The sequence below is a fragment of the Phocoena phocoena genome, chromosome 2, assembly GCF_963924675.1.
Source record: "Phocoena phocoena chromosome 2, mPhoPho1.1, whole genome shotgun sequence".
In the NCBI taxonomy this organism is placed as follows: Eukaryota; Metazoa; Chordata; class Mammalia; order Artiodactyla; family Phocoenidae; genus Phocoena; species Phocoena phocoena.
The window spans coordinates 175,695,543-175,766,612 of record NC_089220.1 but is presented as its reverse complement, the minus strand read 5'-3'; the positions used below and the strand labels follow the sequence as shown (position 1 = coordinate 175,766,612).

General features: G+C 49.8%; 1 protein-coding gene across 1 annotated transcript; it reads left to right on the top strand.

Moving 5' to 3' along the window:
- Nucleotides 1-41,694: 41,694 nt before the first annotated feature.
- On the top strand, nucleotides 41,695-63,659 carry JCAD (junctional cadherin 5 associated). The gene is made up of 3 exons (XM_065871807.1): nucleotides 41,695-41,978; nucleotides 55,422-58,948; nucleotides 63,625-63,659. The coding sequence occupies exons 1-3, from the start codon at nucleotides 41,695-41,697 to the stop codon at nucleotides 63,657-63,659; spliced, it is 3,846 nt and encodes a 1,281-aa protein (XP_065727879.1).
- Nucleotides 63,660-71,070: the final 7,411 nt, after the last annotated feature.

Below are 71,070 nucleotides of genomic sequence, written 5' to 3'. Positions count from 1 at the left end.
GAAGGCTCAGACGATGGTTAGCATTTTTTAGCAATATTTTTAAATTAAGTATGTACGTTGCTTTTTTAAAGACATAATGCTATTGAACACTTAATAGACTGCAGTGTCGTGTAAACATAACTCTTGTATGCACTGGGAAACCGAAAAGTTCCCGAGACTTGCTTTAGTATGATATCCACTTTATTGTGGTGGTCTGGAACCGAACACACAATATCTCTGAGGTCTGCCTGTACTTAAAACACAGCAGGATAAATGCTATGAAACCAGGACAGGTGAAGTGTAAATGAGTGGAGAACTAAATGCACACTTCCAAGCAAAAATTCTAAGTTATGGTGGGTGAGACGAAGATGTAAACTTAGAAATGGGGTAAAATGGGGGTGGGGGCCGGCTATAGGCTCTGGTTAGAGGTGAGGCAATGCAGACAAGGCACCCAGGACACTGGCATCCGTTGCTGAGGTCACGGGGCCACTGGTGAGGCTGGCCCAGGACTTCATTTAGAGCAGTAGTCATGATTCACCCAGGAATAGGATCAGGTTTAATCATTGACTAGTAAGTATCTCTCAGCAATACTAGAAGTAAAGAAACTAGTCAGGCATCAGAAACTAACTTCAAGAGATGAGAGCCATGGATTATCCCTCAGGGGCAAAATTGGGAACTGCAAGTTCAAGGCAGGAGAGGAAAAATGGGAGTGTGTACCACGGCAAGAGCCAGAGTTCCACGGCACGGAGGATGGACATAAAGTTTGGCCCTGGGCCACAGGCAATACTAGGGAAAAGGATACAGGGATGAAAGGGACTCAGCCAGACCAGCCTGAACCCAACCCAGACTGAGATCTGCATCCCTGGGTCAAACATCCTACTCAGACCATTTGAATGTAACTAATTTCTGGTGAGAACAGGTTGTTCTTTTTGCTCTCCGGAAAGAGGGTACTCAGTACGCTTGCTGCAGAGAGAGTGTGGGAGGAGGAAAAGATGGGAAACCAGGCCACACCTCAGGGAGATCGGGGGGGGTAGAGAAAGCCAGGTGGGAGGCGGGGTGATCAGGATGACGGAGAACCGGCGGGCTGAGTCTGTGAGGTGCGTGGGCAAGAAGAAAAACGGTGGGAGCGGGCGGTTGCCCTTTACAAAGGCAGGTACGGTGCTTGTTAGTTCTGAGTAGTAGGAGGAGATTTCTTTCCATTAGAACACCATCCACCTCCCCACAGGGGAGCGCAGGCAGTGGTAAAAGTCCTCTGCCTTCGATGCTAAGGTGACTCTTCTACATGGCCCCTCACACAGTGACAGTGACCCCACGGCCGTATTTCACAGTAGTCCCCAGGACACAGCTCCTGAAACGTCATCTTGACTTCAGTACAAGAAATGACAAAGCAGGGAGGCGAGTTCCCTATGACTTCCTAGAGCATTCCTGAAAGAAATATCACACACTCAGCAAGTCCTCAGGGGCCTAGCAAAGTGCTGGGCAAGAAAGACAGAACCCTACGGAGTCCCAAGCTCTTTCTAACAAGATGCCCAAGCTCTCAGATGAGGGCTTCATTACTGCAAGCGATATCAAATAAACCAATATTCTACAAAACCAAAGAGTTTAGAGTTTACTTTGGGGATGCCTGCTAATGAAACTTGACCTCCAGAAACCTGCTGAATCTCTAAGCTACACTCTGTCCCTGGGGTTCCCTTGACTTGGGTGCTGCCAACTAGAGTTAGGGCGCTGTCCTGATAATACAAGGGTCTGGAGTTCGGGACACATTTGTAGTGGCTCAGGGACACAAGCACCAAGCCATCCTATAAGCAGGTCGTCATGGTTGGCTCAGAAAACCCTCAGCCTCTCTCGGGATGTTTGTTCTGCTGTCCTCAAGGGGGCCAGCTCGGGGTCTCTGCCTCACCCACCTCTCCAAGGCAGCTTGAATCCACCACCGACTTCACTGACACGCCAGTTCCAAATTATCCAAACTGACGTGGATGCCCAGATGTGGGAAACAATGAGCTTGTAAATGACTCTCAATACGTGGACACCAGAAACTCGTCACAGAAAGAGTATGCCATTGGGATGCACATGGGAAAACTAGAAGACTGGGTTTTATCAAAATTTAAACCACGCCCAGCTTGAGTGATACTTAGTTTGGGCTGAAGGTAGATTCCTTTCAGTACTTGGTCTCAGGATCTACACGGAGAGCACAGCTCCTTCACATCTCGATATCGGAAAGGACAGTAGACTCAGCATCCGGAACCCTGGCACGTCTGTAGATTTTGAATTCCGTCTATAGTACATCCTTTCCTCTATTTTCTAATTTATCCAAAATTTCTGTTTTCTGGCTAAAACCCATGGCTTACTTGGAGCATTTTGCATCCTTTTCTCTTTCAAAATCCACATATGTAGTTATCTCTCTTTATGAACACTTCCCCACAACAGAATATTTTCTGTTTCTAGCAACTCACAGAGGTGCCGAGCAGAGAAACAGCAAACCCTGCATTGAGATGTAGACGCTGAGCCGTAAGCCGAGCGCCTTTCACCAGCCACATGGCTCACTCTCGCCCCAAACCCGGCTCTCAGGCTAATTCCACTCTGCACCTTAGTGGGAGAACAAGTGATCACGTGTCACAGGCTTTGGGGGTTGTTCACAAATAGTCAAACCAGGAACGTTCAAGAAGCAAATGCCTGGCAGCCAACGTCCTGGCTCAGGTGCTACTATTAATGCTGCCCAAGGAAGGGAAATTCTTCTTTCTCGAAGCTTCTAAGCCGCTTCGGGGACCGCGTGGCCTACAGTGCTGGGCTGCGTGCTCGGAGGGGCGGCTTCTGCCTGGGATGTTGTCCATGAGCGCAGGCATCCCTGCGAGCCCTCGGGGGCTTCTTGCCCCAGGGGTGGTAAGCTGGGACCTTTCGGCCTGCTGCCTCTTGTTTGGATGGATGGGGGAGGGTCCGGTGGCTGGGATGCCTTTGACAGCTATGGAAGGCCCCAGAGCCCTGCTTGGCCTGCCGCTGTGTGCTAGGAGCTGCAGCTGGCCCTGCCACGTAAATGCTTGCCCCCCCCCCCCCACTGCCCCGGGCCTACTTGGATCCCCACAGACAACAACCCAGGGCACACCTCCTCCCCTCACCGCCCCCACCCCCCCATTCCCATGCTCCACTCTCTTTTTCTAGGCGATCCCTATGTGTCGGAGAAAACATAGGGTTTAGCCCTAAAGTAGACTGACGTTAAAGAACTTGAAGAGAGTTTAAAATATAGTAACGAAAAAATAAAATAATAATAAAACAATAAAATATAGTAACGGCCACCCCGAGGAAATTCAATAGCTGCTAAAGTCATCGTTTCACGTCTTTCCCCTCCCTAAATCCTACGCCCCTCCCAGAAGTTCTGACGTCAGTCACCACGTGTGCGTGCAGCCAGCTTTAACCATCCTCGAAGCTCTGCTCTGACAGGAGCTCCCTTTAAAGGTAAACTTAAACAGAAAGCCCATTATGCCATTAGAATCTCATCCAGAATCACACCTGTTTTTGAGACGCTTCTTCTTAGCTTTGTTTAGTGATCCTTTAATTATGCCAAACAACTGTCGGAAATCATATTGCAGACAGAGCTTCTCACTAACGGACCAGTCAGTTGCCTTTAAGTCACCCTACTGTTCATCCTCCAGGGCTTTAAGGGGTTTGTTTAGCCGTGAGGATGGAGAGATGTCTCTGCCCCTGTGGTCCAGGGAAGTCAGACCCGGAAGGAGATTAGTGAGTGGGGCCCCGGCCTGGCTGTGAGACCAGTGCTCAGCTTTTCGGAGGCTGGGTCTGCATCAGGCCGTTTCTAATCTTGCCGTGAGCTTGTCTCCCGTTCCCTCCCTCGACCTCGATAAATCAATAGCAGGAGAATTAGAGCAGACCATCCTCCACCCTGGGAGGACCGCCCTGCCTGGAGGCCTGGATGCACCACCTTCCCTGCAACGCCTTGACCTTGACTTTCAGTTTCTGGCTTCCTGCTGCTCCTGGTTTGATGGGACCTTTGGCTGAGTATGGAAAGGGGTTTAGGAGTGGGTGCGGGAAAAATCTAGAAGGTTCACACCTTTCTTCTCTTAACCACCTCTTTTATCCACCCCCCGACCTCCCACACCCGCCCCCCCCCCCCCCCCCCCGTGGCTGCCTGTCACCTGGGTAAATGTTTCTCCTAAAAGTGACTCAAGCAATCAGCAAGGAAGTAGGTAGTGTCCACGATGAGCTTGGGGCCTTGAAGTACTCGGAGTATTTTTAGTTAAATTATTGGCATACAAAGGGATATACAGAACACCTTTATCCCACGGCTGGGCTCTCCAGCTTTTTGGGTGATACCCCCTCAATGAAGGATGATAAACAATTAGTTAGATAAGCACCCATTAGGTTGAGAAGGTGAGAATAACCAGGTTATAGAGCATTGATGTTCGCTAGTGGGACACAGACATTCTTTGGACCATTTTCATAAACATAATTGGGAACAAAACGCAATTTGAATTTATTCTGACACAATCACATTTTTAGGAATCGTGAATAGCTTTTATACAGCAGAGTTGACGAGATGTGTGTGAGTGTGTGTGTGTACTTTAAAAGCCTCAAAATACAGAAGAGCCTTGCTGTTCGCTAGACAGCTGTCACCTGCTGTTCTCTTCCGAGTGATGAGCTCACCTAAGGAGGCTCTTCACCCCCTTGGATAAACCAAACGGCATCCCTGGCTGCAAAAATGGCAGTGGCCATCCCGTATCCTAGGAAACAGCTGTCCAGTGAACACTGGATAGTTTTCTGGATTTCTGAAGGGACTGCCAAAAAGATCCCCCAACATTTCTGTCCCTGGACAGTGATTAGCAGCAACTAAACTAATATGGAAGGAGCATGTCCTCATTTCACAGCCCTCATCCCTGATGTTCCACGAAGGTTCCCCAGCCGGATGAGGCGGGAGCAGAGAGGTGCCTACCATTCAAGGTTCTAGGAGACAGACGCTCGTCGTCTCTGAGCCCCTCTCTCTCTCAGGTAGCCATGCTCTGACCAACACCTCCGCAGTTCAGTTCCACGGCCAGGTAGAGGTCCACCCTTACCATCAACGGCTTCTCAAAATTTTCCCCAAAGAGCAAAAATGAAAGTCTCCATTTTGGTTAATGAGCCATATTTTTTGTACATTGCCTTCCTTCTCGGGATAGAGATTAATGGTCTGTGCTGTGTCTTTTCTTCCCACATCAAGGCCTAGAAACCAGATGGACTTCATCCAGCCCCTGCTTTGGGGTCACTGTGTTTCTGAACCTTATTATTTTTAAAAGAGAAAGAAACTGAAATGGAATCAGGCCCTTTATCTTGCTGTCTCCCAAAGCCTTTGATTTAAAACCTGAACACCAAGCTGGTAGACCTCTCAGCTTTGTTCTAAGCTTTGTTGACTTTGTTCTAAGTCAACAAACGCACCGGGGATGGGGGTAGGGGTGGAGGCCGCTTTGAGGATTCCTCCAGCATTGGCTGAGACCCACAGACTCAGACCAGTGGTGTGTTCTGGAACTCCTAAGGATGAACCTTCTCTCCTGAACTTCCCACAGGGAGAGAGACTGCTGTTTTCTATCCGAATGTTAACGATCGATCTTGGGGAGTTGGAAGCCATTGGAAGCCACGTCATCTGCCTCCAGCCCCTATTTATAATCTTCACACTCAACCTACTTGGCTTTTTTCTACTAGAGCCACTCTCTCTACTTTCATTACTTTTAAGCAAAAAGTTGACTAAAGTCCAGTGAGGTTCCAGGGACCATGCTAGGTCTTTTTGAATAAGGATAGAGAAATAACCTCCTCCCCTTTTTCCAATCCCACACTGGGAACCAGTTAAGCCCGGCAATTGTATTACTGATAAAATGATGTTGGAGAGTGCTCCTCCCTAACTTGACAATCGGATACTACTTGACCTCCCACCTGGGGTAGGGAGTATGCAGGAGTGGAGAGGCGGGTTGTGGCTACATCACCGGTGGGTAACAGCACCGTCTCCATCATGCAGGTGCCCCTAACTCAGAAGAGCCAGGATTCCCACCCAAGGCTCCAGCCCCCAAGTCTGGAGTTCATCCCCCCATACCTATCCTGCTGATCTGACAGGTAACAGCAGGAGTTCTTTAGCAAGAAATAAAAATCTACCAAAACTAAGAAATGTATTCCATACTTTCAAAACAGAGAGAAATCTATCAGTATGCCTTTTAGAAAACTATTTCTGACTATCAGGAAGATCTAGCTTCTTTGTTTATAAGAAGTAGGTGAACATTTTCAAATCATATGCTTCAGATTGCAAAGAGTTCAGATCTACTGGTTGGAAAAAGCTAGGTGGACATCTCCCCATCTCTTGATCTGTGGGAAAGACCAGGGTGACAAAAGTGAGGATGCCTTGTGTCAGTTGGAACAAAGCACTGAATGACTTTTGTTTTTCTAATAGTGGGATCGCATTTCCACCCAACCTAGGTAGTAATTAATGATCTGGATTTGTGACGTGGCCCTCAGCACGCAGAATTTACTGTTGAAAGTCCAAAGCTAAGGCAACTGGTGAGGTCCAAACACAGACAGAACGTCCTACCTTAGGCCCCCTGACACCATTTGCAGGCAAACAAAAAGAAGTGAGCTCTCCATTGGGTTGTAGAACGCGGCTCATTTCAAATTCGGTGGTAGACTCTATTTTCTGTCCTGTCAGTAAAACGCACAACTGACTCGTCTGCCAAAGGGACAAACCAGTTCTTTGTGGAGAGAAGAAGTTCAACATCCAAGAAGAGGCAGACAATAAGTAAGCTTTGTTTCGAATTGTTTTTCTGGGCAGTTAATCTTTAGTGCGCTTTGTACATGTTCATTTTTCCTTGAGAAAAATCCCTTTTTATAAAATTCAATGTACAGTTTTAATTTTGGTGACAGCTTAATGCTTAAAAAATTCTAAATTGACCATTTTCAAAAGAGTTAGTAGAGATACAGAGTTTTGCAAATTTTGTCTATAAAATCCCGTCCAATTTGTCATGGAATTTCAATTTTGAATGTTTTAAATGAGTTCATTTAAATAACTAGACTTTCCAGAGGGAGCACTGGATTGGTGTTAGAATTTGACTAAACAAAATTCTATTTGATGCCATAGATTCTCGCTGTGCCAATGAGAAGTTAGAATCTCATAGATTGGACATCACCTTAAGTCCATGGGCACTCTTAGATAGAACAGGCAAACTGAGTCATGGGTGATGCGGGAGATTAGGGCTCTTGGCCTAGCTGCAGAGTGACCGAAGAGCATCTTCAGGGTCAGTGCATCGTTCCTCACTCACACACACACTTTCCAACACACATCTTTAGTTCTTGAAACCAGTTCTCACAACTTTGGCTTGTAACTCGTATTGTCCATTACTTGGAAGCCCTTCCTTCTTCCCATCCTGTAAGGGCATCTCATCCCCTTCAAGTACCCTTTTGCGATTGCACAGCTCTGATTGGCCTCTGTTTTCTCAGATTTTTGCAAAACCTGTGTCCCATATTGCAGTCCAGCACATCTTTGCTCTAACTTGACAGTAAATTTATTGAAAGCAAGAACTATGACTGTGATTTACTAAAGAAATCTTGAGCTAGAGGGAATCTTACGGTAAGGACTAAAGGACAAATGTTGAGATACTAATTGAAATGTAAAGACCAATACAAGGTCGCATAAAAAGAATGGCAAGTAAGCACTATCTACAATAGCCAAGACCTAGAAACAACCTAAATGTCCATCAACAGAGGAATGGATAATGAAGATGTGGTACATATATACAGGGGAATATTCCTCAGCCATAAAAAAGAACAAAATAATGCCATTTGCAGCAACATGGATGGACCTACAGATTGTCATACTGAGTGAAGTAAGTCAGACTCAGAAAGACAAATATATGATATCGTTTATATGTGGAATCTAAAAAAAAATAGGGTGCAAATGAACTTATTTACCAAACAGAAGTAGAGTTGCAGATGAGAAAACAAACTGATGGTTACCAGGGGGTAAGGGGGGAGGGACAAATTGGGAGATTGGGATTGCCATGTACACACTACTATCTATAAAACTGATCACTAATAAGAACCTGCTGTACAGCACAGGGAACCCTGCTCAATGCTCTGTAATGGCCTGAATGGGAAGAGAATCTTAAGAAAAAGAGTGGATACATGTATAACTGATTCACTTTGCTGTACACCTGGAACTAACACAACATTGTAAATCAACTAGACTCCAATAAAAATTTAAATAAAAAAGACCAATACAAGGTCACAGAGAAAGAGTGACAAGTAAGCACAATTAACAATAGCCAAGATGTGGAAACAACCTAATTGTCCATCAACAGATGAATGGATAAAGAAGATGTGGTATCTATGTACAATGGACTATTACTCAGCCATTTAAAAGAAAGAAATAATGCCATTTGCAGCAACATGGATGGACCCAGAGATTATCATACTAAGCAAAGTTAAGTCAGAAAGAGAAAGCCAAATACCATATGGTATCACTTACATGTGGAATCTAATATACACAGATGAATGTACCTATGAAACAAAATTAGACTCACAGACATAGAGAACAGACTTGTGGCTGCCAAGCATAGGGGGTGGGGTAGGGATGGACTGGGAGTGTGGGATTAGCAGATGCAAACTATCATATATAGGATGGATAAATAATAAGGTCCTACTGTAGAGCACAGGGAACTATATTCAATATCCTGTGATAAACCATAATGGAAAGGAATATGAAAAAGAATATAACTTTGCTGTTCAGCAGAAATTAAACACAATATTATAAATTTTCTTTAAAATGAGTTTCAAATAAAGCAGATGGTTCACACAGAACAGGGCCTCAAAATGTGCTCATGGTGGATCATTTTAGTTCAGCCTTGCTTTTCTCCTCAATTTTACAATTTGAGGGACTCCCTCTTTAACACCAAGTATGTAAGCCATACCAGAAAAACATTACTCTTCTGAAAGAGTAAACACGTAAAGAAACCAAAAGATTAAAAAGAAAAAAATATGTAACGGGAAGAAAAGACACCAGTGATGGCAGAATACCCACCAGTATTTTAGAATCAGGATACTAGTATTCCACTAGGTCTAATATCAGGATTGTTACTTTATTTTGTGGGAAGGATATGAGGACAAACTAATCTGAAAACTGTATAAAAGTAGAGAACAGAGCAAACATGGATTGGGTAACTGTGATGATTTCCAGAGTGCAAATAATCGCGATTTTTATTAAATTAATTTAACTTACTCTCCCACCTCGTGAATAATAGACGTTTACAGATTCTTTAAATCTGCTTTGCTCATTTGCATGTTTTCTTTTTCTTATGATTTCAATGCCTGTATTCTGTTCTGATTCTTGACTGACCTGTATTAGGGCTAATAGACAGACAGTTCAATTCATCCTCATGTAAAATCATGGCTTTGGTTATTTAAACACAGATTTGATGGCTTAGTAAATAGGCATTTAAGCTTTAGCTATTAAATTAAACTTCTTCCAGTTATCTGTAGACCCCGTATTCTGGGCTGTACAAAGAACCCTGCTATATCTATCGAGTACAGCAGGACACCCATAAATATACTTATCTTGAAAACTGTTTGTGGTCATATAAAATGTTCTCTAAAATTCTTTTATCGAAGCATTTAGTATATCCACATGAATATACATATAAGAAAATCTGATATGAGTGACTTTATAGAAACAGTCCTTTAGGAAGTAACTTCTTATCAGTGAAGGGAGGTAGTAGAAAGATGCTGGAGAGGGAGCTTGTTTTCTGGTGCCTGCTCTGACTCTGAACTGCTGTCTGACCTCAGACAAGTCATTTTCTTCATCTGTAATGACTTCTAAGGTTTTTCAGTTCTAGAAAACTCTGCTATTTTTTACTGGTATTTTTCTTTCTTTTTTTAATTGAAGTATAGTTGATGCACAATATTATATAAGTTACAAGTGTACAATACAGTGATTTGCAATTTTTAAAGATTATGCTCCATTTATAGTTATTGTAAAAATATTGGCTATATTCGTGTGTTGTACAATATATCCTTGTAGCTTATTTTATACCTAATAGTTTGTACCTCTTAATCCCCTTCCCTGTCTCCACTGGTAACCACTAGTTTGTTCTCTGTATCTGTGAAGAAAACTCTACTTTTGTAAAATAGGAGATTAGCTCTTCCTCCTTCTTATGGTTAACAAGAAGATAAAGAGATTAAACATTTCTGCAAATGGGGACAGGAAAATAATGCATATATGGAAAACCTTAGAAATTTGCACCATTTGGTCTGGAATCAGTGACATCAGTTTGAATTAGGTTTTATATCTTTGATAAGGGAAGCCTTTTTTTTTTTTCTTCCAGTTTGTGACCTTCAATAACAGTGAGCTGTCATAGTTCTTCCCATGGCAAAATTTTTACAAAAGAATTCATATCTTAAGGTATTAGAATAAGTGGGAGTTTTTCTTAGCACTACCTGAGAATTGACTCTGTTTTTCATCCTACGGGTAGCTGGATTTGACAGCTAATTGGTCTGTTTTGTTCTAAAACTACCATCTGTTCCAAGGCGCTTTTAAAGGTTTTCATCATCACCATTATGTGTGAGATGTAAAATATATATTCATAATTATTCATTTCTAAGAAAAAGGTAAAAAACAATTACACTTAGGCTTCAAAGATATAACATTTATACAAATGCAGCTGTTTAAATTGCAGCAAATAAAGAAATTTGATAGACCCGTAGACCTTCTAGTTATGTACACATTTGATTGATATCTCTAAAAACTAAAGGAACATCTTTTTGCACCACAATTGCAGTCAGTGTTGGAGGTAATAGTACTACATGCAACTTCTAAATGGGTGTCTCCTAATTCCAGGAGCTGCTCTGCAGCAGCTGTGTGCTGTCCTCATGGGTGTGTCTCAGTGACACTGATTTCTCTTCTCGTCAGAGCCCTGCTAGGACCATGGTTCTACCTGCTGCCATTTGAATTCCAGGTTCTGATTCAACTCCACGCCTTTACTTACCCGATTTGTTTGTTCAACCCTTTCTTCAATTCCGTGATCCAATTAAAGCTCCCCGTATGACCAAGCTAGTTCTAACTGGGTTTTTGTCATTTTACACCACGCCCCACTAAAAAAAAAACACCAATAAAAAAAGAAAATCCTGACTGATATATCAAATATCAAACTACAGTGGCCCTTTGTTCTAGTCTTTATTCCTTATTCTCTAGCTAATCTGGTTAATTAGTCCATGGTATGAGTTCACTATGTGCCAATAATATCTTATCCCTCCCAGGTAACATAGATGCCTCTTAAACTTGACCTCTGGGGGAATTTGCCTTCATCTGGGACGTGACAGATGGTCAGCAGTAAGGAGATTTGGGCCAGAGCAAGGATGTGTCCCGTTCTTCAGTGAGTTTAGAATACAAACATCACCTGGTATAACTCTACAGTAGAGCTGCCCTGGTGAAAAGAGATTCGGCTTTCCTCTTTCTGGAGGCCAAGAGCAAGTCTTGGTAGACTCCCACGTGGGAGTGGAGCTTAATGGAACCAACAGGACAGCAGGCATCATGGACAAGAAGACGCAGATTGAGCTGTAAGGAGGACAGTTAAACGAAGGCATGGGTGTATCGGGTCTGTGGTACAAGCTGGGGGCTTGCTGTTGGACTTGGGACTGCACGGGGCCCTGGGGGTGATGAGGCGGGGTAACGTTCTAGAGAGGCGATGGCCTGTAGAAAGATGAGAAGGGGAGGGGTCAGAGGCGGGGCCATCCTACAGAATGGGGGTGGAATTGAGATAGTCTGGGACCTGGACAAACATCTCCTTGAGCAACAAATACAAAGGAACTATAAGGGACTAAAAATAACTGCATGCATGCACAGTTGGGGCAAATTATGGACAAGAAGACACAAAAAGACCAACTGCCAGTTTCTGAAGAGCCGGGAGCAGAAGCAGGGCACTGCGCACGCCCCCTGCACACAACACCGCCTAAGGGGTGGGCACACCACCTAAGCCACACCTCTGGCCCCACCCCCTGGCCACACCCCTCCCCTCACCCCATATAAGGAAGCAGCTTGCCTCACTCGGGGAGTGAGCGAGCAAGGGAACCTCTTACTTGATCTTGCGCCCCTCAGCTGCAGCAGGGACCCCAATAAAGCCTTGCCTGAATTTCTTGTCTGGCCTCTGATCAATTTCTGTTGATTAAGGAGGCCAAGAACTCTGGTCGGTGACAGGTTGACACTCCATGAAGCACGTGGTTAGGAACTTTAATGTAGAAAGCGTGCAAAGTAGCATTTGAATTTGACAGACGCTGTACCATAGGTCTGCAAAGAGGGGAGTGGACTGATCCAAGTGAGATTTAAGCTTTGTGTAGGAAGTCTGAGGGAGTAGAGGAAGGCCAAAGGCAGAGCCCCAGATGGGACACCTGCCAAATTTGCAGGAATATATTGGAAGGGATAGGTTGAAGGATATGAAGACAGGACTCACTGATGACTTCTGTTGGGGAAAGAGAGGAGAGAAGGGAAGGGCTAAGCTGACTCAAAGCTGTGAGCCCCGGGAACCAAGAGGAGAGTGCCATTAATGTAGCTACTTGAAGGTGGGGAGGAGAGAAGAGGGGCAAAGGAAAAACAACTGAATTTTGAAGAAGGAAGATGCAAGTGAGGCTTCAAAACTTGGTGGTTCTTCTAAGATGAGACTTCCAAAAGGAGAGAAGAATTTTTTCTTTCACTCAATCACTGTTAAATCAAACTACTGGACAGTAGGAGAATTAATTCCATCTGGATTTACTCTGGGAAACATCTAAACTACTCAACTCAGACAACTCATTAAGGAAACCCTCTTACAGATTTCTTTTTCTGCCAAGAGATTTATATGAATATCCATTTTTATTCCTGTTCTCTCTTTGGGAGGGAGGGGTTGTTTGAAAAATTAAATAAGTTCTGAATAATGATAGGAATAATTGTGCAAGTAAGACTTGAGCTATATATTTTTTATAATTTATTCTCATAATCTGCAGAAACTGTTCTAAGCAGGGGAGAGAACTGTGAAAACCTAGTGTCTGGTTTCTGAAAGTGCAGACTTAGGTGTGAATGTATTAGACCCACCAACCACGGATGCAATTCAAGGTCGCCAACTCCTGAAACTCTCTTGCCCACTGCCCTTCAGTATCTGAATGGGAGCAGCCATGTGGTATGTCAAGTGACCCAGGCCCCCAGACACAGCTGATTGGAGCCTGGTCAAGAAACTGACAGAAGGTCAGCCAATCCATGGCCAGAAATCCTAGCAGAGGTTTTGTGGGGGAAAAAGAAAAAAAAAAGCTTTGCTCGGAGATAATGGTGATTAAACGCACTCATCAATTTCTGCCTCTTGGAAATTTGCTCCTTAGAAACTCAAAAAGCCCATCGAGAGTAGTAATATCTCCATCACTAAGCAGTTCAATTACACCTTTGTGCACTCGGCTGCCACAGGCCAGAAGCTCCTATAATCACTACTCTCCTTGGCTACAGACAAACACAGTCACATCCCTGGAACAGCAACTGTAGTGGAGGTGAGTTTCATTGGCGTTGACTGGAATAGCCTCACCAGTGTCTGACAACTGGAGCCCAGAACCAGATATGTAGAGCCCTTCCCTCCATCCCCACAGCATCAGATAAACTTTCCTGCTTCTAGGGCACACAAAAGAGGATGCCTATGACCTCTGACCATCCATTACCAAGGTGTGTTTAAGAATACTGTCTGCACCCCTTCCCTCCTGAATGCCGCCAACATCCCTATTCCAGCGGCACCATCCCCCTAAGTGTCATCAAGGAGGAATGCCTGGGGCAGCTCCGATCCCTCTAATTCTGAAGAGCAATGCATTACTGTCCTGTGGACTTTCCAAGTAGTAGTATAAAAGGGCCTGCTGCCATCAGCCAATCACTAGGGAAGAGATTTCTCTGATTGATTCTTCCAGATCCAGCTCTTTCCAATCATCACAGGTATAATTTACGGATCTTGCTGTTGCATTAGAGTAATCGGCTCTTCCCTCCAAAAGAGCAAGGCTTGCACCGCTCACCATTGTCTAGCCTGTCATCGTTAGAGCAGCTATTTCAACCACCTTCACAGGCTTGATGGGTGAAGTGCCTGGTTTGCACTGAATGGCAGATCTCTGATGCTGCTACATTAAAAGGAAAAGGGAGGAAGGAAGGAAGGAAGGGAGGGAGGGAGGGAGTGAGGGACGGAGGGTGGGGAAGGAAGAAAGAGAGAGAGAGAAAGAAAGAAAGAAAGAAAGAAAGAAAGAAAGAAAGGAAAAGAAAGAAAGAAAGGAAGGAAGAAAGAAAAAGAAAGAAAGAGAAAGACCGCCATCTGGCCCAGGAGCACAGAGTGCCTTTCCTGATCCAGTCTGCCTTCCTACAATTGCCATCAGTCTCTGTGTGCTATGCGGTTGTGAGGATTACAAGGTGAAACCCCTCCAGAGCAGCTCTGAGACTTGTCAGGAAATAGGCTTCATACACACCCTGTTTGGTTGACCAGGGTGAGCTGCTGGTATTTCAAAGGATAAGCCATACCTGTCCTTAGTGACTAAATTATTAAGAACATGGAATGCAAATCAAAACTGCAATGAGATACCACATCACACCCCCATTAGGATGGTTATTTTTTAAAAAGAAAATTTTAAATTTCATGGGCTTCCCTGGTGGCACAGTGGTCAAGAATCCGCCTGCCAATGCAGGGGACACGGGTTCGAGCCCTGGTCCGGGAAGATCCCACATGCCGTGGAGCAACTAAGCCCGTGAGCCACAGCTACTGAGCTTGTGCTCTAGAGCCCACGAGCCACAACTACTGAGGCTGTGTGCCACAACTACTGAAGCCCGCACACCTAGAGCCCGTGCTCTGCAACAAGAGAGGCCGTGGCAATGAGAAGCCCGCGCGCTGCAACCAAGAGTAGTCCCCACCTGTCTCAACTAAAGAAAGCCCGTGCCCAGCAACAAAGACCCAACACAGCCATAAATAAATAAATAAAATTTATTTAAAAAAAAGACCAATCATAAAAAAAAAATAACAAGTGTTGGCAAGGATGCGTAGAAATGAGAACCTTCATCTATTGCTCGTGGGATGTAAAATGGCGCAGCTAGTGTAAAAAATAGTTTGGCAGTTCCTCGAAAAGTTGAACATAGAGTTACTGCAGGATCTTTAACTCCACTGCTAGGTACGTACTCAAAAGAATTGAAAGCAGGGTCTCAAACATATATTTCTTCACCAGTGTTCACAGCGGCATTATTCACAATTGCCCAAAGGTGGAAACAACACGCGCATCCACTGAGCAACAGATAAATGGATAAACAAGATGTGATGTATACGTACAAGGGAATATTATTCAGCCACAGAAAGGAAGGACATTCCGACTCATGCCGCAACATGGAGGAACCTTGAGGACATCATGCTAAGTGAAACAAGCCAGACACAAAATGAGAAATAGTATATGATCCCACTTCTGTGAGGTGCGCAGAATAGGGAAATTTACAGACAGAAAATAGAAGAGAGGTTACCAGGCGCTGAAGGGGAGAGGAACGGGGACTTACTGTTTAACTGGTAGAATTGCTATTAGCATTGATGAAAAAGTTCTGGAAATGGATAGTGGTGATGGTTGTACAAGATGGTGAATGTTTTGATACTTAGTGCCACTGAATTGTATACTTAAAAATGGTAAAAAAAAAAAAAGTATGGAAAAGTACATTTCTTTGTTCAATTCCTTGCCAAGGGTGTAGACACCTCAGTTCCAGGTACCACCTTCTGCCCACACCTGTGTGTCACCTTGCCGCAGAGAACCACCGGGAGCTCTCTGAAGGCAGGTGGCGCCGGACCAGTCCAGGTGCCTTGCAGCAGCGTGGTTAATATTCTGCAATTCCAAATGTCTTCTTCCATTTTCCCCAATTCAATCACATACATGTCCATTTTTCTGCCTGCCATTCTGGGCAAGTGAATTCTGCTGGGGAATGTCCCTTCTTCTCTCCCCGAGAAACCCTTCTCCAATGAATAAAACATGAACAATTCAGCCTTCGCAGCTGGGCTCGCCAGCTTATAGGGCATCTTTTGTTTCCTTCCATCCTCGGCAAGCATGATGGCTTTGCTCTCAGGCTAACTTTGATTCCTGGGAAGTTGAGGCTGGCAGGCGCCTGTCGGTCCCATCACGCCCGAGTTCAATTTAGACTAATGATTAGCAAGGCCACGCTCCCCAGGGTTACACGTGTGTCCTTCTGTTGTCCTAACCCCCCAGAGATGGCCCTTCACAGTCCCACTGCATAATTAGAGAAGGGATGACCGGGCAGTGCTGGGATGCTGTCCCTTGCCAAAACAGGCAGCCCTGCTTCTCTGTCTGGCAGAGTGAGCTCCACAGTCTTGGAGGACCTGACTTTGAAACTCATTCCCAGCTGTGGTTTCTGCCATCAAGGACCGCCTGGGCAGTGTAGCTATTCTGATAAAATGCAAACACAGGCGTGCGAACTCTAGAAAGAAATCACTCTGTCAGATTTCTGGGTGGGTACCAAATGCTCCAAAAGTGCCTGCGTGAACCATGTTGCTAAATTCGAAGTGAAAACACATTTGCCCCAGGAAACATCAGGCTAACTCCGATCGTCATCTCAGTGGAGAAGATTCAGAACAAATGACAGCTCTGGGAAGTGCGTGTTCACATGAAATGAGGATGCAGGAGTGGCAGGCTGGGCAAACGGAGGCGTGACAGCTCTTTGCTTTTTCCTCTAATTCTTCCAAGGGATGTCTTCCCCCTTTAGCAGATACTAGAGAAACAAAGACAAGCCGCCCTCATTTCGAGTGCACTTTTCCCTTCCCACTCGCTCTGGCTTTTTCCACTGAGCTGCTCCATAATCTGATGGCATGGTTCTGGCAGGTTGGCTTATGCCAGGGTTTTTGGCGTTTCTGATGTGACACTGGCTTCATTGGATGCAAGAATTTTTCTCTGGAATAAATGTAAGTTTCTAGAGTGGGTGAAGGGGACAGCTTTGCTTCGAAAGCCACCAAAGTCAGAGCAAACCTTGGGCACCTTCTCTCCTTAGTCACTTATTATATAACAATTGTCCAGTGTCACTGCTGCTGACAGGAAGATTAGATCAATGAGGCCATTCCCTGGAGCTGGGATAAAACTGTGTGAAATGTCACCAGGCTAATGGGTTTAATGAGGAGAGGACATTATTCCTAAGGAAGCCTGCTAAAAGCAGATTGAGGGCAGCATGTAACAGTCTGTTTTGTGGGCTTTTTCTTGGTATTGGCGGGGACTATGTTTGCACTGGATCCTCCATCCCCAAAGCCCATGTATTACCTTCAGAGAGGAGGGCCACGCCGACCCAGTCCACTCTGGACTCCAGGGCCTTTTGCCCCAAGGAAGAAGATGGCTCCTAGAAGTCTATAGAGATTTCCTGCTTGTGAAATCCAGATTTAAATAAAATAAGTAAAGCCTTTAAAAATCAGTTGGATGTGGGAAATGGAAAAAAGGGAGTCAGCCTCCTAAGACTCAGCAAGTATTGAAAGCATGGTGTGTTGGGATGGGATGGATACAGGACAGGGACCGGGGGGGTTGACAGAGCTACCAGCTGCCCTGTCACCTTCCACCACAACTTTGTTCTGAGGATTGCAAGGATTGTCATGACTTCTGCCCTTTCTGGATTCCTGTCCCCTGTGGGGATCATGGCAGCTGCAGATCTCCGGAAATCGCTGCTGTTGTGTGTCCGAGTGGACGCAGAGCTGTGCCCGTCAGCTCTACCCCTGCTATGACACACTCACACGTGAGGTGAGACACGATCCACCTGGGAACGTTTAAAAGCCAGGCCACATAGCCAGGCTGGCTCTTCGGAATGTCCAGGCCAGAGAATCTGGCTCAAGACACACAAAGAGGACTTGAACTTGAAATGGCCAAAACTTTCAGTGAGTTTTTTCTTTTCCTTGGTTTTGGCCGCGCTGAGTGGCTTCTGGGACCTTAGTTTCCCGACCAGGGATTGAACCCGGGCCCTTGGCAGTGAGAGTGGAGTCCTAACCACTGGACAACCAGGGAGTTCCCTCAGTGAGTTTATAATATGGTCACATTACATTCATCTTGGCCAGTTGCCTGCTTGGTGCCCTCCCCCTGAATTTGGAAGAAAAGGGTGAAAGGTCAGTGCGGTAATGTCCTAGCCACAGGTCCACTATGCGGTAATATCCAAAAGAAGAGTCACGCAAACTGACCCCCATCAGGGATACTTCAGAGTACACTTGATTTAGACTCAGATAGCTATTTTGTCCACAGTATTTTTGTCAAGATTTCTAACACGTTTCTCCATTCTGTCATCATTGGGTTAAAACTACTTTTCTAAATCCTGAAAGCTAGTTCTTTTACTGGCCTCTTCTCTCTCTCTCTCTCTCTCTCTCTCTCTCACACACACACACACACACACACACACGGAGCCATATGCTCAGATTAAGCTCTGAGCCTTCCTTTACATTTTACAGTAGGTAACAGTCCTCTCACTAAAGTGTTCTCTTGGGATCTTGTGGTATCTGGGATCCCTGGCAGAATCAAGGTAGCTCTAAGTATCCTGCCTTGCACAGTCTTTTACCTAAAGTCATTATGATATTTCAGTAGCTTTAGTTAAAACCTTTGTTTTAACTTAAAAATGCAACGCTCTTTGAGATACCATTCTCTTGTCTGCAGAGCAGGAAGGAAGGAAGGAAATCACAGTCTTGCCTTTCAATTAAGAGGCTAAGTGGAACAGTCCCTACAATCTGTTAATCACCTAATATCTCTGTAACGTTTTTCCTACCACAAGCGAATGAATACCGGCAAGCCTCAGAGATCTTGTGGGTTCAGTTCCAGACCACCTCAGTAAACTGGAGATAGAAACAAAGCAAGTCACACAAAGTTTTTTGTTTCCTAACGCTTATATAAGTCATGTTTACACGTCTCTTAAGAGTGCAATACCATTATGTCTAAAAAAAGTACATACATTAATTAAACGTTTTATTAAAAATACTAACCATCCATCATCTGAGCCTCCAGTGAGTTGTAATAACAAAGATCACTGATCACAGATCGCCATAACAAATATAATAATGAAAAATTTAGAAATATTGTGAGAATTATCAAAATGTGACACAGAGACACGAAGTCAGCAAATGCTGTTGGGAAAATGGCACCGATAGACTTGCTCAACGCAGGGTTGCCACAAACCTTCCGTTTGTAAAAAACACAATATTTAGGAAGCACATTAAAGCAAAAGGCACTAAAATGACGTCTGCCTGGAGAGAAAGAAGTTTCTCCCTTGGTTCTCAACAAATGAGGGGCTGTGCTCAGCAGTTACATTTAGTCCCCAGAACTTGAAGACGCTGGGAGCTCTTGTTGAGAGTGTGTGATGGCCAGGAGTTTCCATCTCTCTCGTTCATTCTCACGTGAGCCCCAGGAAAGGCGCAGCCTTCAACATTTATAACAGCTAACATTTATGGAATGTTGACTCTGTTCTGAACGGTTTCATAAAAGATCTCATTTGATCCTTGTAACCACAATGTGGTTTGTTATCCTGTAAGGAAACTGAGGCTCAGAGAACAAAGTGATTTCCCTAAAGACACGCAATCAATAGATGGCAGCCTGAAGACCCAACCCAAACCCTCAATTATGTCACCGCCTGACAAGCAGGGGGACTGGGACGCACGTCACTGTGAACGCATTCACTCCCCACACTGGGCAGCCGGTGGCTTTGTAGGTAACGAGATCTACAGGGCAAGTGAAGGAGCATTACTAAGAGGACCTGTCAGTAGCAAGTTAATTCCAGGATATGTTGCAAACCATGGCTCCTAAACTTTGCTGCTCATTTGAACCAAGGAACTTAGGTAAAATGCAGATTTCTGAGCCCCAGCTCTGGATTCCTAGCCAATGACAGCTACCCACTTCTTTTTTTTCCAACGGCCCATTACCTTAATAAAATCAGATGGTGACATTTTCAGCCTTAATGGTTTCTGTTGTGAATGGTAGTTGTCATCGGGTATCTTGTCATTTAGAAGCTTACAGTCTGGTGTGATGAAGGAGGCCTTTGTGTGTGTAGGTTCTGCAGGAAGCGTGCGCTTATTCTGAGATATTAGTAAACATTGTGTCTCTACTATAGCGTGGAATACAAAGTGTAGCACACAACCTAGAAAATGGGAAGGCTCAATAAATATACTCTACTAAGTAGCAGTGGGAGTTAGCTGTGCACTAAAGATGTTTCATGGCCTTTAATTTAAATGTCATGTAAGTTCTCATGATACTAACCTGTGGTCGGCCAACTTTACTAGAAAGAAGAGAGCATTTTGTTTTCCCAAAGCAGTGATGTACTGGCATCTGGGGGGCTCCTTCTTATTTTCTTTATATTAAACTTTCAAACCTACATCTGAGAAAACCTATCTGTCTTTTAACTTTTAAATATATTCCCTTAAACATAGGTATTAAGACCTTAAAATCTAGAGATTATCATACTAAGTGAAGTTAGCCAGACAAAGGTCATATGATAACGCCTATACGCGGACGCTTACAAAAAACAAAAGCAATACAAGTGAACTTATTTACAAAACAGAAATAGAACCACGGACATAGAAAACAAGCTTACAGTTATCAAAGGGTAAAGCGGGGGAGGGGGGGATAAATTAAGAGTTTAGGATTAACATATACACACTACTATATATAAAATAGATAAACAACAAGGACCTAGTATATAGCACAGGGAACTATATTCAGTATCTTATAATAACCTATAATGGAAAAGAATATATATATATCACACACACACATATATATATGTGTTATATAACTGAATCACTGTGCTGTATACCTGAAACTAACACAACACTGTAAATCAACAATGCTTCAATTTAAAAAAAGACCTTAACATTTTACATCAAGTGGCTGAAAGTCAGATTTACCCTCCAGCAATCGCTTCAACATTAGAATCTTTAGTCCTTATATTCCTCATTCTGTCACCATCTCTGCTTCCATGTGCTGGTGCCCTATTCATACTACAGTTCATTAGGAAAGCTGGGGAAATTAAAAATAAACATAAATTAATAATTATAACGGAACAATTTATTGTGAGCTAGCAGCAGAGAATTAGTAACCAGGAAATGTTCTACATTTTAAATGAACCTTTCCACATACAAAATCCATCATAACCTCATATGTAGATTTGCCCACCGATAAGCAGGTGGGCCCTGACCACAAATCAGGCAGTGTTCTCTGGAAAAGATATTAGTTTTGCTTATGAATAGCATCTGTTCCAAGAATGTATAATATTATGGCTCCGGCGTATGCTGTGTAGAGAGGAAAAAAAACAGGGGTGGATTTAACACTACATCTGTGACTAGTTAGTTATGGTAACCTTCAGGTATTTGGTGGTTTCAGCAAAAGTTCTAATACACATTCCAGGCATCAAGAACTATAGCGGAGACTGTAAAAATATTGAGACAAAGAATCAGTGCATTCGCTAGTTTGAGAAAACTAGAAAGTACATACAGCTCCCTGCTGACTTGAAAACTACGCTCAATTCATCCTCTCCAAGGGAGGTTTGCTGTGGGGTCCCACGCGGGGACAGAGGCTCTGGCCCAGGCAGATGCTGAGATGGGGGCAACTTATCAGTGGTGACCCCGAACGATGGACTAATTTCCATTTATCCAGGGGACAGTGGGTGACAAAAGGAACACTGCAGGAGTTAAGGTGTTACCCAGGAGCTCACTAACAATCGTCCCAGCCAAAGGACACACTGGGTTTGGACTTTTATTGTTATTTTTTAACCACTGCTGATGAAAAGCTGACTTTCACTAATGATTTATTTTCTTTTCTCAGACTTACGCTTCGTGTCTATTAGATGCTTTCCTACAAACCACTAATTATTCTCCTTGACTCTCTTATTTGCATGTTTTATATTATTTGCTTCTAGAAAATTTAATTTTTGTGGGATTACACCAAATAGCATGCAATGTGATCTATCTATATCTAGCGATATAGTGGATCAATCAATCACCTGGGTACTTAAGAGACTAATAAACAAAGGAAGAGTAGGCTGGGTTTAAGACGGAACACGGAAATAGCAGAAGTAAAACTCAAAACAAACTGAAAACCAATAGACCAAAACCTTGAGAAACCCTAGGCACTCTCTGAAAGTGTTGGTCATTTTTCCTTCAGTGGCACTCAGCCCTCTGCTCACTGATGTCACTCTGTTCAAATGGTGAGGAATTATAACTCAGGATTTGCACAATGTGAGTTTAGGTGGCCATTTTCCACTCAGAGATATTCAACAATTCAGTTCAACCCTATGGTGCTGGGTGTGGTAAACGGAGGGATTGATTTGGGTCTTAATTTATAAAGGTGAGTGAGTGACAACTCAGAGAGGTCAATGCCTTTGACAGAAAAGTTTAATGTCCCTCACAGATCCCCTAGAAAGGAGAGGCATGCCACGCCATGCAGGGCCACGGGGGTCCAGAAAGCAGTGATGGGAAAGCAGAGGCCACAGCTTTTACTGGGGTCTCCGTGGGTAAGGCAAGACAGGGCTGGGAAACAGCTTGGGATTGGCTGGTCTGAATGACTCTGGTGGGCTCTGGGACATCAGGGCCGTCCCTTGTTGTCTGGGTTGATTTAGGGCATGGAAAACATTGGCTTGGCGTGTGAGGGTTAGAAAAGGAGGCTGTTTACAGCATGGACTCCAGATCACAGAAGAGTTATAAACAATGGAGGCCACTGCTTTGCCCCTGTGATTAATGGATGACAGACAGATAAATATGGGACCTAAGAAAACACAGTTAGGACGGGGTGGAGCCAATCCCTTCCATCAGGAACTCAGAATCCAGTAGCTGAACTAGATATGTAGGCTGACACAGCAAATCCAGGTGTATCGTGATAAACATTTCCCTAGCAGCTTAGGCCAAATGCTGTGGGAGTTTTATGAAGGCCGACAAGCAGAGATGTGGAAAGCTTTCTTATACGGGGGATTTATAGTCTCTTCAGCATTCGACTTGAATCACTCCTTCAGAATCATCCAACCCTGGTAATGAATCCATGGAAGAGCTTAAGTCGAGGCCTAGCCAAGTGCCTGGCACACAACGAACACGGAACGAAAGGAAGGTCTTGCCTCTCCCCACCCTGGTGTCCTTTTTGTATGCTAGCCATCACCTACTCAATGAAAGCCTGATACCTTATTCTCTCCCCTGATGGAAGCTTATTTATTTATTTATTTTGCAACTAATGTTGATAACCAACTTGTTTCATAGTTGTTCACGTATCTCCTTTTTTTTTTCTTTTTAACTTTATTTTATTATTTCGGCTGTGCCCCTCGGCTTACGGGATCTTAGTTCCCTGACCAGGGATCAAACCCGTGCCCCCTGCAGCGGAAGCACAGAGTCTTAACCACTGGACCGCCGGGGAAGTCCCTCCCATTTTTTAAATTAAAAGTCACACAGGGTTAAAGAAAATACTCAGTTTGGGTTGCTTCTCGATCAGCTGGTGTGAGATGTCAGGAGAGGAGGCCAGAGTGCCTGTGCCTGTGCCTGTGTCTGGACACTGCGGTACTGGCCTACGTCACTGTCCTCCTAAAGCCACATCTGTATCTCCCGTGTCCCAGGTGCTCCCAGCCAGCCACTGTCATTCCCCGGAGGACAGGAAAATTGCGTTTTCCTTATGAATCTGGCAAAGACTTGTAGACCGCAGGCAGGGGGATGCTTGGAATGAACTGCATCTTTGCTCCGAGGGCAGGTGGCAGGGCTCGGGAGGGAGGCCGAGAGGCTTTCCGGCAAGTGCATGGCCTGATGGAGGAGAAAGTGGACAAAGAGAAAACAATGAAAAGTCATTTTTCTCATGCAATAACCATGCAGATTCAATCTCCTTAGAGTGAAGGTATAGGACTGAAATACAGTTGTCATCGTTTTTCTTAATCCCCAGGGTTGTAAAATTTCTGTTGGGGGTGGTGCCCAGTCTTCTAAGTCTGCAGTTAACAGACACCTAATACACTTTATTCCCCCAGGGCATCCGCCAGCATCATGTAATGATGACGATGGCTGCTGTTCTGTGAATGTTATTTAACGTGCCAATCATTCCGTCAGGCCCTCGACATACTAGCTCTGTTTCTTGTGCCCTCTCCCTGCTTCTCAAACTTTCCAGTGTATGCGAATTATCTGGGCATTCATTGAAAGTACAGGTGCCAGGCTTTCAACTGTAGCAACTGGAAATTCTGATTGTGTCCAATGAGGCCCAGGAATCTGGCTTTCAGGCAAACCCCCTGGTTGATCTGGAAGTAAGTGGTCCAGGGAGTACATTTGGGAAAACAGATTTCTAGTTCTTGGTTAAAACTAATAACGCAGCATAGCATCTGAATTAATAGAAAGTATGTCGAGGTCTAAAAACAAGTTTTCTTAGCACCTGTTGCTATAAAACCCTTTCTAGTTTTTGTATAACTATTATTGTCTGACTTTCTAGAACAAGCCAACAAGAGGGACTTCAAGATCTTATCGAGAACATTAATCTTTTTAGAAAACGAGAACTGGTAGTGTTTTTACAGACTGAGAAAAACAGCAAAAAATAGTAAGTTAAAAGAAACCTTGTGGTAGGGTCATCACCGAGGCCCTAAAGCAAGGACGGCAGAGGAGGGGGCAGGTTTCTAGGTCCTTATAAAAGCAGCAAGTCAAAGGAACAAGGGTTTTGTCCTTTTTATTATTTTTTTCCTTAAGAAGGCCGTTAAGCATTCTCTCTCTGGTCATCGCACATCTGCCCTGATGACTCAATAATCCAGTTCCTTCCTGAGTCTGTGAAATCCCTTCTCCAGGACTCGGAGAGAGGCGGAGACGTGCGGGCATCCGGGGCTGGATCCTGGCACAGGGTCCTGCTCAGGGTTGCTCTAAACCACATTTTTTGTTTTCTCACAATTGCATAAGCAGTAGATAGATTTTTTTTTTTTCCTGGGTTTAAATCTCCCAAAATCAAGTAGATGAGAGAGAGGGAGTGAAGTTACACCAAAATGAGAGTGGGAAGTGATGGGGGGAAGGAAAGGGGTTCTCTTTGCAGTCAAAATAAAACCTATGCAGGTGCTTTCTGAGTTACAGAGACCTGCCTTTTTTTTCTAAAAACAATAACAAACATACGTATACACGCGTGTATATATAAAAGGCAGAAGACCACATATACGCACATGGATACACAGCTGGTTCGCACATCTGTCCACCACCCCTGGTCTATGTACTGGTGACCAGTGTGGGAAATGGGCGCAATGGATTTTCCTCGCCAGGTTTTACCTTCATCTGGGGAAACACCATGCTCCCGTTCACCTCTGTTTTCTGCCGTTTATAATTCCCCAAATCTGCAGAAAAGTCTCCCACCTTCTTCCTTGCTTCCCACTGCCCCATCCTCATTTGTTCATTCTGCTTGTTCTTCTGAAACGGCCTTAGTCATGGCCGTGATTAGAGCAGGGCCAGTGATGTGTCTGTGTTCAAGAAAGAGGGAAGGCGAACACTCTGAACGAGGTTGTCGTGATAAAGAGGCAGTGTCAGGAAACCACAGGAATCTTGGAAATCGTGAAGTCATCTTCTCCGGCATCTCCAATATCGCAGTCTCGGTACCTCCCTCTAATGAAAGCTGCCTTTGCCCTACCTTTCTGCTCCCACCGTTTCTTTCTGAAGAAGCGTTATGTGGGTTAGTTGAGTTTGTTTCTCCCACTGCTTCAGTGTTGTCTTCTGCTGCAACTACACAGCATTTCAGCTACATTAGGAAGTTTCCGTGGGGCTGACCCAGAAACCCGACAATATAACATTGTTCTATGGGGAACCGTGTCCTGATCTCAATGCGCTGGTTGATAAATGATCTTGCGGGAACATTTGGCTTCGTGTGTGCGCATATGTGTACTGCTGGGCACATGTAGATGTTCCACACCCCAAAAAAGTTATTTCATTGTGTTGACAAATTGAGGACAAACGGGAGTGGTGTGTCATTGAAGCCGTCTATCCCTGAGAGATGCTTTTATAACAAGAAGTAAGGTCACCGCTGTATATAACTGCGATTTCCCAGAAAAGCCTCTGCATTTTATTTTCTTTGCTTTTTTCTCATCTTATTTTCCCAGCCCGGAGATGATCGCCTTCCTCTTTGCCTAAGTGCAACCTACCGGGCCTTCAGGGCGCTCCCCGCAAAGCCTTCCCACAGACCACTATTAGGACAGGTGTTAGCGGTAGGAGCTAACATTTCTGCGTTCTTACCATGTGCCAGTAGTATGCTGAGTGCTAAAAAGGCATTATCTCACTTAACTCTCATGGCTTCCCTATGAGGTGAGCACTGTCGTCGTCCCCATCTCAACAGACAAGAAATCGAGGCTCACGGAAGTGAAGTGACACATCTAGAAAGTAGCAGAAGCGCCCAGGATCAGGACCCAAGCCGTCTGCCCCCTGAGCTCCTGGTCATGCAGTCTGCTCCCATCTCCGGTCCTGGTTTCCTCGGATGCACTATGGATAAGGCGCGACACGGCCCTTGATCATATTCTCTTTCTTTCCCAGCACTGGCGTGTTTGGCTTTTTTTTTTCTCTCTCTCATAGACTGCACACTCCTTGTGATGAGGGTTCAGAATGAGAGTCTTGGGCCAGATCCTGAGATTTGCTAACTGTGGGGCCTCCCCGAGACCCACCATCTCAAAGGACGGTGGTGAGGATTAAAAGAAAATAATGCATTTGAAGGGCTCAGCCTGGGGCTGCCCGTGGTGAGAGTACATACGACTTTAGATATTATTGGTATGATGGCAACGAGCACAGCCCGAAATCCATAGTGGGGGCTGAACGTTTTTCTAAAAATTCGTTCTGCAGGGGTCCCAGGCTGCTCCACCCACCCATCCTTGCCTCAGTGAAACTGACTTAGCCAATACCCTCTCCCTCTCTGTGAGTCATCAGCAAAGTTGAACGCTTTGTCTTTTCGCTGCCCTCCGAAGTACAAGGACTTTTGCCACCACAGAACTGGCAGCGGCCCGATCACTGCTTCGAGAGAGGTGGAGGGGGCTGGAAGCAGGTAAATGCTCATCCCGCTGAGCTCCACCTCCTCCTGGCTTCAGTTTCCTCATCTGTCAGAGACGGGAGACAGGACGGAGCCGCTGACCTGCCAGCGAAGACTCTCAGGGCTCTGCTTTTAAAGAAGGCGATCCCAGGCACTAAGCTGTTATCAACTGTCTTCCGCTCTTCACGCCTTTCCCGCGTGCCTGTTTTTGTGAAAGTGTGTGTGCATGAGTGTGTTTGTGTGAACCTGTGTGTGGCTGTATATGAGCGTAAATGTGTGCACCTGTGTGTGGCTGTATGTGTGTGTGTGTGTGAAGATGTGTGTGTGCATCTCTGTGAGTGGATACGTATTTGTGTGTGTGTGTGTGTGTGTGTGTGTGTGTGTGTGTGTGTGGACATTCGCACAGGGTTGAAGCAGCCCAAACCAAAGGGACAGGAAAGAGAGGGAAGGGTGGCCCGCTCACCTGTGCCTTCGGCGGGGCGGGAGGAGGCCTGAGCCCTGGGCTCTGCGCCCGCCGCTCGGGTGCCGCCCTCCGGCCGGAGGCCAGAGCCCGTAGGCCGCCTGGCGGGCGAGGAGGGGCTGGGCGGAGCGAGGGGTGGGCGGGGACGATGGGCGGGGCGGCCTGGGTGGGCGGGGCGGCCGGCGGCTCCGGGCATGCTCGGCCGCGGCGGCAGCGAGCGGGGCGGGTCGCACTGGTCCCCGGCGGGCCGGAGCGGCGGCGGCGGCGGCGGCGGCGGCGCGGGGCAGCATGAGGGAGCCGCTCGGTAAGTCCCGGCATCCCTCGCCCCTCCTGACTCCCACCGCCCATCCGGTCTGCTCCCACGGCGCCTCGCCCCCAGCTTCCCGCGCTCGCCCCCCAACTTCTCCATCCCGGACGCGGCTCGGGTCGGCGCCCTCCCCAGCCGCCGCGCGGCCTCGGGCGGGGGGCGCCGCTCTGCTGGGAGCGCGAGTCCCCGCCCTCAGGTGCCCAGCCCCGGGCGCGCGCTGCCCGGCCGGCGCCGAGGGCCGCGGCTGGCGTCGGCGCGCGTGTCGCCCCTCGGCTCGGGGGGGCCCGGAGGGCGGGGGTCGCTGCCGGGTCCGGCGCCTTCGCGGGCGTGTACACCCTTTGAGCTGACAGCCGCTGCGCGGGGTCCCTGAGGTCCCGGTTCCCACGGCCCCCCCGCGCCGCGCCATCTCCGCCCGGCCGCGCGCGCCCGCCGCCGGGGGGTCAGGGCCGCCGGTGTTAGGGCGCAGATCGCCGCCAGTGCCCGCGGCGGCTCGGCCCCCGGCTGCCGGCGGTGAAGCGGAGGAGGGAAAGGGAAACCGGGGGGAAGAAGGGCAGGGCCCCGCCCGAGAGCGCCGTGCGTCTGGCTGACCAGCTCCCTGTGCGGTCTGCAGCGCGCCCGCCCGCCGGGCCCGGGTCTCCGCGCGCACCCTCCGCGCCCCGCACCCGCGGTCGCCAGCGGCTCGCCCCCGAGGGCCAGGGGTTTCCTGCACGCCCGATCTACGGCTCAGGGCGCCGCTCTCGCCCCCGAAACGGGCCAGAGCAGCCGAGCGCCTGGGATTCTCCTAGGGGTTTGGAAAAGCAGCTGTGATTTCACTACCGAAGGAAAAAATGGAAACGGGAACTTGACGCCCGCGCAACCTGGCCGCGCCCCAGCCCTCGCTCGTACGCGCTCTCCGGGGGCAGAGGCTTCGGGGAGCTAGCTTAGGCGGGTTCCTACCGCCGCCCGTCCCCTGCCGCCCTGGCCACCCCGTGCTGCGTCTCCCGCCCCGGCTCTAGACGCCTGGCCTGCTGGGGAGAGAGCGGAGCCGTGCGGACCACACAACTCGGAGGTCTTCCTTTCGTCTTTTCAGTTTCGCAAGTGTGTATCCCGGGGATCTGAGATGCGGGTTGGACGATGGGAGGGGATTCTTGGGAGGGGGAGTGGGCCAGGGATTCAGGCGGCCAGAAACGCTTGGGTGAAAATCGCAGACGCAGTCGTCTGAGTGGGCGAAACTAAAGGGAAGCGTTGCCGTCTGTCAGGTAGTTTTAGAATTTAAGATGAATGGATTAAGACCGTCCAGCAGGGCAGGCGAGTGTAAGTTTGTTTGGACGTTCCACGCAGATTCTATTTCGAGGAACTCGTGTTGGTTTTCGTGTAAAGTGGGGAGTTTGGTAAATTCGTTCGGTTTTCCGTAATGCTCTGTGGGTTTGGACTTTATATTTACCTTGATAGTAGGTGTCTAATTCTTGGCCACCAGCTGAACAAGCTTCCTGAAGGGTTCCAAGTGTTACTCAGGGCAGGCAGCATGCAGCAAACGGTTTCCCTCCCGCTAGAGGGGTGAGCAAATATTTGTTGAACAGAGGCCTTCATCTGCTGGGCCTTCCTCCAGACTTCACCCGCTGTTGCAGAGATGGGAAGGTCAGGCCTTTGGCAGGCCCAAGAGATTTAGGGGGATTGGGTGGGTGGAGGAATCCCGTGCCAGAAAGGAAAAAAAAAAAAAAAAAGAATTTTTGTCTTTCCACCTCCTTGGAACATAACTTAAAATGCCGAGTGTCCACATGCTCTGGAGGATTTGACAGGCTAATCAGAGTTATCCAGTAACGCATCTGAATAAGTCACAGATTCCAGAGACATTGGGCCGTAAAATTTTAGCTATAAAAGGTAACTGACGACTGGAGGTACACAAGGAGAATAAATAAGGACCAATTTTTCGGTTAAAAAAACCAAAAAAACCTTTGAAAAGATCCTTGGAGTCTAATCTTTAAAATGCAGTTTAAAACTAAATCTTAGAAATGCTATGAGTAAAGAAAGCCCGGCAGTCTGCAGCCCCAGCAGGTTCTCAGTGTCCTTGCTGGAGAGCCCTCGAGTTTGGGAGGACCGCAGACACGGGCCGGGCTGTTCAGAGTCCAGCGTTTCTCTGTTAAAGAGCTTGGCGGGTCTTCTCGCTAATTAATCTAAAGAGAGTTAGTTTAGAATGCAGAGCGTTGGAGTGAAACAATTGTTCTGTTGTGGTTTTTATTTTGAGAAGCGAGGGCTACGTCTCTGACGTCCTCTAGGCCGGTGGCTGAACCCATTCCTGCGGTTTATTTGGCTTTTCAGCAGATGTTGTTGTTCACCTTTTGCATGGGAAGTGTTATCTCAGTCGTTGAAACCTTGCTGTTGTGCTTTGTTTCGAGGGCGGGCTGACTTAGGGAATGCAGCACGCGCTAAAGGGGCGCTCACTTGCTAAAGCCAGCAGCCCAGAGGGGCTAGAACAGTCTCCAGTACTTTGATATAGTCTTTAAACTTTACATGTTATTGAAACATACAGGAACCGTCCGGATGCTAAAACCTCAATTATCTGGTTCTGAATTTGTGATGTTTTGTTTAGTTTGGCTTATTACCTTAACTTTCTTTAACTAAATATATTTTCCAGAAACTTTCTAAAGGTAATATATTGACGGTTGGGGACAGCCTGGCCCAACTGACAGAGCCTTTTATTATCAGACCGCTAAATATCTTTGTAGTTTGCTGCTTCTTGGTTCTCTCTCTAGAGCTTCCTCATTCAGCTTGTTTCTTCTGTGTATAAGTCTAAGAATTTAGATACTATTATAAAGACACACCAAGATACGTATTTCAAGGAGGGAAAGAAGAGGGAGAGAGAGAAAGCAACTGTGTATAGGAAGACTAATTGGAGAAACCGAAACCAGATGGTTTTATCTCTTGACACAGTGGGGCTTGGGGGGACTTTTACTTTTTACTTAAACGCTGAATTTTTCAGTGTTTATCTCTAGAATAACATTATATGGCTTTCGCAATTAGAAAATAAATAATGTAAGAATTATATGAAATAATTTAAACTTTAACATTTTTCAATGTTAAATGTTGGCTCTTTTATTCGAAACAAAACGAGTGTGTTATACGTTTAATAGACGACTTCAGGAATCTTCGTATGTGGAGTTTGATGTCTGTGGTGATAGTGGAATTTAATTCTAACCTATTATAAGTTTTACAGTTGTTTTTGCAAATAGCCAACAATTCCAGAAGATTTAAAAAATCTTCTCCAATTTCAGTCCTTTTCTTAATGACTGCTAATCTTTTGGAAATGTTAATGAGCTACTTAGGGTCTCTTACAAATGGGTGAGGTCTCCAAAGCAATAATTGTGTGACAGAATTTAGAGGTGAAAGAGAAGACCTGTGTGTGTGTGTGTGTGTGTGTGTGTGTGTGTGTGTGAATGTGTATGTATGTGTGTTCATACAAGTTTTGGTGAAGAGACAAAGAAGTTAGAAGAGATAATATTTATGAAAAAAATAAAGTCTGTAATATTTGGTACTTTATTTTCTTCTCTTTTTGAATCAATGCCTTAATACCAACCCAACCCAGCAAGATTAGTGTTCCAGGAACCTTTTGATCTCAGACCCAAGTTTTCCATCTCGTTGTTGTTGTTGTTGTTGGTTTTTTGTCACCTTAAAGAAACTTAACTCCATGACGGTTGCCCTACTAAAAACTATTACTTCCCAGGTTCAATATGCTTTTTATGTCTAAAGAGGTTTTCACCACTTGAGGGCCCTGGCAGAGCTGGTCAGCCCTCTGTGGTGTGGTGACGACAGTGTGTGAGAACTTACTGTCCCAGGACTTAAACTGTTGAGCTCTTTATTTAATTATTAAGACTGGAAAGGGAAATGGCAATCCTCTTGCTCATAATAAAATACATGGCTCTACCATCGAAAAAAACACCAAAAAAAAAAAGCTATAGAAAGCAATAAAAATCCATGCATCAGTTAGCAACATGCCTCAATCTGGTTTGTTTTGTGTCTTGGCTATTCACCTCTTGTTTAAAGAAAGTACTTTGTTATATATTAATCATAACATTTGACCAAAAAATTGTCAGTTGAAGAAATATTTACAGTCAACTGCCAACAATTTGAGGGACTAATTGCATCTTAAGGATGGAATGTCAGCAAATGCAACTGAGAACGTTTTCTAGAAGAGTTAACAATGTCTCATCCAGACCTTTAGAATGCTGCTTGTAATCTTACGTACAATTCTATCAGCAGAACGTGATTTTGAGCCTACTATCATCAGGTTAAGTATATCTGTAGCAGATAAGACGCAAATACCATATACTAGACCCTTTGAGCCTTACGTAATTTACTATTCATTTCTTCTTTCCTTCTGTGTCACTTTTATGCTCATTGAGTCTTCCATATATGCAGTACGTTTTCAGTGGTACATTTTCCTAATCCTACCTATGTAGCTTTTTGTTTTTAAGGGTTTTTTTTCCCTGATGATGAAATAATAATAAATAAGTATAAGAAAGTGCCAATATTTGACCATTTTTTACCCGTAAAACTTCATACGGTTCGATCTAATACATTTCATGACAGAACATCATAAAATCCAGTAAAGTATAAATAAGGACATTTCTTTAAAAACTCAGAATCCAATACCACTGTTGCTATTTTGGTATGTTTCCTCTTCCCCACACTGTTTGTGTGTGTGTACGTATATAAATGAAATTGTATTATATGCACTGAACCTAGGCTTTTGTAAACTGTCTATTTAACACGGTACCGGGAGCATTTTCTCCTGTGCCGTTATATATCTGAAAACATCATTTTATACACCTGTGTGCATATTATAGTCTACCACGTGGATGCACCAGAATTTTAACCATCCCTTAAATGAACATTTAGTTTAGCTTTTTTTTTATTATCATAATTAAAACTTGGATAAGTATCCTTATATAAAACTTTGTGTGTATCTTGGATGATTTCATTAGGATGGATCCCAAGAAGTGAGATTATTAGTCTATAGGGTTTCAGATTTTTAAAGATTTTATAACATTAATCACTTTTAAGACAGGAAATAGCATTTACCTACAGATCCCTGCACACATTCATACACAAATAGGAGAACCCTTACAGCTCACTCACCGTGTCCTCACCAACAACAGCTATTGCTTTCTAGAAGCTTCAATAATTTGAGAAGTGAATAGTGGCATTTGGGTTTAATTTGCATATCCTTGATCACAGGTGAGGGTGAACATTTGGTTCATATTTTTAATTGGGTATTTGTCTCTTAGTTTTCAGTGCTAGGCAGTTGTTAAAAAGGCAGAAAAGTGTTGGTTGATTTCATGAGTTTATTAATATTCTGTTTCATTTCACTTTCTAGCGGAGCCTGCTAACCGTCAATACGAAGAGACGGAACATTTTTATAAACGGGAAGGGAAGAGGCAGTGGAGACTGTTTAGGTACCATTCGTTTGCAAGGCTCCGCCTCTAGTGATGAGAATGCCGGAGTCACGCCTCCCAGCCTAGGAGGTCCACAGGTGGGGGTGTCGGCGGGGCTTGTGTGTCTTTGTGTTCTCAGAGCGCAGGGCCTGCACATCCAGTGCAAAGCAAGTTTCAGTCAGTGGGCACCACTGCGCTTGGGGTCTTCTGGGAGCGAGGGTGATGGGTGGTAGACTCCCTGGCCTTACCTGCGCCCTCCTCTCAGCGTGTGGCCGCTTAGCTCTGCTCTCTGGGCCGGCCTCTGTATGGGTGCTACTTACGAGGCCAAGGTCAGAGGGTCTCTCTTCCTGTGACCCAGTTAGCTTTGTTCTGTGTCAGAGCCACACGCTGTATTCTCTTCACCAGGGCCAGCTGACTTAGAAATGCTCGCTGCTCATCACAGGGGAGAAGAGGCTAGAGAGAGGGGCGATTTCTAGAGCTTGAAGGACCCCGAAGAACCTCTAGTTCAGTCTTCTTAATTTACTTTTTAGGGAGAAGACTGAAACCCATAGGTTCTCTCCTTTTCTCCTTTGCATCGTCTCAGGCCTCGTTCCACACAGCAGATGTGTACTGAGCAACGTGGAGGAATGGAAATTAGTCCCTACAGCGAGGGGGTGGACAGCTCAAGTTCATGCTCGAATGCTGATGGGTTGTTAGCAGTGCTTTCCTAACCTCACCGTCCCTTCAGCCTGAATATAAAGGATACAGCTGCTATTTACAGAACTTAGAAGCCCACCGCGGAGTAAGATGGCTTTAAGTGGTCTCATTCGGGTTCTTTGGAAGGGACAAAAACTCTGATGAAAAGCCATTCGAGAATGATTTGGGCACAAAGAAATTTTGCAGGAATAAGTTGGTTAAATTAAAATCGAATGACCTGTCATCTTCTCCAACCGGGAGTTATTTCCGACTTCTGTGTTTCTCCTAATGAAAGGACCGTTACCTTAGTCACCAAGACCAAAATCCATTGTACTTCTTCCCTTGAAAGTTACTCTCATTAATTCCCTTTATTCCTTACCCTCTCTGCTACCACCCCTGCACATTACAAAAGAGGGGACTTGTGACTACTTGTCCACACGTCTGTCCTCGTTCTGACCGTGTTAGTCCTTCACTTTCCTGCCAGAGCCAGTGTAAAGCGCCTTTCCTTTATCTGCCCAAACCCTTCTGTGGTTTCACACTGTGTGCTCATTTAAGTCCAGATCCTGTTATCGTTGCAGATAAGGGTGGCTGTTTCTTTTTTATTTTTTTAATAAATTTATTTATTTATTTATATTAGGCTGTGTTGGCTGCACTGGGATGCGTGTGGGCTTTCTGTTGTTGCGGCGAGGGGAGCTACTCCTCGTTGCAGTGTGCGGGCTTCTCACTGCGGTGGCTTCTGTTGCAGAGCACCGGCTCTAGGCACGCAGGCTTCAGCAGTTGTGGCACGAGGCCGCAGTGGTTGTGGTTCACAGGCTCTAGAGCTCAGGCCCAGTAGTTGTGGCACGCGGGCTCAGTAGTTGTGGCTCGTGGGCTCTAGAGCGCAGGCTCAGCAGTTGTGGCACACGGGCTTAGTTGCTCCGCGGCATGTGGGATCTTCCCGGAACAGGGCTCGAACGTGTGTCCCCTGCACTGGCAGGTGGATTCTTCACCTCTGCGCCACGAGGGAAGTCCCAAGGGTGGCTATTTCTATGTAGATAATTTTTTTTCTCTTAGAATTTAGTTTTTTCTGAAAGTTACAAGCTCCCCTCCCATCTCTTCATACATGCAGTTTGTCCGCTTTTCAGCTTCACACGGCAGCTTTTATGAGAACTCCAGGTCCCCAACCAAGAGCCTGGAACGCAAAATAATTGAAGAGGTCTGCTGAAGGTCGGAGAGCATCGTATGGTGTATTTGTGAATGAATCGTGTTACTGAATATTTGAGTGTTTAGAAGTCAGTGCTAGTATGGCCATCAAGACGTTGCCATCAGCGAGGCACGGGCCCTCGTGTGTGTGTGTGGTGTGTGCTCAGTGTACAAGGGAAGCATCGCCTCGAAGAGCCATCTTAGTCCAAGAGAATAAAGAATTTTTTCCTTTTAAATATAGTTTTCATCTTCATGCCACCATGCCTTCTCTCCTTTCTTGTTTATATTTATGCATTATTTGGTAAATTAGGAAACTTCTGTTGCTTATTAAGGAAGGAAATTTAGAGCCTAAAATAGTAGCACGGGCTGTGAAGCTAGACAGACCTTGGTTTGACCCTTGGATCTGTGCTTACAGGCTGTGTCACCTTGGACTCTCAGCCTTGGTTTTCTTGTCTATAAAATGGAGACATTCCTATCCACAGCAGGACATTTACTGGGAGTAGAAAACAAAGTGTGCCAGGCAGCTGGCAGAGTAGCTGGCAGACTGCAGAAGCTCTGGGGATGGATGATGTTATCTCTCACGTGCTGCTATTCTGAGCTCATAGAACAGGCTCTTCCTTCTGCTTTGTACAGAGAGAGTTAATTGCAGCGGTGGCGGGGGGATAAATTAACCACAGATTGGAAGATGTTCTTGGTGAATTCGTCATTGAGCATCTTACCACCTAGCCCAAGCATCCTCAAGGGGAAGAAAAGTAATAGAATATGAACCTAGTGATGTCATGACTCAGTCAAAAAACCCAACCCGGGAAACTGAGCTGTTCAGCCTTGTTATTCCTCTCCCTCCCACCCTACCCCTCTAAACCACCTAAATCACAGCCTGTGTGCCGTAAGCATTTCTCTTTGGGCCTCATCTCATGAATTTCATCTAATCTAAACCAGTCCTGTCGAGGTGAACGAGAGAACTGTGGACTGAACCCAGTCTTCTCACCCAGCTCACTGTTCCTTGTTTCTTATTTCCTTCACTGTTTCTTCGATTATTTTTGGAGTCTTGATGCTTATAAGTATGCATTTTAATAACAGAACAGAGGGGAAAAAAGCGATAGTTTGCATTTAGTGTTGTCACACACTCAGCACAAAAGTTTTCTTCTGTAAAAAGAGACTTGTTACACATCCGGTTTTCCTTCTTTGTATATACTGTCCTACAAAGTTTGCTTTAATCCAGTGGCTTCTGTCGCTCAACTCAAGCTGTATAAACGGGTGAGAGGTTCTCTGAGCCGGGTGGCCAGGTTGGGCCCTGATTTCTCTTCGGTAACATTGAGCAACGCCACGAAGTCCGGTAGAAATTGCTCTCCTGACATCCTAGTAGCTACTAGAAGCTACACGCTTTTCTTTGGAATAAGCAGCCGATCCGTCAACTTTACAGACTAGAAAACTGAGGCTTGGAAGTTAAGTCACTTGGTAAAGGCCATCCACCAAGCAGAAGGCAGGATGGAAAGCTAGGCCTTTCTGCCAACAAAGCTCTCTGATCTGCTCCGTTTTCGCTCTGATCAGGTGGAAGTCTGCAGGCAGCTCCCACCTGAGATGAGAAGAAACAGCTGAACATACGCCACCCAGAGAAGGAGACCCACCAGGATGCATGGCCCTGTTGCCAGGCCATCAGGTTTTTACTGGGGTGGTAGAGTTTTTAAACTGGTTTCTCAATCTTGTCTTTGAAACGATGGACTTAACTCTAGCAGTCTGTGGGGCAGAGAATAGTAAGGAAAAGATGAAAAGAGCCACAGTGAACTCAAAAGAGACACCGTGCTGCTTCCTGGCTCTCTCCAACCAAAAGGGATAAAAGCGGCAGCACTGCAGGCCCAATTCATGCTGAGGGCTCCTTGGTGGCCCTCTTAGCTCCTGCTCCACTGGGTTTTATCTGTCAACCAGTGATGCTGTGTCCCAAGGCCTCAGGTCTCAAGCCCCAGGTAGATCACAGGCAGAGGAAGGAAACAGCAGACTGTACCTTCCCTTAAGGAGATTTATTTCTTTTCATCTTTTGCTCTTAAGAATAGGAAAGTAGCTTCACTTAGTTGCTGTGACTTTTCTTGAAAGGAAATTGTTGATAGGGCAGAAGAGGTGTATTTGCTGTTGAGAACAGAGCAAGGAACTTGTTAGACTAAGGAATTTCTCATAGCTTGACAGGGTCATTGAACTTGACAAAATTTCAGGGGTCACCTAGTCCAGCATCCTGACCAGCGCAGGATTGATTTCTACATTAGTGCTTTCCAAACTGCAGGTTGTGACCGATTCGTGTGGCACTGAACTTAGTGGGTGGTGGCCAGCATTTTTCAAAAGTGAAAACGGAATAGAAAATATGACAGCACCCGTCAGGATGTGAGGGTAAATACTTTTCCTTTCAAGTTTTGACTAATGTGCGTACACACACCTTCAGTGGATTTGCTGTAAAAACAACAGAGTTTACAAATCCCTGACCGCCACTGAAGACTCTCCCAGCCACGAACTCCCCACTTTCAGAGGCAGCCGGGCCCTGATGGACTGTCCTGTTAACACGTGTGTCCTTATCTTAAATGTCTTCTCTGCATTAATGGTATTCAGATAGTCATAGAATGAAAAAGGTACTGAAAGTGGGCTCCTTTGTCTCTGTCCTTGTGTCCTGGGATTCCTTCCCTGAGAGTGTATCTAGGTACCTGCGCTGACCGGACCGCTCTTTATTAGATGTTTCACTATGAGTATTTGATACAAGGTGACAAAGTAGCAAAGAAGAACATTTCTTACACGGACTGGCCGGAAAATCATACTAACAGGGTGATCTCACAGTGTAGCTCTACCTTGAGGGATTTGTTTGGCTTAGAAGCGATCTTCCAGAGGCCTTCCTGACCCCTTGAGAGCCTGGGTGAGGGTCCCGTCTCTCCCCCTGTCCTTGTCTCTGTCGCAGCGCTATGACACCGTGGGGAGGGGCAAGCTCCCGTCGGTGTGCATGCGTGTGCCGTGCTTCAACGACCTGTTTTCCCGCTGTCGCTACAGCAAGCCAGTGAGCTGCTTCTCGAGAGCAAAAAACGTGTCTCGTTCATTGTCATAGTTTCAGTGTCCAGTGCATCCTAGGCCCTCAGGAATTGTGTTTCCACGTTTGGGACTCTGTAAAAGAACATTTGCTGTTGTCAGTGACTCAGATGGCGATGGAAGTGTCCCTTCCTGGAAGACAGCTGTCTGGGTGATAGAAAGCGGGAGTGACTTTGGAAATCAAGAGTCACATCCCAAGTGATACGAAGGGAATCAGGAACGGTCTAGTGGTCACAATGAATAACGAAGGTGAAAGCTTTTCATCGGGCAGGTAACCCTTCAGAGACAAAGGAGCCATCGCTGCATTATAAACGCAGTCTCACATTTTTGCACGAGTTACGCTTTTCCCTGTACTTATGTGGCCCTTAGAACGGTCTGGTGAGCCAGGAAGAGAGCGGCCTTGCCGTTTTGCAGGTCAGAGCACTGAGGTTTGGTGTGGTTCATGCCTTGCCCCCGGGATCAGGGCTGGGGCTGGTGTCAGCACCACCACGGGGATGAAGAGGCTCCTGCCCGGGCCCTAGAACAACACAGGTTTGACCTTCGTGGGGCCGCAGATACACAGATTCTTTTCAGTAAGCGCCTGCTTACAGGCTGTGAGCCTGCACGCCCAGGCTCGGTTGAATCCGCGGATGGGGAACCGAGGGTACAGAGGGACCCTGTGTACAGAGGCCTGACTGTAAAGTTACCCCCAGATTTCTGATGACCCGGGCGTCAGTGCCCCAAGGGTCCACTGTACACACACATCTGTCCAAGTTGTAAACCCTCATGTTATAATAGCTCGCGTTTATGTCCAGCTTTGCTGTGTGCTTGTCTGAATAGCAGCCCTTTGGGCTGGTGGGCAAGGGTGGCCTCGGGTACCATCCGTTTAGAAGGCCGCTGTCTCAGGGCTGGGCAGAAAGTTTGAAAGGGCGCATCTCCTCTTCAGTACCTTGGCGTCCCCTCCTGGTGGCCGGGGGGATTGATGCGTTAGGGACAGGCCAGTCCTCCCGCAGTAGGTAAGGATGCTACGGGAAGGACACTGAATCCGAGAGGGGTTGGAACCGCCGTGTGGCTGTTGAGAACTCTGTCCGAGGGGAGGGGTGATGTTTGGCCTGGGGTGGAAAGGAGGTAGAAGACCAGGCTCTGAGTTGGGGTCGAGAAGTGGTGAGTGTCAGCCAGAGGGAGAGGGGTCCTCTGGGGATTGGGTGGGCGCTGGGCGTCCCACCCGGGCGGCAGGGCCTGTGGGTCACCCCCTCCCATGGGGCCCCACGGCCTGCGTGACGAAGCTGCTGTGTTTCATCCTCCTGCTCCCGCAGCTGCTGGCCTCTGAGGCCGAGCAGGTTACGAGTCTGCCCAGATCAGTACGCTTTTGACCTCAGACCTCTAAGGTCAAGTACGGCTTGTTTGAGTTTGGGTCTTTTTTGAAAGGTATTCACGGCCTGGCCTGATCTGGCGTGCCACTTAAGGGTTTGCTAACTATACTTACACAGAGACAGAGCCAGGATGGAGCGGCTCACCTAATCCCGGAAGGACAGTGACCCACGGACCTTCTCCTTGAGGGTCATTGCTTCTTACCGCTCTCACAGTGGATTCTGTGGTGGACGCTGGCCTGCTCGTCTGCGTGCTGGGTGGTCAGTTGGGGTGCAGTGCACTTGGCTTTGCTTTTCAAGAGCCTGACGTAGTAACGGAGAGAGAAACTGAGTGTCCTCGGACCTAAACTCTAACTCTAGCCGTGGTGCCGACTGGCTGTGTGACCTTGAGCCAGTGAGTCTGGGGACCCTAGTCTAGGCTACCAGGATTCTGTTGCCGTGTCATTTCTTTACTCCTGGTATGACTGTACCCCAAGTCTATTTTAAATGCCAGTTCCCCGTCTCATACACATGCATGTGCAGTGTATGGAGTGAACTCCTAATCATTCTTCAAAACCGAGCTCAAATGGCCCTTTCTCCCGCTGTGCATTCATTCAACAGTGATTTATTGAGAGCATACAACGTGCCAGATGCCAGGGGCCTAGCACTGAACAAAACAGACCTTGCCTCCACATCCCCACGGCCCTGGGTTTGTGATGGGATCCCTTTCCTCTGCAGTCCCAGCCCAGGGCCTGGCTCAGTGGAATCGGAAGAAACGCTCGCCTCTCTGGTCCTTCCATTTCTCTGGCCATGTTGTACAAGCGCCCTAGAAGACGCACAGCAGCAGGGTCGGGAGTGGCAGAGTTGCTGTGGAGACGGTTCCACTAGTAGTACAGCCACGGCAGGAGCTCGTGGATGTTCCGTGACCTGTAGGTACCCGACGGAGAATCACAGACTTCCACAGTCTGGTCCCCCCACCCTCTCCGTGCTGACAGCAGAGACTTTGCTGCTGCCGGGCCGAGAGCGTGATGAGCTGAGGACGGGCACAGTCAGCGGGATCCTGTGATGGGCCCCGGTGAGAGGTCCCGTCAGCAGGAAGCACGTGCGCCCCCTGCGCCCCCCTGCGCCCCCCTTTCACCTGCAGGCGGGCGGCAGGCATTTCCTGGCCATTGTCTGCAGGGGCTGCCACGGTGCTCGAGCTATTTCCGTCCACCAGCCAAGCGGGGCTGGAGCTGGCCGGGCTCTTCCAGGCCCGCTGCTGTGTGCTGCTCTCCCAGGCCAGCATCACAGCCCAAGGAGAGGCAGCGGCAGTTCTCACCAAACCGCCTTCCACCCTATTAGCAATGGGAAGACGCAGGAAAGAAGATTCTCTGGTGTAAAAGTAAACATGGCAGTGCCACGTCTGTGCGCGCGTGTGCTTTCTCGTAGGGCTCTGTCCATTTTCATTCTTCCTGGCCGGTACCGTTGTCTTAGGACAGTGTGTTTGGGGAAGTTGCCACTGTTAAACTAAGGTGCCCTGGCAGGATTCGGACGTGGGCGCCCTGGGCTCAGAGGTGCAAACCGTCTCCCAAGATACTGCTGCGGAGAGATTTGATTCTTACAGGTTTCTTGTGGGAAGGAACTTGGGATCGTGTAGAGCGTTGGGTGTGTAGGCTTGGTCAGCGTTTCTCATTAAGGACTGAAGATCTATTTTCAGCGGCTAGTTACCCACTCAGATTGCGTCTGCTGAAGTGTATCCCGGCCCCGGGTTGATTAAAGATCTTGCTCTGCCCTCTTGGAGCAAAAGGTGTGTCTCCAAGATGAAAGCAGGGAAGTACAGTAAGATTAAGCTGGGAATGTCTCTTTTTAGCAGCATGGAGTAGTAATTGCAGCTTCCGAGTCTCTCTTTGTTTTGTCCTCTCTCCGGTGTGTGTTGTCCTCCGATGTCTGGGGTGTGGGCGCTGGGGACACTGTCAGTCATTTCATGGCTTAAATCGCTAGTCCGACTCTCCCGCCAGGAGCGGCCATCCGAGGGCACGGTCCCCAGCGTCGGCGCCCCGCCCTGGCTCAGCGGAATCAAAGAACAGACGCCACCTCTCTGGTCCACGAGGGGCCAACTCACCCAAACGCGGGCTTGAACGAGCTGCAGGAGCCCCCCCTTCCCTTCCTCTGCTGGCACCGCACCCAGGGTCCGGACTGGTCGGGGTCGAGGGCAGGCGAGGCGCGGGGCCCCAGCGGGAGTCGGTGACGGCTCACAGATACTCTCTTTCCTTGTCCCGCAGTGTGGGTCCTGCCACCACGACGGCCCCGGCGGCGGGGCTTGGACGCGGCCCGAGCACCATGTACAGCGTAGAAGACCTCCTGATCTCCCACGGCTACAAGCTGTCCAGAGAGCTGCCGGCGCCGCGCAAGGACGATGGCGAGGGGCGCCAGCCCGTGAAGCCCCGGGCGCCGGCGGGCCCCGGCCTGCTGAACGGCTGTGACGATGGCCCTGCCGCCTCCCCACGCGGCCAGGCCTCGCTGGGGACCGGCCGCCTGAGCGAGCCCGACAGCCGCGGCCGCGGGCCTCGGGGCCTCGGGGAGCCCCCGAGTGCTGCTGCCGCTGCGCGGATTTCCGAGGCTGGGTAAGCTCCAGCTGAAGCCACCGTTCCCCGTGCCCCGGGGGTCTGGCAGTGGGTGTGTGAGTCCGTCCCTGGCCACCTCCGGTGGGGCTGGGGGGCCTGGCGGGGGGAGCAGAGCGGCAGAAGGCGGCGTGCGCGGGGACGCAGGGCTGGTGCGGCGGGCGCTTAGCGCAGAGTGGCCGGTAACCGAGTGCCGCCCGCTGGCGCGGCGTCTTAACCCTCAGCCGCCTCTTTGTTCCCGTGTAAGCTCTTCGTATCTCCTGAGACAGGAATCACTTAAAAACACTGGGGAAGCCAGTGTATGTCAGGCACACACTCCCAACACGTTCTGCTTTGTCATCAACGTTTCACCGCCTTGTACATCACAGAGTTGGGAGACGGATACGCCTCCTCCACCCGTGCCGAAGCAAACCTTTCTTCTCGCGTATCCGTGTAATTCCACTGGCCTCCACCCATCTTTTCACAAACGCACACACGCGCACACGCACACGCGCACACACGGGCCCTAGTGTGGAGATCGCGTCTGAATACAGCTGCGTCTGTGGGTGTTTTCTTAATAACCAAAAAGAGGGAGGACCGGGGAGGGTTGGTGGAGGAGGTGGGAGGTAAATTAGAGGGAATTTCGGTGGCTTTGCCCCAGAGCCTGTGCCAGAGAGGACTCCACAGCCCTCACCCGGCAGTTTGAACCTAGGGGAACCCTTTGCCATCACTTCCTAAAGCTGTGTTTGCCTTTAATGCTGCCCGGGGACCAGGCTCAGGCCGGGGGAGGGGCCGTGCCTACAAAGAGCGCGAGGCTGGGTACAGCCGGGCAAAACGGGCCACCCAAACAGGTGGGAGCAGAGGCCTCTGTTTAAGGGAAGCAAACAGACATGCAAACAAAAAGGGCAGTGAGTCAAGTCCAAAGGGAATGAACTAGCTTCCACGGTTATAGGTCACCGTTCACAGGGAGGATCTTCCTTGTTGGTCGACAGCCTTCAGGGGAGGGATTTTGCTCTTACAGGCCGGAGCGTTCAACACCTTGGTCACTGAGTACAAGCAAAGGGGCGGGCCCCTCTTCACACCCAGTGCAGTAGAAGCAGGTTTGTGTTGCCAAGTCAGAGCTGCGTCTCTGTGGAGGGCGCGGTTGTCACTGATGGGGCGGGTTCAGGAGGGCGCCCAGGATGGAGAAGGGCTTGAAGCTGCTTTTTTTTAACCTTGCCCTTCAAAACCTGCCCTTATGTCCACTACTGCCTTTGCAGCCATGTTCCCTGAAAAGCGCGCCCACCGTGGGTTTTGGAGGAGGGTGACTGTGGGTATGTTGTCCGAGAGCCAGGACGGCCTTAGCTGCTGCTGCACAAACGCGGGCTGGGTTTTACCCCGCCTGCTGTGCTTCCGGTTCTGTGCACCTTCCGCCCTGGATTTCAGAGCACCGAGGCTGTGCCCTGCTTCCCCTTCTGCATTTCCTGCAGAGCTTGCTACGTGCTGGGCACACAGCGTGTCCAGTATAAGCCCAGGGATTCAGTTCATCCATCCAGCCTCGTAACAGTTGTTGAGAAGCAGAAGGTTTAGTTTCTAACGAGGTGAAGACGATGGCCTTGGAATCCCTGCACACGTGCCACGAGCGGGGTCCATCCCAGTCCAAAGGGCTGAATCAGAGATCAGAGGTGGGTCCCGCTCGGGAAGCAGTAGAAGCCCCTGGAGGATTCCACGTGGGCAGTGAGGCTCCCAGACCCGTTCACAGCTTCCTCAGGATTCCCCAGCGCTGTGTGATCACGGGGGCCTGGGAACCTCAAGGCCCTCCATCCCAGCCTCCCTCAGACGTGTAGGCGCCTTTCTTTCTGTCACAAGTGAAGGACTCAGCTGGGTTGAGAGCAGCGCCGGGACGTCTTTGCCTGTCGACAGACTTCTGAGAGATCTGGCCGTTCCCCCCCAGTTCTGAGGCTGCCCGGTTTACTTGGGAGGTGTCGAGGTGCTGTTGGATCGAAGGTTGCTTTGTAGGGTAGAAAAAGAAAACGCACTCATGTTTGCAAAGATCCATGCCAGTGCCCCGCGCCTCAGAGACCCGCTGCCCAGCTTCCTGGCTTGAAGTGAAAAGATGTTTTCTTTCTTTAGTGGCCAGTAGAGAACTGGAAAGAGGAGGCAGGCAGAAAGGTAGGCTGGAGGGGATTACGTTTCCCTTTCGGGAGAAGCGTGCCTTGAGAGGAAATAAATAGGTGCTAACAGTTAAAGCTTAAAAATGTAAAGAAGAAGGAGACTGCCAAGTTCTTTGGCTCCTGGGAATTCTGGGTCGGGAGGCATCAGTCACGGGGCGAGGCAGCCGTGCTCCTGCACCTGGCCTGGTCCCCACTGTGACCCTGCCAGGCTGGCCTCCGGGTCTGGGGGGCCGCTGGGGCCCAGGATGCGCTGTCCAACTCCAAGCCATTGGGGCGACTGGGGAGCATCACAGGGGCCCCTCATCCTGCAGTTCCTCGGTGGGGTGAGGTCTGCCCTAGAGAGTGCCCACACCACAGGCAGGTCCTCAGCACCCCTGGACCTCCTGGGGACGGGGGGCTCAGAGCAGTTTGGAAGAGGCCATGGGGGCCGAAAGGAGACTGGTTTGTTTTATTCTGGTGGAATGGTGGAGAGGCAGGCATGTTAGCAATATCGTTATTTTATAGCCAAGAGCTTGAAGCTCAGAGAACGTCAGTGACTCTGCAAGGGCCACGCACTCGGTGCTGTTGTGGAGGGAAGCCCGGCTCGGGCCACCGCAGCACCGGGCCTGGCCACCCTGCCTGGCGGGGCCTGTCGCCTGCGCTGGGCCATCCTCACGTCCTCCCCTGCCCTCCCGGCCCGTGTGCGGGGTAGCAGCTCCCACGCGCCGCTGCGCCCCTTCCTGTCTGGGGAGCTGCGTAGGGACGGCATCTGTGCTCCCTGGTCAGAGCGGGGTAATATGCCGCCCTGCGCACACAGGCCAGGGCCACGTAGGTGGGGAGCAGTGTCGCCCGTCATCTGGGCGTGGCTGGAACCTCAGGGTTCCCGAGTGAGAATGAAGAATGATAGGATCGATAACTCACATCACCTTAGAGTTTCTCGTGTATGAGCTGGTTATATGCAGCAAAACGTTAAAAAAAAAAAAAAAAAAAAAAGGCGGGGAGGAACACAGAACAGATTTGGAGCCTTGACTAGGTTCCCAAATGCAGGATCCACGCTTCCTAAGTGGGCAGAGAGGCTGTGCTCTGAGCTGTCGCTGTCGTTAGATCGAGCGATACTGAGCTCCCGGGGTGGCAGGAGGGGCGCAGGACCAGCTGAACCTGCTGAGAAGCCCTTTGGCTCAAGTGGGGAGACCCTTCTCCTTTGGCACAGTTTATCCAGAATGACAATTAGAGTCACTGCTTTCCAAAGCTGCGTCCCACGTGTTGCTGGGACCGACCTTCTCGGGGCTGGAGACTCGACAAGCGTGTAAAGCGCAAACCCTGGCTGTGCGGCCCCCGTCACCTGCACTGTCGACCCCAGCTCTGAGGTCGTGGTCTTGGTGGCTTCGTTTATGCCAACCTTGGGGGACGAGTGGGGAGGGGCGGGGGGGGAGGTGACAGTCACAGGCTCAGCAGAGCTCCCAGCTCCAGCCTGGTCCCTGGCAGGAAAGCTTCCATCCTTGTGGAGTCTCCGGGTGCAGGAAACCAGAGGCACTTGCGTGAAGGGAGAAGTGTGAGGATACCACGGGGGCTTGGCCCGCAGGACACGAAGACTGGCGGCCTCACCCGACGTGAGATGAGCGAGCTGGGCCCAGGACGGGCCATTAGCCCAGGTCTCTCCAGGCTGTGGCTCATCCCCGTGGGACCCTCTCCACCCGAGGTGTCCCCGTCACTGCGTCTCCCTGAACTGCAGCTCCTCCGCTGACGTCACCAGCAGTTCCCACTTCCCGCTAACTTGGGCTCCCCGGGACTTGAGTCCCACGTGGAGGCAGAGGTTTGGCTCCAGAGCCCCCGCCCACTTCCACCCTTGGGTCTTAGTTTAAATTTCCGAGAGAAAGTATGTGTAGTTTGGGGCAGCCAGAGATGCTTTGGGCATGGTGAGCCTGCCGGCCCTGTTCTGATCGGCGGTCAGCACGGCGAGGGGCTGGCCAGGGCAAGGCGGCTGGATGGTGGTGGGTGTCCGAGCCACACCCGCTCTGGGCGGAAGGCTTCAGATGAGGGCGCTTTCCCGGCCAGGGTGGGCGCAGGGCTGACCGTGCACCCCACACATATTTTCTTTTCCCAGACCGTTGATTTAGGAACCCTAAAGCCCTGGCACGTCCCCCTTGAGTCGTTCACTCCGCAGAGTTCACCTGGGTGCTAAACCACTCCTAGATGGTCTCAGGGATCGGACTGGGGTGATGAAACTGGCTGTGTGAGTCACCCACGTGGTACAGAAGAAAACTCACAGGTCACGTCAAATGTCACTACAGTATTCCCATAGCAGGGAAACCCAGGATGTCTGTAAAATTACAGACAGCGCTCTAGATGTCAGATGATTTAATGCTAGGTTTTTGTTGTGTCCTAATCTTGGCCGTATAACCAACAGCAGATACTAACTGTATGCATCTTCTCTGTGGCCTCTCTGTCCTCCCCATGGCAACATGAAAAGGATGCTTCAGAAAGCTGGTATTTACATCTGTGCTCAAAGCTTATAATGAGTAGACTTTGAGTTCATCGGTTTGTACCAAGTTTAACTATTTCTGCACATACTGCCTTGTTGCAGGGTGTGCTCGCCAACACACACACACACACACACACACACACACAAAGATTAAGGGGAAACAGAGGAAATGCGCAAAGGAGAAAAGCTAGCTGTTATCTATATGTGGAGGAAACTGCATGCTTAAATGCAAGTAGCCATCACTGAATAATACTCAGCTACCATTAAACTTGTGGAACACTGTTATCAGGCATTCCCTGTTTCCTTACTGTGTTTCCTTTGAAATGCTATAATCAGAGGAAGCTGTAAAGTAACGTAACATAGCAGAGGTCTGAATCTGAAAGTTGTACCACAATGAGCTCTTTTCTGCTCAGCCCCAGAAATCCTGAGAATAGCTTGTAATTATGTCCTGTCGTCAGCGCAGTCACAGCTAATTAGAGACTCAGCAGTCTGAGAGGATCTCTGATGTGGGGTGAGGGGCCTCGTCTGGGGAGCCTTACATCCGATCAGTGGACATCGTTCTAGGTGGTGCTACTAGGTATGGTAAACAGTTCCTCTGCAGAGGCTTTTTAAGCTTCTCTCCCATCATATCCTGCTTCTAACGGTTCTCCAAAAAAGGAATGCCGCGAGTTTAACATGTGTTTCCATGTATCTCTTTCTCTGTACGGAATTACACTTCCACAAACGTCATTTGTCTTGTAGCTGCTGCCTCATCTCCTAAGTGTTAGGCCTTGTTAGTTTGACCTCTCCACAGAGCAGAGTATGGACTGTGTGAGCTGGAGCGCTCACCGGCGCACGTGAAGCGTCAGACCTCCGATGTCCGCGCCGTCTCGTTGTAAACCCTTCTTCCGAGGCACTTTGTTTTTGTTCCTCAGCCGTGTCAGCTTCCAGAAGCCCGGACGCCGGTCCTCTCCCTGCACGTGCTCCCATGTTGCTCTACCGTCACCGTGTTTTCCCGAGAAGAATCAGGTTGGACCCTTTGAACATGAGACTTCAGGGAGAACAGTGGGGAGGAGGAGGAAGACGTCAGCAGCACAGCCAAGAGCTCTGTCTTGGCAGCAACATTATCACCGGGAGACTTGTTGGTGACGAGTTCCTTCTTTAGCTAGAGGACTGAGCTAGTCAGTAGGTGAGGAAACACCCATATATATCCATAAGGATGTGTCCTTATTACGAGAACACGGGGAAATTCTGGAATAGTCTGCCTTACCTAGTGGATTCATGAGAGAGAAGATGGGCCCCAGCTTGCTCTCCCTGCTTTGTTTGAATAGACTAGATATTGGTTGGCTGGTCATCATTGTGACGGACCCTCCCTTAGAGCCTGGCTGGAGGGTCAGGGTCTTGTTATGGCAGTCAGTGCATCCTGGCTCCCTGCTGCTTTGCAGGCCCGTTGATTACAGCTTAGGAGAGGACAGTACAGGTCTAAAGTAACCCCACTCGAAGACAGACACTCACTTGTCTCTTCCCTGCGTGCCCCTCACCCGCTCCGTGTACCATGTGAGGCGAAGACTTTCGAAATGGATCCACCCTGCTGAGAATTTCTTTTAATGGGGTTCATGATGGTACTAATAGCTAAAAACAGGGGGTTCGTATGTTAGACACTCTGCCAAACAGTTGAAATGTATTACCTCATTAATCCTCCCAGCAAACTTGAAAAGGAAAGCGTTCGGACCATCCGCTGGACAGGGGAGGAGTCAGAGGCCAGGGGAGGTGAGGCGTGTTGCCGAGGGTACGTGGTCACGAAGCCCTGCTGCAGGCGTCTGGACCCCCTGCTGTCCAGCGCCCCAGGAGACGCCCACACACTCCGGGCAGCATCCCCACCCCGCTCCCTGGTGGCGCCACCGAGGGGCCCCTCAGTCCCAGGCAGCTGCCACGCGCCTCGGCAGCCCCATTGCCGGGGAGCCGCCCTCCCTGGGGGTCCGCCGCAGGCTGCCCGGCAACCTGACCACAGGCCCTGTCTTCTCATCCCACTTCAGCCCTTTCTTCCTGAAGCTGGGAAATCCGTCAGAAGGGGCCAGGTCACCCAGAGTAAGTGCAGGGCAGCTGCCCAGCCATTGGGGGGAGGGTCCCACATCTGGGAGGGAGGGAACGGCGTCTGCCCCACGTGTATCCCCGAGAACTGCAGCTCCAGGCGCTGGTTTGTAAAAGGCAAGCAACGACCCTAAAAGCCCCTCCCCGGAGCAGGGCCTCTTGGGCGGGGCCTCTGACTTAGGTCACTTGGATAAAAGGTCTTCACCAGACCTCGCAGAATCAAAAATCTCTTGGAAGTCCTACCCCGGAGATGATGCAGAAAACTGCCGGGCGCCACGAGAGCAAGTTGCGTCCACTGCTGGTAACGCGGTCTGAGAGCCAGCCCCACAGCACAGCTTCCCCTGCCCAGGGACGCTGCCCATCCTGAGCTCATCTCTGTGGACCCTGGACCCGGGCTCAGGCGTTCAAACCCCCGGGTGGAGGACCAGACTCGGAGGGCCTTCCATCCCCTGCGTCAGCAGATGTGTTTCCCGGGTGGGTCTTTACCTGTCCGTGTGGATACCTAGAGTGCTTTGGACCGTCTTCCTGCCCCGCCCCTCCCGCATATGCTAAAGTTGGCATCATTCATCAGTCCTGTCATTTACCATGCTTCCTCTTCCAGACCCATTGTTAAGTGTGTGTATCTAAAAAAACAACCAAACAGTAACCTCTGAAATAGTCTCCCTGGTCCTTTATTTCAGCCGATTCTGTAGTAGTTATCATTTGCACTCACTCATCGCGACACTGTGGAAAGCAGGTGTAACGGTACACTCGCCGTCTGACCCGACGGCTGTGTGTCTCTTAGTTACCTCTGTGCCGGTGCAACTTGCAGTTCTTGTTCACCTTGAGCCGTTGGCTGAATGGTGATCTGTCTCTCTTCTGACTGACCTTAATTTGTGCTGACCTCTAAACCTTAGTCGTGATGTCTCCTTGACCTTAAAGCTCCCCTTTCCCAAATTAGCTTATCTGTTACCCTGAGCCAGTGGGTTAGTCACACAGTGTCGTATACTGAATACACCACGGCACGCTGGAAAGTGAAACTGCAGGCTCCCAGGCCCAGAGAGGATTGGGGAGGAAATTCTGTAGCACTAGATAGCTGACCGCGTCCCAGAAACGTGCCCGACACCCAGCACTGGGCTGCTGGCGCTGAGTCCCTCTAAAGAGATGCCCCAGTACCCCTGCCGACCTAGAAGGAAAGCACTGCTCCTTCACGGGGTGGGAGGTCCTTTAAGGGATGTGTGCTACCCTTATGCTCAGACTGTGCTCCTGGGTGAGACTGACCCTCCCATCTGGAAGAGGGCGTGGCTTCTGAAGGAAGTGACACCAGGGTTTCAAGGTCATGGGGCGGCACCCGCATCTGCTAGGGTGGTGGCCCTGCCAACGGGAAGAAGTCACTGGACTGGGGACCACTTCGGTGGGGCCTCCCGACCTCCACAGAGAAGACGAGCCTTTGGGGGCTGCCCTTGGGGGACCAGATTCAGGATCTTGCGGGGATGGGAGGAGGGCATCTCCCCCCGCCCGCGGGGTATCAGGCACAGAGCTAGGCTGCATTGAGCCCAGGCGATCACAGGTTGGTGCAGCTCTGAGGACCGTGGAGGGAATAATCCTGCAGTGGGTGCAACCGTGGTTAAAAACCATGGCCCCCGCTGCCCTTCTAAGTAGGCTTTCCTTTTAAAAGGATGGTGGGATTTCCTGTTGCGGTTGAAAATGTCATGTGAACAGACAGAAAGGTCTCCTCACTTTTTTCGTCATCAGCCTTTATACCTTCAGCAAACAGATCTGCCTCTTTTCCTATAGACATGTTGTTTTTCACATGTTTATGTTTCAAAGATTTTCCAAACACCGCGTATCAGTGGTTCTGTCGTCATCGTGTCTCTTTTCTGATACTCAGGGAGCTGCTCGCAGGTGTGGCTTCTGTCTCCTCTCTGACCTGTTCTCCCAGGGATTCTGTACAAAGACCCTGCTTGTCTCACTGACTTTGTCGACACCGTTTATTTGGGCTCTCACACGCCACTTGGCTTTCCTTATCTTTTTCCCACCCTGTATTAACGCGTTCGGCATGTTTTTTGTGAAACGTCCCATTGTTAACGTTTTGTAAATGTAAATTATTCGTCTCATTTTTTAAAAAGAAAAATTTGATCTCAGCTTATTTCCTCAAAGGTACCGGAAAACACATTCTTGGCTTTGAAGCCATGTGAAGTGGCACACATTTTAGCTGTTAATGGACGTCATACACTGAAGCCAGTAGATATCCAACTTGATAACTTGTCTGAAGGAGAAATTCACCAGAACTGTCACCGCGTGGGCCACGTGGGCCTGTGAGAGCCAGGCTCAGACTAGGTACAAACTAGATGTTCGTGAAATAATTGCTTCATATAAAAGTTTTCTCTGTCATGTGTACTCTTTAAAATAGAGTATTTAAAGTTCTCCGGGTGGATCTGTGTTTTCTTGAAACTGGGGTTTTGCTGTATTGTGCAAATAGAAAAAAGTTTTGCCTAGAATGCCCAGCCGTTTTGATTAGTTACAAATGGCAGCTTTGACAAAGTTAAGGTGATAACGGAACATTTTTGGGCGGGGAAGAAAACTGGCCCCCTTCCTGGCGTAGGTAACTACAGCCTGTTTATATCCTTGTCCTGTTTATGTCATTCTTGGTTTGTCTGTGATTATGCTCGTGGCCCGAACGTGGACAAATTGCATCTCAGGATTTCAGTCCCTCCAGACGTTTGCCGAGAAACCAGAGTATCTATTGAGAAAGTGAGCAAAAGCCACGCAGTGTGGTTTCTTCTGTAAAACCAGGCGCCCCAGGTGTTTACAGGTCTGTAAGGAAGCCCGCTCACCGTCAGCTGCAGAACAGAGATGAGAACGGAGCTTCCGATGCCAGGTGTTGACCGCCTACTTCTGAGTGATTTATTTTAGTCTCTCTTAATTGGGTCTGTGACAATTGTGACATCTTATTAAGCTGCAATTTTTGAATCTTGCCCTTGGACTTGGCATAGAGTCTAAGACCCTGAAGCCCGTAGGTGCCGAGGGCCTTTGCACGGTTCATCGTCTGCATCAGGCTCCAGAGGGGCGTCCCTAAGGGAAGGGACTTCGGCTTCCGGAGCCCGGCTGGTGGCGGGGGGGCACGTCCGGGAGGCCAGCATGGTGGCTTCCACAGGGACCGGTCCTTGTAGAACCTGACCCGAGGAGGGCTGTGCCAGCCTTCAAAACCTAAGTGCTCGAATGACCATCTGATGGCAACAGAATCAGCAAAGAAACCGACCGTCGGCCCTGCGCAGGGTTAAGGCAGCTTGCGGCGCGCGGGCAAAGTACACGCAGCTATGCAGCAAAGGCTTTGCCTCAAAGTCATTTCAGACGTTTTCTGCTTTTTCGGCCCATGACTCGCTTTGCGGAAGTGGCTGCTTAAGTCATTGGGGTGGGGATGCAGGACCTGAAGAGCGACCCTCACTTCTTAAGGCAAAGAAGTAGTTCCAGAATAATGATGAATAACAGTAATAACAACAGTAGGTTTTTACCGTTTACTCACCATCTAGCCTCCTGTTGACCCGCCCTTCTTTCTGCCTGTGTGTTGGGAAGGGTGCTCCGGCAGCCCGTCCCCTGCGGTGGCCGGTCCCCAGGCCTTCACCTGCTGTGGCTGCACAGAACGAGTGGCCCGGAGCCCCTCCCCGCTTTCCGCACCATCCTTGCTCTGCCGTCCTGTCAGCTGACTATGGTATAGAAATCGTTCCAAACCACGAAATGTGGTTCAATGACACCTAAGCACATAAAAAAAAAAAAAAAAAAAAAGAACCAATGAGAGATTACTTGCGCTTATCTAGTAAGGAAACACATCGGCTGTGATAGCCGGACATGGGAACAGTTCGGCAGGGCCAGCTCTGCTCCACGCTGCGGGTGGGATGAGCCTAAACGGGCCGGACCGATCTGAGGTCACGTTGCACAACAGGGATAGCGTGATCCCCTGATCTGCCGGTTCCTTTTCTACGGACTGGTTCTAAATAACCTGAGACCTGCTTAGTCTTGGTGAATAGCGTTTCTCAAATAGCTTACATTACAACGTAAGCTACATGGATGTCTGATAGCAGTATGATGGTTAAATAAAGCACGTACACATGATAGACTGCTATTCTCCCATTGAAACTGTGCTCGTGAGGAATTTGTCATTACGCTGGAAGAAGTGAAACATGGTGGCTAACCGGGCTTTATGGCCGCACTTGTTGGGTTTGAATTCTTTTCCCACCACTTGCAAAAGCTGTGTGACTTGGAAGAGTTGTTCAACCTCTCTGTGCCTCAGTTTCCTCCTCTGTAAAATGGGACTCACAGCAGTTCCTACCTCAGAGGGGTGCTGGTGAAGCTTAAATGAGTTAGGAAAGCACTCAGTGAGGACCTAGCACACTGTCACCACTATGTAAGTGTTGGCTGTTGTTTGCACTGCAGATGTTGGGGAATGATGTAAAACCTGAAAGCAGATCAACACTAAGGCTGTTTGAAAATCCACATCCTCACACACACACAGACCAGAAGATATACATCAAAATGACCGTCTCTGGTATAAAGACTACGAGCGATTTTGGGGGTTTGTACTTTCCTATATTTTTCCACATTCTCAACAATGAGTGCGTATTACTTTTATAATTTAAAAAGCAATCAGGACTTGTAGAGTTGGAACCTTTCCTGCTTAGCCCGTGGTTAAGCGAGGTAGCGGAACGCCCCAGGCTTCCTTCCGCCTCATGGGTTTTCTGTGTTATAGTCCTGGTCTCTGCCAGTTTGTAGGCAGTAGCTTAATATTTCTGCACAGTTCAGCAGTGTTCAGATCCTTCCTTCAGCTGCAGTAGAGCAGCTCTAAACTCAGGCTGCCAGAGTCATTTGAGGAGGTTTTGAAGTATCTGGACCCGGGCTCCTGGCGGCACTGACGAGATCCCCTGCCCTGGGCGGTGGTATGGTTTAAAGGCTCACAGGGAAACCCTGATGCCCAGCCGGGCGGTGGGCCACAGCCTGGAGCTGGCCGGCCGCAGGTGCCAGCATCCATTACCTGGCAGAGGGCTCTTCTCTGGAGCAGAGCCCCTCAGTCTCAGAAGGTGGCCCGAGCGTGTTTCCCACGTCCCCTGAAGACAAGATGCCCAGAGAGCTTGGTAACAATAGACACCGGACCCTAACCCAGAGCTACTGAATCTGAACTTTTAGGGGCAGGGACATTGATAATATGTATATTTAATGAGCCCAGTGGGTGGTTGTTACCTTCGGGGAGGTGTGGGAACTCTGCTAGAGCCTCCGTCTCATCCAGACGCTGGGAAGAGCTGGGGGCCGAGGAGAGACGCGGTGCCTGGCTGCCCGCCTGCCTCGGAGACTCTCACGGGGTGGAGCTGGGGTACTGCCTACGGGCGTGGGGAGGCGGGGTCCCCCGACTGCCGTGCGCTCATGGTTGACGCCCGCCCTCAGTGATGGTGCTGGGCGGGGGTGCTGGGACCCACAGCACAGGCAGCACCCAGGGACCTGGCAGGAGTGCCTTTTATGGAGCCCCATCCAGGCCTGCTGAGTCAGCCTCTCTACTGGGACCCAGGATCCTCACCTGAGCGGCCCCTTCGTGATTCCTGCCCACACTCGACGCGGGTTCCCAGACCCGCCCCCAGAGAGCAAGCAGCCGTCCGCCTGAGCTGGGGATGGAGTCCAGGGCCCAGGGCCACACTCTGGAAGCCCGGTCCCCTCGGGCATTTCAGAGCCCTGAGCTTGGCCTCGCCCACGTGCATGCGAAGTCCTGAAGTTCTTGAGCGCAGCCTGTCGCTAGGCGCGCAATGGCAGAACAGCTGGCTGCCTTCCAGCCCTTATTCGTGGGCCGTGGCTTCTTCCAAGTTGACGAGTGCTGGTGTTGGGAGTGTGTTTTTGTTTTATAGTCCATTGCTTTTTTTTTTTTTTTTTTTTTTTTATTTTTGGCTGCATTGGGCCTTCACTGCTGCATGCAGGCTTTCTCCAGTTGTGGTGAGCGGGGGCTACTCTTCGTTGCGGTGCATGGGCTTCTCACTGCGGTGGCTTCTCTTGTTGCAGAGCACGGGCTCTAGGCACGTGGGCTTCAGTAGTTGTGGCACACGGGCTCAGTAGTTGCGGCTCGCGGGCTCTAGAGTGCAGGCTCAGTAGTTGTGGTGCACCGGCTCAGTAGTTGTAGCATGCAGGCTCAGTAGTTGTGGCATGTGGGCTGTAGGGCACAGGCTCAGTAGTTGTGGTGCACGGGCTCAGTAGTTGTGGTGCGTGGGCTCTAGAGCACAGGCTCAGTAGTTGTGGTGCACGGGCTCAGTAGTTGTAGCACGCGGGCTCAGTAGTTGTGGTGCATGGGCTCTAGAGCGCAGGCTCAGTAGTTGTGGTGCATGAGCTCTAGAGCACAGGCTCAGTAGTTGTGGCGCACAGGCTCAGTAGCTGTAGCACGCGGGCTCAGTAGTTGTGGCGTGTGGGCTCTAGGGCACAGGCTCAGTAGTTGTGGTACATGGGCTCAGTAGTTGTGGCACGTGGGCTCAGCAGTTGTGGCTCGGGCTCTAGAACACACGCTCAGTAGTTGTGGTGCACGGGCTCAGTAGTTGTGGCTCATGGGCTCTAGAACGCAGGCTTAGTAGTTGTGGCGCACAAGCTTAGTTGCTCCGCGGCATGTGGGATCTTCCCAGACCAGGACTCACACACGCGTCCCCCGCACTGGCAGGCGGACTCCTCACCCCTGTGCCGCCAGGGAAGGCCCAGGGTGTGGTTTTCAGCAGTCACGGCCCAGGCAGGCTCCCCGTGCACGTCCTCCCTGGCGTAACCGCGTGCCTCTCTGTCTCGCAGGCTCCGCCAGCAGCCCCCCGCCAGCCGCAGCCATACCTACCGGAGGAGGGAGCAGGAAGCCCGCGAGGAGCCGGCCCGGGCCCCCAGCCCGCCCGCGCAAGCCACCCAGGGGCCCCGGGAGGCTGGCGGAAGGAGCGAGGACGTGATGAGGAAGGCACTTTGCGAGGAAGGGCTGGGACTGGCGGGTCCCGCCAGATGGCAGAGCGTCCGCGTCGGAGGCCAGGCCCAGCCACGGAACCCAGGGGGGCAGATGCCGGCTGGCGTCGGGGAGAAGCTGTTCCAAGACCTGTACCCGTGTGTGCTCGGAGGCCACGGCTTGACCTCCCAGGGCACAGGGAAATCCCATTCGCTGCCGAGAGTTCTTTCACCCGATAACCTGAGCTGCGTGGAGATTCCCATCCCTTTGAGCGACGGGCACTTTCCAGGTGTCCCTCAAGTGCCATTTCAGCCTTCAGACGGTGCTCGCGATTCGGAAGCCACCAGGAACCCCGAGAAGGGCGGCTCCTCGGCCCCCTTACCCCGGCCTCGGTTTGGGAGACCCCTCAAGCCTCCATCTTACGGCTCCCACCAACACTGCAGGGCCGGCGCGGAAAACGGCAGCTACGCGGACAGCCGGCAGCCGGAGTCGGCTGCCGCCCCCTCGGCCAAGGCGAACGACGCCGCCAGCCAGGAGCCGTGCGCGCCCGACCCCGGCCTGGAGCCCCCGGTGTACGTGCCTCCGCCCTCCTACCGGTCGCCGCTCCAGGCCGCCGCACCAGCCTGCCCGGTGGAGGCCCGAGGGCGGAGGCCCGAGGGCGGAGGCCGCCACGCGCAGCGGCACCCGGTGGAGAAGGCTGCTGCCGGTGGCCAGCCCCCTTCGGGCCCCCGGGGAGCCGGGGAGGAGCTGGGGCCCAGCCCGTGCTCTCCTGTCGGGGTCCTCCCGCAGCCCCGCCCTGCCACGGCTTGTGACGGCTCCGTCCTGTACATCCCCTTCGACGACCCACGGATACGACACATTAGACTCGCCCGACCCCACGGGTTCTGGGAAGACGTGAAGCTGGACGGCCCTGTCCCTGCCACGGAGCCGGCGCCTGGAAGCCTGCAGCGGGAGGCTGTGGTTCGGGGCCCCTCGGGGAGCGAGAGCTGGCTGTGGGACCGGCTCCCCGGGGGTGGAGAAGATGGTGGCTTTGCCGAGCACAGAGACGCCTGCGTCGTCACTCGGAGTCAGCGGCCGGACGTGCACGCAGAAAGCCTCGTCTCCTCCCCGAGCCCCCAGGGCGAGAGTACCTGTGAGACACAAACCCAGCTCAGAAAGTTCGAAGCTGGGCTGCAGACCAAGAAAAGTTCAAAGAAAAAAATGAGCGAGACGATATTTTGTTTGGTTTCCATCCCAGTTAAGTCAGAATCACATCTGCCAGCTACAGATACGAACAACAATGACTTAAAACAGAACATGGATGAAAGGCCTGGGCCCGAGAAGAGCGCGGCTCTGCAGGAGCAGCGTCTGCTGAGTTTGTCCTCCACCGACCTGGAGCTGCAGGCGCTCATGGGCGGCATGACCGGGAGGACGGAGCTCCAGAAATCAGACCCGGGGAGCCCCGGAGGAGACCAGCCGACAGACGACCCCAGGTTCCCACACCCTGTGAAACACCGAGCGCTCGCGTGTCCTGGCTTGTGGCCCGGGCAGCAGTACAGAGACCAGCAAACGCAGACCAGCTTCACCCAGGAATCCCAAAGCCCGCGGCCCCTCCCTGGGGAGATGTGGGGAGGGTCCCCCGACACCGCGCTGCCTCCAAGATGTTTGGACGCCTTCGAGGTTCAGATGCACGTGGCGTTGGCGTCCAGTGACCAGAACCAGAGGCCCGGGGCTCCTTCCCCGAAAGGCCAAGGGGGGCCCCTCAGCCCGTGCGGCGGCGGCACCATCTCAGGGTCTTCCTCGCCCAGGAGCCTGGCCCCCGCACCAAGGGCCGGCCCGGGTGAGCCACGCGTGGACGGCCGTGTCCGCGGAGGCAGCCCGGTGCCCAGGGCCGAGGTCGTCAAGGGGGCGACCACAGGCCCCTGCAACAGCAGACAGCCGTTTGGGCAGTTCCTCCTGAAGCCTGTCAGCCGCCGCCCCTGGGACCTGATCAGCCAGTTGGAAAGTTTCAACAAGGAGCTTCAGGAGGAGGAAGGGGGCCGGGACGGCGGCAGCGGCCGCGAGGACAGTAAGACAGAGCCGCCCTGGGGAGGCCGCAGCCAGCCCGTGTCCACGCGCCCAGGCCTCCCGGAGGGCCGGGCACCCGAGGACCCGGGGCCCAGGCCGGGGAGCGTCAAGAGCAAGCCCGAGAGCTGGGCCGAGGAGGCGAGGCCTCGGGCCCCCGGGCCCCGGCAGGCAGACGGCAGCGGGCGCGCTGCAGGGCCGTCGCCCCCCGGGAGCCGGATGGCGGAGGGGCGGGACCGGGAGGTCGAGGCCGGGGCACCCGAGCCGGCCGTCAGCCCGAGGCCTGTGAGACGAGCCGCGTCTTCCGGGCCGAGCGATGCCGCAGCAGGGCCGCCGCCCGATGCAGCGGAACCGAGGGCGCCCCCGCCGAGTCGGGAGCTCAGTGCTGCGGAGCTGAGCGCAGCCAGCGCGCCCAAGGCGGGCGGTGGGGGGCGGGGGACCACAGCGGCCCCCCTGTCCGTGGCTGGCAAACCCCGAGGCCTGTCGGCGCCAGACTTGAGGTCTGTGGGGCTAACGCCGGGGCAGGAGCAGAGCGCCGGCCAGTTAGCGGGGTCTCCGGGGGAAGTCAGTGCAGTAGAAATCCCCCCAAACGAGTCCCTGCAAGCCAGGGCCGCCAGGATCCTGGGCATTGAGGTGGCCGTGGAGTCCCTGCTGCCAGGCGCCCGGAGGACAGGGCGGAGTCAAGACCCCGAGCCCGATGGAGGCGCCCGCAGGCTTGAGGCCCGCAGGCGGGACGCAGCGGCCGGCCCAGCCCAGCGGTGTGACCCCGCCGCGTCTGCCGACGCCTTCTACAGCAGGAGGAGGTGCGGCTGGACCGAAAGCCCTCTGTTTGTGGGAGAAGTGGGCAGCGCCTGGCAGGCTTCCCAGGCCTCCGAGCCCGCCGGCGTGGACGGGGCCGTCCCCAGCGAGGCCCCTGAGCCTCAGCCCAGCCCCCAGGAGTGCCAGCCCTTCCATCCCAAGGACGTGGGGACAAAGCCACCCTTCAGGTCCACCTTGTTCCATTTTATAGAAAGGACCCCAAATTTGGCAGCCTCCGAAAAGAGGCTCCGCAGCACGTCCAAAGTGATTGAAAGTTTACAGGAGAAACTGGCGTCCCCCCCGCGGAGGGCAGACCCCGACCGCCTGATGAGGATGAAGGAGGTGAGCTCCGTGTCTCGGTTGAGGCTCCTGACCTCGCGGGGCGCGGACTCTGCGGAGGAGGCCGAGGACCTGAAGGCCGAGAGGGGCCCCGGGGCTCTGAGCGCCAGGCACAAGCTCTCTGACCCCAAGGGTGCCCCCCTGCTGGAAGAAGACGGGCATCCGACAGCACAAAGGGAGGAGAACGGCGCTCAGGACTTCTGGTGCCCAGGTGAGGATCGGGACAGGCGGGCGGGCGCGTTGTGTTCAGTCGACGTCCCGAGAGCATCGGAACACAAGGTTGGTGGATGCTGAAATCTGCAGATGCAGAAAAGGTGCAATTGACCCTGTGAATTATGGGCCAAAAGAGTCTTCATTTTACCGAGAATCATCCAGAAGCTTTCCTTAAAAAGCAAGATCTTATAGTGTATTTTAAATGATCCAGTCTTGATAGAAATTATCTATGTAAGCAACTAGGTAGAATTCCAGACATAAACAACCTTGGGGGCCCCCAACTGTGAAGAGGTACATCAGTAAAGTATTCCAGCTTTAGTGCAGGAACCTTGATCAGTCTCGTAGGAGACCATGGCATTTGTTGGACTCTGTATCCTCTTCCCAGATAATAGCCATTTACCCAGATAACCCTCGTTGCTCTATTAACCTAATGGGAAAAGACGTACCAGTCGATTCGATAAACTCCCTGCCCCGCGATTCTTGCAGAATCCTTTGTCCCCATTTTTATCTGTCTTCACCACCACACCATTCCTAAGACTTGAGAGGTCTAGACAGAATTAGCAGTTTGCTTTCCTCAGTACCCACCTACCCCTGGAAGTTCACCCGCCAGCCCTCTTTCTTCCAGCCCCTGAGCTCTGATGGCTAAGACCCAGGGGAGCTGGCTCTGGCCGCAGCACCCTGCAGGCCCATGAGCCCTGCATCCTCTCACCTTCACATGTCTCCTGAGCCTTCTTCAGCATGTAGAACCACAAGGCAGGTTCCCATGACAGTGACAGCGATGCGTCAAACGACCTGTTCACCCTCTCGGCTCTGACATGAACAGGCGAGAGAGCCCTTGGCATCTCTGTTTCAGGCGCCGGGGATTATCGATTATATACCCTAGACATGATTAGAGGAAATTCAAAGTCCGCATCATAAACTACCGACTAGAAGGGACCCTTCTGCTGGAAGGGTGAAGTGCGCCCCTTACTCAGTGTTCCGGCACTGTCGCCGGACCCCGACCCCAGCCCAGCCTCATCAGCCAGGCCCTCCCATCTGACTAGCTGTGCCGACCTGGTGACCCCCAACCCTCGCTGCTCTGCTTCCTGTTTTGAAATCCAAGGGTTTAAAAGGAGACGGAGAAGATCACTGGTTTCAGCTGGAAGAGTCCCGAAATTTTGGTTAAACAAAAAGATCTCCTTGGCACTTTTTCAGTTTTCCCACAAATGCAGAGTGTTTCTTGTGAGCCAGCATTGCTCCCACCCTCACGCAGCATCCATGATCGAAAGAACTCATTTGTCAGGGCCCTCTTGGGTCATCTGAGTTGACAAAGTTGGTCTTTGCTGTGGAAGAGAATACCAGGAATGCGGAGCCTTTGCCATTACGGTGGAAAGTACTCCGTGGCCCATTTTGTGAGCCATTGGGATTTGTCAGGCTGTAGCATGAGACCCTCTCCCCCCACCAAAAATAGGCCCCTTGGCTTTTAAGTGCTGGTTAAAAGGACATCATCACAGGCTTTTAAGGGGTGTTTCTTTATCTATAAAATCAGGATGATTTTGTCAGTGCTCCTGAGAATTATAAGGATTTTGAAGTAAGACACATCCTGTTATAAGGAAAACACCGGTTTGTAGAGATCGCTGTGCCTCTGTCCGTGGCCACGTATTTCGGGGAATATGTTGTAACAAAGAATTTCTAATTCAATTCAGTACTCCCTCAGTTCGTAGCCTGACCTTTTGACACGTGAATGGGGCCAGATGGGTGTCTGAAATCACCTAGGTAATGTTGATTTTCATTTTAGCCAGCCATTCAAACTCCACCCCACCCCCATGACTTTATTATTATATTTTTTAACCATAGTTTCCGACAGTTCGAGATTTTGATTACTTTTTTGTCTCTCCATCTGGTGCATTTGTTATTGATACACAGTAAGATGACCAGAAATCTGAAGGCAGAGCACTCCTCGTGGTCATAGCTACCTCGAGCTTCCTGAAGTGGCCGCATAGCACGACCCACAGGGGCGATTTCACACGTGCAGTGGCTCGGGTGAGCTCGTCAGCCTTTCAGGTGATGGTCACCTGGCCTCAGGATCCAAAGCCAGTCCTTCTGAGAGGCCTTTGATTGACATAGTAAAGGCTTGTTGCTCGTAAGCTTTTGGACTCTTTCCTTTTGATGTATTTTATCATTTTAGACACAAGAGTCATCATCTCCGTCCCCGCCCAGCCCCTGCCTCTGTCACCCCAGCGCGCCAGACCCCCTTCACTGCCCCTGAACTCACAGGCCACTTAAATTGAGATTTTGTTCTGGAATTTTCCAACAAGATTATACCGTGTACATCTGTAACCACACACACACACACACACACACACACACACACACACACACACACCCTTCTAGAACCTTATTATCTGTGTTGTGCACCCATTGTATCATAAAGACTTTCCTTCAGCTTAAAGATGGTCATTTCAGTGAACATTTTTTAGTGGTTTTTTGCGCTCGAGCTAAGAAGTCAGCAGCTCAAAATTAATTCAGGTCCTCGACTCCATCTCTGCCGAATGGATTATGTTCCAGGTCAGAAGTGTAATCCTGGCACATCAACGTCCGAACCTGCTGGTCCCATCAGCCTCTGCTGGCTGCTCTCCTAACAGAAGTTCAGGAGAAGAGTGGGGGGAGCCTGTCTGCTTGGGCCCGCGGTGGGGAACCTGGGGCAGTTTAATGATGCCAGATAATGCCGTTAGAAGGCTGGGCGTCAGCACGTCCTCAAGGGCAGTAGCTTTTGAGGGTGTTCATACTCGAAATACCCACGAGGGCGGGCCTTAGTGATTTGTCTTCACCTGAAATGGTGCCTATGGGAACCAGGATTCCAAATACCGAGGGTGATGACTTGTCTGTTCTCTGGACCTCTGCCGGCCGGTGTGGTAGCCCCTGGTCACACACGGCTCCTGGACACTTGCAGTGTGGCCTGTCCACATTGAAGTGTGCTGTAAGTGTAAAACACACGCCAGAGTTCACATTCACCCCCAAATCTAGAACTTCTCAATAACTTAACATTGATCACCTATTGAAATGATAACCTTTTGGATTTATCTGGTGAAATAAACTACATCATGGAAATTAATTTCCCCTATTTCCTTTTGTTTGCTTTAACACGGCTACTGGAAACTTGAAAATAACGTGCTGTGGCTCACGTTTTATTTTTACTGGACCTCGACTGCCCCGTGATCTGAAGAGGGAGCCCCTTATTCTACAGAATTCTCTCCGTGGCCCCCTGTCTCTGGGCCCTCGGCTTCCGCAGTGGAGGTCAGAGAGCAGGCACGTTCCGTGGAGGCATCTCCGTGCACCTGCCCTCGGGTGGGCTGCTCCGGGCCCCGGGTCTGTGTCACTGGAGGCTTAACAGACACACAGCCTCTCCAGGCCCCTCTGCTGTCGGCAGTGAGCCCGCCCGCCTCATTCTCAGCGGCGGAAAGGGCGTCTTTGCTCACAGGGCGGCCCTCCGAATCCACCTAAGATGAGGCCGACGGAGCACAGCTGCTAGCTCAGCTGCTACCCCACGCTGCCACGGTGGGTGTGAGGTGTGGGCCCTCGGAAGGCGGCTGACTCACGGGAACTCGGCTGCTTCCAGCCAGAGGGGCACCTGGTGCAGCAGATGTTTACAGAGGAGCAGACTCCTTGCCACGAGAAGAGCCGGTGCCGTCTGGCTTGTGACACGCGGCTCGAGCGCGACAGACGCTGCCTTAGTCGTCGCGGTTGCGGTGTCTGGTCGTAAACACATCATGGGGCGTGGAGAAGGCGTCCGGAGGCGGCGGCAAACGTGTTGCTGCCAGAGGTGTGGCCTCCGGGATGCACGTGGTCCGGAGGCTTTGGGAGGAGATGGCTCTGCAACAGCTGTAGTAACTGCTGAATTGTACCACCCTTCCAGGTTTCCTACGTGTTCTCTCTTGAGAACTTAAGAACCATTTGAGCTGCCGTGGCAGGAAGTTCTGACCATGGGAGCCACACGCGTGAGCCTCAGGTTTGCCTGGGCCCCAGAGATCTGTGGCCCCCGAGGGCCTAGCCACAGCCCTAATGACGGTCTAGGACTGTTGTTCTTTCGTGTGGTGTCCCGTTTCGGAAACCCAGGCCACCTGGGCCCAGTGTGTGTGCCTGTAGAACGCATCAGCGTGGCAGCCCGGACTCCCAGGGCCTGCTGCCGGCTGTCGGGTCAGGGACAGGAGCCCTGTCATTGCCAGCCCAGCTCTCAGGGTCTCGGGGTCCTCAGGCCCTTCTGGGACATCACTGATCTCAAGGACGCGCATTCTGCAGCAAGGTTTCCTTAGAGTTGTAATTTACGCGCACACAGTATCCTCTATACCGTCAGCTAAGAGCGTCACTGCTGCTTTACAAGAGTTGCATTTAAAGTTAATTATGTTCCACTGTGAACAACAGGAAGGGACCATCAAAATACTAAGCAACTCCCATTTTCCCGTCTGTGATTAGGTAGTGGTCATACACGTCCCTTTAAAACAGCCTTTAGACTGTTTAGATAGCTTTTTACTCCGTAGTAAAAAATACCAATAAGATGGGTGAGATGTCTGAAAATGAACGTTTCTACACGTGTGGACTTGGTTCCCTAAACATATTTATTTCTGGTCTGAGGATTAAACAGACAAAAGACCAGCTGAATATACTGCTTCTTGTCTTTCATTTTCTTTTTTGCAGATTCGTACGACCCTAGCAGGGTGGAGAGGGTGTGATGACGCGCCAGTGGAGTGCGGGGCTGTCATCTGCTAACAGAGTGATCTCCGAGGTGGCCTCAGCCCCGCCGCCTGGGAGGAAGCTGGGGCCCTCGCTGTGACATCCTGTCCCCGCGGCCGCCAGGAAACTCATCAGGCCTAGAGAGTCACTCTGTGGAAGTAAAGCAGTAGTCGGTTGAAACCATCTGTTTTTATGGCACGAAGAGTTAATACCTGTACTTAGAAAAGAGTCACAAAGACCCTCCTTAATGATGGGTTTAGCCAAGCTGGTAAAGAATTTGGTGTTAATCTGGCTATATGTGAAAACTCAAATGTGGATGATATAATGAATGATTTTTTAAAAGGACCGTGAATGTCGTAAATCCCCCTTCGCTTCCCCGTGGCCTGCGGTCCACGCTCGTGTCACGGAGTTTGGGATGCAGGCCATTTCTAGTGTGTCAGCACTTTGAGTTCTGGGGAAATGTGAACGCATATGTATGATCCATTTCTCATCAGTCTGGCCTTCTGCTGAAGTCACTTTACGTATAAGTAACTTGCCATCAGAGAATAAAGCTGTAGCTTTTAAGTTCCCGAAAGATTCAAACTTGTACCATAATGAACTAAGAGTGTTATTTATCTGGCAATGAGATGCTTTGATCGTTTGCAAACATGATGTTGTCTGCTTTGCACTCAGTATTATCTATTTTTATTTCCTGTATGGATGTTTAGAAATTCTTTATATGAAAAATAATTGCTGGTTTAAAATAGACCATTTTAACAAAGTAACTATATTTCTTTTTACAAAAACGCTATTTTTCTATGATGTAAACAATTGTCAGGTGGCAGATTTTTAAGGAAGTTTATTGTATTTAAGACTCTGTATCCCTTTGTGTGAGAGGAACCCAAAGGGGGTTCACATTTGCTTTAAAGCATATAGCCCTTACCCGTTCACAACTCTGCTACTTTTAGTTTATCTTAGAAAGAGATGTCAATATAGGCATTTTTCAGGGTTAATAAAATTAACTTTTCACAAAGATTTTTTTTACAAAGAGAGCTGTACGGTTATATTTGAAAATAACCCTCTTAAAACCAGCCAACATCCTTACGACAAATTTTTGCTGCCATATCCACTAGAATTACCAAAAAACATAGTTTCAGCTTTGTACGTCTGTGGGGATCCGCCCTGAGACCACCCCTCCCCTCCTCCCACCCCGCCCCTTTAAAGAAATATGTATTTTTACCTAGAATCATCCTTAATTAGTGTCTGCATAGTTTTCAAAAGTGCTAGAGACATTATATGTATGCCATTACAAAAGTATTACGAGGCCTATGTATTCTACTGTTTACTATTGCATTAACCTGCGCAAAGTTTATGCATTTTTTATGCGTTTGTCCCTTCTTTCTAAGCCGGGCGTTCTTGGGAGCTAACATTTCCTGAATGGTTTCTTGTCTCCTCCCTCCCTCCTTTTCCTCTCCTTTTTTTTTCTCTTTTTCTTTCTTCTTTCCTTCTCTCTCTCTCTCTCTCTTTTTCAGAAACCACCTTATCTATTTTTAGGCATTTCAAATTCCTAAAATGTGAACTATTGGGTGGTCTGCAGTTTGGCCCTAAAACAACTCTGGGCTTTCATGGCCTGTTTTTATCTGTACCTTATGATTTTATTTCATCAGAACTTCATGTATTTGGATGGTAATAAACAACACAGAATCCAAGCAGTTCTGAAAAGTCTTTTCAAACACACTTCCCCGCAGCCTTGGTTCTTACCTGTTACTCCTAGTTACTCCTTTCCAGATTTTGGTTCCTGTGAAATTAGAGGATTCTCTGCTTCTCACAACACACGGGGATGATGGGCCAGGCCTCTGCCAGGAATGGCTGAAACTGTTTTTCCCAGGAAAGATGTCGCGGGGAAGAGGCCGCTTTACTCTGCTGTAGTTGGTGAACCACGGGGGTCATCTGGTAGCACTCAGTGAGGGCAGCTCCTGGGTGTCCTCGTGGGTGTGCATTCCTGTTAAGTGCAGATGAAGGAGGGCATGTGTGTATATACGTATGCATATAGACACATACATGTATCATCCATGTACATACATCTTAACGGTTCTGACTTCCCCTTACATTTTGTTGGTCCCATCTAACACTTCTTTGAACCCAAAGAATCCAATTACAGTTTATTCCTCGAGAGAAAGAGAAGGACCCTAAAGGGAAGAAATTACCGAACCTTATGTATATCGCAAACCAACCAAACTGCGACACTCTTCCTTTCTTCTAAATCGTTGTATCACAGCACTCTGAAAGCGTTCTGAAAATGTGGTGGAAATTATCAATATTTATACTTCTAACCTTAATTTCTGGATTCCAGCCTGTACATAAGTCTTCCGGGGGTGGGGAGGTGTGGGGATGGTAACTTTGAAAATGTGGCTTTTAAACTTGCGTATTCTGAGGTAAATAATACAGTCTCTAATCAAAAAGAGCTTTTCCAGGGGTTTGGGAGTTCAGCTGGTTATGCTTTTGTTATTTCTGTGTCTTATACACACACAACCCTCCGTTATCGTTTGTGGCTGGAAAAGGAGTTTTCGTATTTTGTGTTCGTCATTATTCTTCTCATTCAGACGACTTACTATTGGTGTTTAGTAATTGGTGGCTTATAAAATTAAAAGTTCTAATTTTGGCTATTTGGACTAAAAGAATTATATGAGGAATCGCATTTGAAATGTATGTGTATTTCTCGATTTGCAAAAGAAGGGGACTATGTTAATATAGCTGTAATTACCTTTCTTTGAAGAAAATTTCTGAATGATTGAAAACCAAATATCTTTAGTATTGTTTTGAACCTTCCGTTTCTGCAGACCACAGGAAACACCTAAGGATGCACAGCCCCTGATTGCATCTTCAGAATCCTTTTCCACGTTGTACGTTAACTCTTTGGGTTCCTTTTTTAAAACTGCCTTAAAAATGTATGTGCTCTCTGAGATCCTGGCTTCCTTCTGAGAGTTGTAGGTTGAGGTTTGATTCATGTAGAAATTCTCAGTAGAGCTTTTTTTTTCCACGTGACTGTTGGTGAAGGGCTGTCTGTCGTTAATGGAAGTCCGAGTGTTTGAACTCAAATGACTCTGAAACTAGACACCGAACGCTTTTTACAGCAGTGAAATGACCTGCTCCGATAGCACCTTGGTTTAGGCCTTCTGGGGAAAGGTGATGAATCTGACCCTCTGTTGACACGACTCCTTCCCAGCTCTGAGCAAAAAGGGCTGATGGAAGATAAGATTAACCCACCATCTCCTCCGTGACCCTCCAAGATTTTGTTTGTGTGGTTTGGCTATTCTTTTGTTTAAAATGACTAAATTATACACAATTCAGTGTCGGGTCAACATCTCCTAGTAACTGACCAGTACAGCAGAATCCCTCTCTGAAGATCTGGGCTTAGAGACTCGTACGCAGTTACTTTACTGCTGGAACTGTCTTTGTTCCCCCAGGTCCGTGTGCGCACAGGAGACGGTGCCCCAGGGATGGAGTGAAGGGTGGGAGTGTGTTTCTTAAGCCGAAGCTATTGCAGGCCTGGGGGATTTTTGCATTTTCTTCTTATTTTGTTTTGAACTGCAGATTCTGTACATCTGTGTGTGGGAGGAGAGTTGCTTCTCAGGACAGGATTTAAGAGACAGATTCCAAGTGACCTTTAAGAGTCTGCCTGGTGGGAGGTCCTTTGCCAGGAACGTGGGTTGGTCCACTTGGGGACCCGCCAAGCCAAGACGGGGGAGATGATAAAATAACACGAAAGATAGAATGGTTCCCCCAGCCTGCATGTTTTGTTTTAAAAAGAAAAAAGGGGTGTGGGGAGTGGTGAAGACTCTAATTCAGCCTCTGGAAAAGGTGGCCGGGGCCCAGCTCACAGCTCCCCGGGAGAGTCTCGGGTCCGCGGGCGGCGGCGAGGGAAGGGGCAGAGCGCCTGCAGAGCCCCGCCCGTGGCTGTTGAGAGCCCCATTACGGCGTTGTTCACTGCACAGGGCAGGGAGGTCCTTGTTCTGTGGCCTCTGCTCAGCGACTGGACTTGAACCTCCGGCAAGTCCAGGTCGTCGAGCGATTCGTCCCAGGGCCTTGACTGGGGGTGAAGAGGGAGCCCTCCGCTCGAGGTGAGCCCGCTCCAGGGGGCAGCCAGGCCGCTGGGCGGCCCACACCCCGTCTCCAGCCCCTCACCCCACACGCACATCAGGGCAAGTGCCGGGGGCCCGAGGGAGACAGAAGGCCAGTCCAAGTCCAGGTGCGTTCGGCCGGGAAGCCAGAGCAGCCTGGGGAGAAGCGTCGCCTGCGCGCGATGCAAGTCAGCCCGGCGCCCGGCCTGCGCGAAGCTACGCCGAAGCCCTCAAGACACAAAGCGGGACAGACACACGCAGGGGATTTGGTGAAGGCGGCGCCCCGTAATCCCATCATTTCTTTGGGCACCGGTATAACGTATTAACACAGTAAGGCGGGGAGAGAGGGTCCCAGGAAAAGTCGCAGCGGGTCACGGCCGATTCCCAGCCGCAGTCGTGGCCCCCATCAGGCTGCCCCCGAGACCCCGAGTGGGGAGAGGTGAAGCGGGGGAGACGAGTGGCCCCAGCAGAGCTCAACTGACTGCCTTCAAGGGACTCTTCTGGTGTTTCTCCGCACGATGTAAATACTGGCTCTTTCGGGATGGTTGACCCGCTAGGTGACACGTATTCCAAATAAAGACTTCTCTTGAAAGTACCTACGTCTGTTGTCTTTGGCCTTGGGGGTGAGAGCTGCCCCTTAAGCCTTAAAGGCTGGCCCCTGGAGGGTAGCAGGCTGCAGGGGAGCAGCTCAGAAGGGGCCGGTGATGCAGGAACATGGGGCCCAGGGAGTTGGGGCACCTCTGGTCCCCACCGAGCGCCTCCTGGGTGTTCCAGCGCGTCTGCATCTTCGGCAAGGTGGGGGGAGGCCTGGAGTCGATCTGGGGACTGAGTTTGTATTTTGGCTCTACCACTAACCGTGTGGCCTTACACGTGCCCCTTCCCTGACTTCTGTTTCCCCGTCTGCCTCTGTTACCCCTTGAACATAATAATCAAGTGTATGAAAAAGCCCCTGCCTGACCCGTGATGGGTGTTCGGTGCACAGAAATGCACGAAGACCTGCAACCCATGGGAAGCGGGCAGAAGGTTTTCAAATCCAGGCCTTGGTCCTGCAGGGATTTACTGCCTTGTTTTCAGTAGCGCGGGTCTGGAGGTAGATGCAAATTCGGTACCCCATCAGGCTCTCGGTGTGTTTCTAGCAGCCCAGCAAACTGCTAAGCTGTTGTTTCTGAGTTGTAAGAAAATGTTCTTTTTTCCTCTTTCCCATTAGCTTTTCAGACCGTTGTCCTCATTCTTTCCTGGCTCCACGTGTGTGGGCCTCAAAGCTCAAGCGCTCCAGTGCCCTCTCGGTAGCCTGAAACTTCAGATCATGTTAAGATGCGGGTTTTAAAATAAGAGCTACTCCCAGCCAGCTGGTAGTTCAAGGCACACATTAGAACATAACTGAAAAAGGAGTCCCTTGACCAAATTAATGCTATGAGATGAAACACGCAAGCCAGGAATAATCGGGGGCCCAGTCCTGGGCCTGGCTCCGCATAAACCCTGTGTGACTGAGGCCACCTCCTCTACCCACTTGGAAACACTTCACAAGTGGAGAGAAGGGATTGAACTAAATTAGCTGGTTTCTTCCAACTCTAAGATGATATAACTATTTTTTTGGCAAAATTGGAAGTCCATAGCGTCTTTTGCCCTGCTAGAACAGTCCAAGAGTAAAATAATTTGAACATTACGGCTGTGCACGACAGAGGACCGGGTCATTGCTGGGGTAGGGAGCCCGGCCACGACTTATCCTTTCACCGGGGTGGTCCACTTCCCTCTTCCAATAACTTATCATGCTTCTCTCTCTGCTGCCATAGTTACGGGCCAGCCAAGAGACTGACAACGTTGAATTCTCCCAAACATTTTTCTTAGGTTAGAGCAGGGCACCGGGATGTTTATGAGCCTGGCAGTCAGTCCAAGGCCTTAATCTGCAGTGTCTGAGTAGCCTTCTTTTCTCACGATTTCAATGCACGCAGGTTGGGAGAAGTTGTGTCTCACCAGCTAAGTCGGCCTTTCCGCTTCTGCCCCGAGCATAAATCTCCCCCCAGATGCTCAGCGTGTATTTCACAGGCTGGAAATGCTGTCGGTCACCCCATCGCTGGGCATCTGGGGGACAACAGCTCCGTGGAAAACTGAGCGTTATTCCTCCCAGGCCCAGTAGGTGTTTCGTCTGGATTCAGCGGGAGAGCCCAGCTCTTCTTTGACGTAGAGGAGGTTTGTACCAGATCACGTAGAGGCTCTATTTGCTGTTCCTTCTCGTGGTTCCTCCTTCTGTCCTGTGCTTCCTGCTGCATTAACTGAGGTGGTTTTTACCTCGCCTCACCCGACTGGAGTTTCAAAGGCTATCACAGCAGGGTCAGCTCGTGTAGAAACAAACCCAAGTGCATTTACCTGGAGTTTCTTCCGTGTATTTAAAATTAAATGCTCAACGTGGGATGGAAGAAAACAAGGAAACCAACATCACTGGGTCCCTACTGTGTGCCAGGTAGGTTATAGCATTAATTTAATGTACAATGCTTTACAAAAGACAGACAGGTACAGAGAAGACAAATAATTGCTTACAGATGCAGCTCGCAGCGGGGGAGGGGTTTAAACCTACTTCTTTACCCCAAAGTGCATGCTGTTCATCTTAGCTTGCTTCATCCCAGGAGGACGAGAGAATGATCCTCCAGTTAGTCAGGAAATTCAAAGGTAACATCTTACCATACTAAATGCATCTGTTAGAATCAGGCTCAGCTGCTTATGTCAGAAAATTGGAAACAACGTAGCTTAAATGAGATAAAAGCTTATGTCTCTCACACTTCCACGGAGTTCAGAGGCAGGCAGTCCAGGGCTAGCGTCTCAGCTCCATGGCAACTGGGGAGCCAGGCTCCTTACATCTTTCTGTTCCAGCATTCTCACATGGTGGCTTCCATCCTCGAGGTAAACTCATGGCCCAAGACAGCTGCCAGAGTGTCAGCCATCTCGGACACTTCCCAGGTAGCTGACAGGAGGAAGACTTCTCCTCCCAGGCAGGTTAGCCTCCTCTAAAGAGACTTCCAGGACGTCCTACACTCTTCTGCTTTTATTCCATTTGCTGGAACTTAGTCACATGGTCAAACTAGCTGCAAGGGAGGCTGGGAAATGTAATCCTTTAAGTTGGACACCATTATGAATCTGAGTATAATCAGGGTTCTGTTACAAGTGAAAGCAAAAGGGGAACTTATGATGGCTATTGGGGAAAGAATAAGAAATGTAAGATGGGTCCTGGGAGGATTCATTTTGAGAGTTTTGTAATTTTACCATAGGGTCTGCCTTTTTTGTATACAAGCTGTCAGGAGAGTTGCTTTGCTTT

Coding starts and splice junctions, on each gene's coding strand:
- JCAD (XM_065871807.1), top strand. CDS start 41,695: ATGTACAGCGTAGAAGACCTCCTGATCTCCCACGGCTACAAGCTGTCC. Junction 41,979..55,421: donor GCGCGGATTTCCGAGGCTGG/GTAAGCTCCAGC, acceptor TCTGTCTCGCAG/GCTCCGCCAGCAGCCCCCCG. Junction 58,949..63,624: donor TCAGGACTTCTGGTGCCCAG/GTGAGGATCGGG, acceptor TCTTTTTTGCAG/ATTCGTACGACCCTAGCAGG.